This window comes from Pteropus medius, unplaced genomic scaffold, assembly GCF_902729225.1.
Source record: "Pteropus medius unplaced genomic scaffold, Ma_sr-lr_union100, whole genome shotgun sequence".
In the NCBI taxonomy this organism is placed as follows: Eukaryota; Metazoa; Chordata; class Mammalia; order Chiroptera; family Pteropodidae; genus Pteropus; species Pteropus medius.
Window position 1 is genome coordinate 25,278,989 of NW_024347791.1, and position 62,255 is coordinate 25,341,243.

At 34.8% G+C, this 62,255-nt stretch overlaps 2 pseudogenes; one reads left to right on the forward strand and one right to left on the reverse strand.

Moving 5' to 3' along the window:
- Positions 1-38,265: 38,265 nt before the first annotated feature.
- LOC120615145 (RNA-binding protein FUS-like) lies at positions 38,266-39,353 on the reverse strand (annotated as a pseudogene).
- A 14,943-nt stretch (positions 39,354-54,296) lies between these two features.
- On the forward strand, positions 54,297-54,415 carry LOC120615304 (uncharacterized; annotated as a pseudogene).
- Positions 54,416-62,255: the final 7,840 nt, after the last annotated feature.

The window sequence follows — 62,255 nt, forward strand, 5'->3', positions numbered from 1 at the left end:
AGCAAAATGGAAATTTGTGGAATTAATTGTCTAGTGGAGAAAACAGTTATATATAGGAACAAACACATAATAAGGACCTTATTTCATTCGGGTATATATAAGGCACTATGGAGGCAGAGACAAAGCAATCACATTGGGGTGGAGGGAAGAGGGGCTGATGAATACAACTTTACCAAGAAAGAAGTGACATTCAAAGTGTACTTAGAAAGATGAAAAAGAGAAGGACATCCTAGAGAAAGAAGATGGATGGCACCATAAGTAAAGCCACAGCTCAAAAGAACAGAATTGTCTACCTCATAAAACCTTCCAAAGCTATAATTTATCTATGTACAGCAAAGCAACAGGATAAAAGAAAAAAAGAAAAAAAAAAAAGGCTTGTACATACCATTTCTAATACATGTTAAATATGCAGAATTTAAAAAGAATTTTATGAGGCGATTTTGTGATATTGCTCTGTTCTTGAAAAAAAAATCTGCAAAACTCAGTCTCTGCATAATTAAGTTTTGTTCTAGAAGCAAAACAAAAAAAAATCCTTTTTTTCAAAACAAATACCTTTGTTTCGTGATTCGAAAAGAAATGTTTATTATTAATAAAATTCATGAGACACAGGAAAATATAAAGAAGAACAATAAATCCAACCTCCCAGAAACAAACACATATTGGTGTACAATGTTTTAGTATTTGTGAGTGTGTGTGTATAAATGTATATGTATGCTTGAGTGTAGCCTCAAACTTATACAAAAAAGGTACGCTTTGGAGTAATCTATATGTAGAAAAAAACAGTCTCAAGTTCACAGTCTTTCAAACTCTCACTGGAGAGTATAAGAATGGGCCTTAGGCCTAGAATACTTTCTTACCAAGAGATAAAGAGCCCTCACACCCTGTGCTGGGCTTATCACCTTGCGTGGGGATATCTTCCCCTATCACAAGCTCAATGTATGTTCCTTTGTTCTGCTTAATTGTTGTGTCATATGGCACTTTGCCAACCCCACTCTTCTGTCTGTCCTCCTCAGGAAGGGGACAGTATCCTTCCAGGAGAGGCGTGCGTGTAGGCAGATTGCCCTGAGTTGGCAGACTGCCTGGAGACTGGAGAAGATGGCAGCCTTGGTGGACCAATATCCACCACTGAAGTTGATCTTGCTCTTTCTCTTCCCTAAGTAAAGTTTTGTTCTACCCAGTGCTTGACTGCTTTGTGTGTGACTGTAATACCAACGAGCAACAGGCAAAAGTGTTTGGCCTTCTCTTCCTGATGGTTGGCATAGTGATGATCTTTGGTATCTTTCATGTAGTTGAAGTCCTCTCCTGGGATTGGTAACCCATGCATGGTGTTCTGCTCAATAGCATACATATCACATGTCAGGTAATGTCAACTAATGCCTTCTTCTCCTATAAGATTTAAAAATGTTGTCTCAAACTTTAAATCCATACACACTCTATGGATGAATCTCAAGCAGAGCCCTCCCCACAAGTTCCTAGTTGTTCTCCTGAGCACCTCTCCCTCCAGGCTTCAGCCCTTACACATTTTCTACCATGCTTGGTATCAAACTCAGATCTTTCTTTGATTTCCACAAAAAGTCCCACTTTACACAAAGCATCTGGGAGTGGAGTAGATGTACTGAAAATTTAGCAGGAAGATAAAAACCACAGTTACATTACAGCAATACCAACATTTAAATAAAACGTCAGACATCAAAGTTCCCAAATAAACCTTGGTAAACCTACTATTGGGGAATTTGCATTGGCCCTTAATTGTAAACAATCCCTTTCTCACATCTCATTGGACTTTCTACCCTCTCACTCCCTTCTCTCTTCTCTGCTTCCATGTTGTCATGCATAGCAGATGAAATAGTCCTTTTAATTCTTCCTTTCTCTCCATTCATCCCACCACTTTCTACCTTAAGTGTTCTCATAAAAACAGTTTCTTTCCAAACAGGAAAACTGGTGCAAATTATTAGCACATGTTAATTTCATATATAGGTAAGTTTAATATCATGTCATATCATAATTAGAGATCAACAGACTCATTTTTAATAACTGTATATACTCCATAATTATTTATTTAACCAGTCACTTTTTATAGCCATATAATTTGTTTTCAATCTCTCTCTACTTCAATTAAAATCTCTACACAGATATCTCAAGTATAGTCTTAGGTTATTTGAAAAGTAGATTAAAAAAAAGTGGATGAAAACTCTTACTTGATAAATTCCTGTACTAAAACAGACAACCAAATGAAATTTTTCATTCTCCAAATGAAATTATCTGATCAATCATCTCTGCACACTGATTTTAAAATGTACACCTCCTTCTTGTCTCTCCTCATCTTTAAGTCTGTTTATTGATCCCCTCCCTCACCCTGCTCCAGGGCTAGGACAATCACCCGTGAAGCTATTATCAAACATCAGGATTCTATACTGCCAATATTTCCACTGAAACATTGGAGATGCATATTTCTACAATTCTTCAATTTATTTTTATCTTTGAAAATATGAAACTCTAATAATAGCACAAACGTTTAAATACTATGAAATTTGTTCAAATGAAATGGAACCACTTCTATTCAGAATGGTAAACTGATCTTAAATTTCAACCATTATCGATCACTGTTTAATCTATGCTTCTGTTTTCCAAGGTCTAAGTTGCAAACTTATCTTTACTTTTTTTTCAAAAATACAGAACTCTCAGGGCCAACATTAGCATTTTTATTAAATGACCTGTATTAGCCAAGGTTCTCCAGAGAAACAGAATCAACTGGAGATATATATAATCGTATATATATCCTACTTCTTCAGAAGTCATTATAGATCCCATCTTCACTTCTCCATATTCATTTTTGCTATTTAAGAGTGTTCACTTTTCACATTCCTTTTTTTCCCCGACCATTTTGACCAGATAGAGTTCTTCATGTTCCTCTTTAAACCCAGAGTGCAAATTTAAAATAGTCAAAATTCATCACAGTTAATAAATACTGATTATATGTATATTTTTCATTCCAATGCAGAAACTTCAGAGAAAACTAAGGTTTGATAGCTTTAATAAGTTTATTTTTTATTCTACATTTTAGATATCAGTTGAATCTAACATCAGTATTATCCCAGCCAGCCTCCCAATTCTTTCTGATTTTGAAACATGCTTATTTCATAAAGAGGATTTGCAGGAAAAGATTGAATCTGTTTTAAATCTTTGCAATTTTCGTAGACCAAATGTCTCAAAGAAGTTTGCTAAAAACTGTTTATATAATTATGATTTTCCTAGTTACCACACTCCAAAAGTCAAAAGAAGCATCCTTTCACCAATTACTCATAATTAGTTCCAGTGTCCACAATAATCTCAAATCCAACATAGCCAAAATTGAATCAATCTCTTCCCTCCACCCTTACTTCTTTTCCAGTGTTCCCATGTCTATGAAATGCACCACCACTTACATCTGACCAAGACAGACTACAGGAAATTATTCTGGATTCGGCCTCTTCCTTACCACCTTATTTTATCATTCACCAATAAATACTGATTTCACTAATTTAAGAGTTTAAATTTATCATCCTTAATCCCACTCTTACTATCTTAGTTCAGACCTATGTTATCTTTTGCCCCTATTTTAACACCAGCCACCTGGCCTTTTTGCCTCTAATACTTATGCAATTTCCCCATCCCATCTGCAATCCACTGCAAAGGTGATTTTTCAAAAAATCAAAAACAAAAAGAAGAAACAAACAATGCAGTCAGATCATGAAATTCTATTTTAAATTATTGAATTGCCCCCCATTTCCACAAGATCAAATCCAAACTCCTCATCATAGAGAAAAATTCCCTAATAAGTTAGCCACGATGATATCTTCAGTCTCAACATCCATTATTATTCATTCCTATTCTTGATCCTATTCTTGATCCACCATTATAAGAAAATCTGGGGCCAAAGACCAGAAATGACTTCTTTATCTTTTCAGACTCTAAAATAATCGACTGACCCCATTTATAAGCAAAAAATTTTAATGTATATGTCAGTAAAAGTTTTGCCAATCAATCTTTCTTTTATTTTGTATTCAAGATAACTTTAGGTAATAGATTTTATGTTACCACTTTCTCAGTCTATTTATATAGTAATATTTCCTTCCTTAAATTATTTCAAAAGTCAAAAGTGAAGTTACTCTTTCCTCTTGCATTGTCTTAAAAGAGGTGGATTAAGAGTGTTGGTTTGCAACAGTGGGAGTTTCTCAGGTGAAATCTGAAACAGGCCCCTATACGCAGAGGACAAGGAGAGACCAAGAAAAAAGTAAGGCCACTCCAGATTGGTAAGTGGCAGTTTTAATAAGCTAGGGAACTTACTTACAAGACTTATCTTGGTGGCTGAAAGACAAGTAGATCTCCACATCTGCCAGCCAAAATCTTAAAAGTTTATATAGAGGCCTTAACTAGCTTCAGTTATGTATACAAACCAAATGGTCTCAACAACGCATTACTCTCTCAAGGCCGTGTCCTTGGAAACAATCTCCACTTTGTGAAATGATATGAAAAGCATACACTCCACAGACAAGGGAGGGGTGAGGAGCCTTCAATTGCCCTGGTCCAGCCCGTAGGTCAGCAGGTGGTCACGTTCTCTCTATGACCTCCTTCAACAAAGAGATATTCTTCACCTGATTATTGACACCAAAGGGTCTTAAACACATTTTCTCCACGTAGTATCCCAGTTCTCTTGAACAGGTATATTGCCCCAGAACTGAGGTATAAAAAAGAAATTTCTTTGAGGTTCCCTCAGGATAGTACAACTATATGGAATTATTTTATCTTGTTAATAAAAACATCTAACTTACCCTTAAGAATCATATATATATAATTATATACATATAATTATATATACAATATATAATATATATATTTATATGTATATAATTATATCTATTATTATATATTGTATATATATTTATATATATTATTGACTTTTAGAAACTTTCATAGCAAGTTGATAGACTATTTTAGGTATGTTAAATATAATTTTAAAAATAGAGGACCATATTTAAATTTTCCAGTAATTAATGTGTATTGTATTTTATAAAAGTATCAATCTAAGACAGAATGGACATATGGGCATTAAAAAAAGGCAAAGATTTGGACTTTTTGAGAAAATCTATTCTAGAATACTTTTTAACTTTGCAAATAGACCAAATATCTAGAGTTTAACTTTGTGTCTAACCCGTCATCATTAGCATTTGTTCCAATATACTGATAAACTTCTTCAGCATGATCTCTTCCACAGGTGAGTGCAATCCCAAAAGGCCCAGTGTCAACCACAGATACTCTCCAAGTGTCTTACTAGGTGCTGTGAATTATTAGAGTCCAATCATGGTATTGTAACTACATGCAAACTTCATTCCTTTACTATAGTTTCTTTTTTCTCTGATTCAAGCTGGTTTTGCCCAGATAATGTTGTTGTGACTCACTTGTTTTTTTTCCCATGCTTATCCTCCATATGCCCACTCCTTTAATCATTAGCCGTTAGGACATAAGATTAACAATAGGTTTTGGTGGGACTTTAGACTAAGGATGAAATCTTGACTTGGATATGTTTCAGCCCCAGGCCCATCAAGGCAGAACAATAACCCACCAGCCACAGGACCAGGCCATAAGACCAGGCCACAGGACCAGACGGGATGGCGCCATGGTTGATTCCAGAACTGAACACAATGATAAATTACCTCACCCTGCTCCAATCGTCCAATCAGTAGTACCCACAACTCCAACTCCCTTAGTTTCCTTGACTATTGATTTTTTCCCAATATAATCTATACTCCTGAGACACCTGGGAAGCCAGACCTTTGAGCAATAGGTCGCCTGTGTCTCCAGGACTTGTGTCTCCCTAATAAACATTACTTTCTTTGCTGCAAATCTGTACATATCTTTTCTTTGCCTTAGACATGTGCAGGCAGATGGATCCGTTTTTGTACTGATAACAGTATCCACATACAGCCCATCTAAAAAGGGGAGATTAGTGTTGTTCACACTATCCTCCACCGCTAAAGAAGAACTTACCAAACATGTGATAAGTCGTGTCAATTCCCACCAAGAGGAATGGTATTACATTCCAAATCCCATGTACTGCCGGCAGGGACAATTTGTTAAAAAGAATTCGTAATTCTAGCCCAGAAAAGCAACATTTATCCTTACAAATAATAGGATTAGGGGACCTATTCTTGGGGAGAAAAAAAAGCAAAAAACAAAAACAAAAACAAAAAATAGTTAAAGGTCTTTTAATTCTAAACGACTGCTAAGTCTTATAATTCTCACTTACCCACTCAGCTACCTATTCCATACTGCTTGAGTCTTTTGCCTCTGATTCTCCTTTATCTGGCTTTACTCCCAGGTAGTGAAACCTCCCCATTCAGATTAAAGAGAATTTTTATTCTTATTAAATCTTCCTGGAGATGTCCCCAAGATAGCAATATAGGAGGCTACTGAATTTCCCTCCTTCTAGGGATGCACCAAATATACACAGATCAATTCCTTCTAGAGAAATCAAGGAACTAGTTGAGTGGCTCCTACACATCAGAAAACTGAGAATATATCCACATCAAAATGGGTAGGAAAGGCTGAGATAAACTCTCACCATAAGCCCCACCCTTGGCACAGTGCCTTACAATCAGAAGGACCCCCAACTCCCTGCTTCTCCCTGAAGAGCTAAGGTTTTGGACCCCACATCTAGTGTCCCAATTTTTAAGGCTCGCACTCCTGAACAGGACCCAAAATCACCTAGCTCTGAAAGCCAAGGGAGTTTGCATTCACATGTCCAATAGAACTAATAGCAAACAAAGAAGCAGTTAACAGTCACTGAGCACTCCCCATGGCTATCCCACCAGGCTCAGTGCTGGGAGAACAGACAAACATTTCCTCTCTTGGTTTTTTCCCTGAAAGGGGTTTATTGCATACTTTGGCAAGCTGCTGCCTGGTCTGGCTGCTAATTAGCCCATATCTACATGTTTACTGAGATTCTCCCCAGAGCCCAAAAGAACAGGTGGGCACTTTCTCTACCTCCTTTCTCTGGCTCGCTCCAGCTATAAAACCAAGTTACCAGCTTCATCCTAGAAGGAAGGAGCTTGTCCACACATTTAGCACCTCAACTTTTATAGCTACCCCCTGAGGAATGGTCCCCTAAATCACCTAGCTCTGATAGCCAGCAGGGTTTGCATTCACAAGTCCCGCAGGACTATAACAAACAAAGAAGTAGTTGATAAAAAACACATGAGCTGTCCCCTGGCTACCTGTCCCAGGCTGAGCACTGAGAGAGCCAGCAAAACTACCCATCTCCCAGTTTTTTTCCTACTATCCCGGCTACTACCTGAGGGCCTGTGGGCACTTCTGCTTTCTCCCTTTGCTCACTGCAACAAAAAAAAAACCCAGTCTCCACCTTCTCCCTGGAAGGAATTTGTCCATACTTGTCTCCCAACTTTGGGTCAGGCCCTCAAATTACCTAGCCCTGAAAATCAATGAGGCTCAGTATTCCTGAGTCCCACAGGACCGTATTAAACGAAAAACAAAAAAGCCGTTTTCAAACTGGCATGCAAGAACTTCCTACAGGCATCTCCCCTGGGCCCAGCACTGAAGGAGCAGACAAAAAATGCCCATCTCCCAGTTTCTCTCTGCAAGGGATTTGATGGCATACATCCCAGCTGCTGCCTGAGGTTCAGACTTTTAATTAGCCTGCACGTGAAAGCTGACCAGGATTTTCCCAGGGTAGAGCTGATGTGCACACCACCTTCTGTCTCCACCTCATTGGCTCTAAGGGTAAAACTAAGTCTTAAGCTTCTCCCAGGAAGGAGCTTGTCCACACATTCACCCTGCCCTCCTACCCACCACTCTCTCCCCACACACCCCCATGCGTGCACACACGCACACACACAACTGTTATAGCTTCCATCCTAGGGGCTGGCTCCCAAATAACCTAGCTCTGGGAGATAATAGGGCTTGGCATTCACTAATCCCCGGGACTACGCAAAGCAAAGAGGCAGTTCTGTTTGGGCACACAAGCACTCCCAACAGCTATTCCCTCTGGCTCAGCTCAGAGAAAGTAAGCAAAAACATCCAACTTTCAATTTCTTCCTAATAGGGGCAAGACTATATATGTAACATTCTTACTCTCCCAGCTGCTGTCTGAAGGTCAGGCTTCCAATTAGCCTACATCAGAGAGCTAAAAGGGCAGGAAATTTGTGATCCTCTGAGAACAAAATCAATATACAAAAACCAACTTCATTTCTATACACCAACGACTATCAGAAAGAAAAATTAAGAAAACAATCTCATTTACAATAGTGTGAAAAACAATAAAGTAGAAGTAAATTTAACCAAGGAGGTGAAAAATCTGTACACTGATAACTATAGAACACTGATGAAAAAATTAAAGAAGACATAAATAAATTGAAATATATTCCATGCTCATTGATTGGAAGAATTAATATTCTTAAAATATTCATACTACCTAAGATGATCTATAGATTTAATGCAATCCCTATAAAAATTCCAATGGCATTTTTCACAGAAATAGAAAAAAAATCCTAAAATTAATATAGAACCACAGACAACCCTAAATAGTTAAAACGATCTTGAGAAGGAACAAAACTGGAGATTTCAAACTATATTACAAAACTGTATAATAAAAATCATATGGTATTGGCATAAAAACAGACATGTAGATCAACAGAAAAGAATTAAGAGCCCCCCAAAGAAGTCCATGCTTATTTGGTCAATTTTTTAAAAAGCTGCCAAGCATACACAATGGAGAAAGAATAGTATCTTCAATGAATAGGGTTGGGAAAATTGGATATCCACATGCAAAAGAAGAAACTAAACCCCTGTCTTACACCATTCACTAACCAACTCAAAATGGATTAAAGATTTGAACATAAGACCTGAAACTCTAAAACTCTTAGGAGAAAACACAGGTGGTAAGCTCCTTGATATGTCTTAGCAATATATATATTTTTTTATTTCACACCAAAAGCAAAGGCAGCAAAAGCAAAAATAAACAAGTGGGACTATATCAAACTAAAAAGCTTTTGTACGGCAAAGGAAACAATCAACAAAATGAAGGGAACTTCTGGAATAGGAGAAAAAATTGCAAACCACATATCCAATAAGAGATTAATAGCAGAACTATACAAGGAATTCACAACTCAATAGCAAAAATAAATAAATAAATAATCTGATTTAAAAATGGACAAAGTACCTTAATAGACATTTTTCTAAAGAAAACATCCAAGTGGCCAACAGGTATATAAAAAAGTGCTCAGTCACTAATCAAGAAATGCAAATTAAAACCATGAGAGAGCACCTCACACCTGTTAGAATGTCTATCATCAGAAAGACATGAGATAACAAATGCTGGCAAGAATGTGGAATAAAGGGAACCCTTGAATGATGTTGATGGGAATGTAAACTGGTACAGCTATGATGGAAACAGTATGGAGTTTCCTCAGAAAAATTAAAAATAGAACTGCTATATGATTCAGCAATCCCACTTCTGGGAATATATCCAAAGGAAACAAAATCATTATCTTGAAGCTAGATCTGTACTCCCAATGTTCATCGAAAAGTTATTCACAATATCCAAGGTATGGAAACAACCTAAGTGTCTGTCAACATATGAATGGATAAAGAAAATGTGGTATTTGTATAAAACAGACTATTATTTAGCCTTAAAGTGAAAAGAAATACAGCAATTTGCCGCAAAATGTAGGACTCTGGAGGGCATTATGCTGAGTGAAATAAGCCAGATAGCGAGAGACAAATACTACATATTATCGCTTATATGTGGAATCTAAAGGAAAAAAAAAAAAAGGCAAACTCGTAGAGCGAATGGTGGTTGCTAGTAGCTGGGTGGTGGGAGAAATTAGGAGAGGTTGATAAAATAATTAAAACTTTCAGTTATAACATGAATAGTGTCTGAGTGTCTAATTTTTAACATGGCGACTATAGTTGATAAAACTTTACGATACAATTGAAATTCACTAAAAGTAGAATTTGTGTTCTCACACACACAAAAAAGTAAGTATGTGAGGCGATGGATGTATAAATTAACTCAATTGTGGAAATCCTTTCACAATATATACATGTATCAAATCATTGCATTGTATACTTTAAATATATTATAATTTTATTTGTCAATAAATAAGTAAATAAATAAATCTTTTAGGTAACTCTTAAAGACATGAATTCCTGTCCCGCTTTAGTTACTACGATTTTATAACAAATTGTTGCCCTAGATTTTATTAACAAGAAGATATTAACAGATTTTATTTATTTTTTAAATTAATGGTGCTTTTCAAATCAAATTTAAAAAGACAAATTGACTTCCATCTCCTTGTGTTTTAAAAAGTAAATAAAGTAAGTTGCATAATGTCTAACATCCATTTTATTAGGTGACCTCATGATAGAGTGACTAAATATACTAGGGTATCTGGTATATTTATTGGCTAGAAGTCACTTGTATTCTATCCATTTTTCCACCCTGTGATCCTGTCTATCCGCAAGGATTGTAATGGAAGAGATAACACCATTAGTGGAATTCCAAGCAAAAGTCCAGAGATTTACTGATTGTGCAGCTTAGGTCCCATACCCACAACTAAACCAGAGAGATGGAATGCCATGGTTAGTTTAATATCAGCTTCTCCCTAACATCATGGTTGTACAAACCAGTACTAAGAAAAAGGAGGAGACAATTGGACACTAGGCAGGCAATCAAATAATGTCTGCTACTCAAATATTTCCTAAATATAGACCATAAGCATCTTGAGAGCAGGTACTTGTCTAATTCACTATCGTATTTCTAGACCATGGTAGAGAGAATGTAACACTGTAAGCCCTCATAACTATCTTACATTATGTAAGTACATAAGTGTGTATGGATAGATGGATGATGGAATAACAAGGCTTATTATCTGGTAAAATCCTTTCTAAAACCTAGGGTAAAAAGACTCGATAAATCATGTTTCATCATTATAATTAATTGACCTTCTCAACTACTAGTAGAAAATCATCAAAATGAAGTATTTTCCATAACTAAGTTTAAACATAAGTAAATTTAGAATTAATGTCCCAACTCAATGGCTTATCTAGATTTACATTAGCTGAGGCCATGGTCCATGATCCTACTTACACCTTACCTCATATTGTATTCATTTACTTGATTATCAGCCAAATGCCTTACTAAACAAGAGACACAACTCATACCTTAGAACATCGGTGGTAAATTTAGCAGTTTTCTTATATGAGCATTATTAGTAGAAAATATTCTGCCCATGTGAAGAAGGGAGGATCATATCTGAGGAAGATCAATGATGTATTCTGGTTGATTTTAACCATCATGAGACTACACAACATACAAACAGACAATTCCATTTTCACTAAAGAATAAGACTTCAGTTAAAAAACTAGGAAACTGGCAAAACAGATTTCTCTGGGCCACATTCTGGATCCCAAATATCCTCAAGTTACTTCAGAATATTAAGAACCGGAGAAAATGCCTGTGTGGTGAGTGCGACACTCTTTTCTCCTTAAATTCTCGTTAAAACTGAGAACTTCGTGAACATTGTTGTAACCTTTATATTAAACAAAGATAATACAACATTAGATTAGCAGATAATTGGTTTAGAAAAAAGATATCAAGCTATTAGTTTTAATATCTTATTTAAGATTTGAGCACATTGCTTGGATAATAGCAGCTGTAGAATTTAACCTAATATAAAATGGACATAGTAAAACATTTTTCTCTAGTCTTATTTTTCTACATATCATTGAAACAGAAAATTTAATATTGAAGGGGTTAGATTATAAGGTTACTTCTGAGCCCTAACATTAATAATATGTTTGGGATTTAGTTCCCACCTGAGGCACCAGTCTGGAAAATTTCTGTGTGGAGCAAATAGAATAGACACTGTAGTGTGAAAGTGGGAATGTCACATTCCGTTTAGACTATTTTGGCATCCTCACAGTGTTAGGAATGTGGCTTTATTTCACATAATCAACGCTTGTAGAAATTGTGTGACCCCAAAAGCCCTTAACTAGACACAGAGGTTACAGAGTTGGTGCACCAGACCTCAAAGATCCTCATCAGGTGGAAAAACACCTCTCAGGCCTCAATCAAAGAAGAGGCTACCTCCAGGGTTTAAATAGTAACTAAATAAATAGTTTATAAGAGTCCTGAAGTTATGCTATCTTCCTCATTGACAAACCATTCCACATTTAAGATTCACCTTCATAAATCACCTAACAAAATTCTATCTGCTCTGTAATAATCTACATTTCATTAAGTTAATTTAAACCTTTATACCTGACCCAGGTCCCTGCTAAGAAAGAGAAAACAGTGTAAGAACTCTGCCTAGGGGTAGCTGCTCTTTTGCTTTGACCCCCAGGGGCAGGGGACAAGTTAGCTAAGAATAGGAAGATCTGAGTTAGAAACCCCTTCAGTTTCCTGGTCAAAGTTTTCTTCTGGCTAGACCCTGCCACATTCTAAAATTCAGTGTTATTGCTACTGACTCTGAATCTCAAATAATTGCTAGTTTTCACTTCTTGTCTTCCTACTCAGTGGTTTGGCACCTCTCCCCCTTCATGTCTTGACTTCAGTTTGTCTCTGGCATTCACTGTATTGGTGGAAATCAAACAGCCCATTCTATGAGGCAGAGGGCAAGTGAGTTTTATGGCTCTTCAACCATTAATGCCTTAAAGTTCACCAAGAGCACAACTTGATTTTTTTCCATCCATTTTGTAGGAAGTAGATCAGGGGTTAATCTTATGACTACATGATATTGAAATATCCTCCAAGTTATTATTAGCAGATGTGATATAGTATCATATGCTTCAGAAAACTTACATCTCTTTTGAATTTTACCTATGTGATTTCTATTCCTAAGAATAAATGGGTAATTTTCTTATACATCATTTTTCATTCTATAAATGAAAATGTTAAATTAGTAGTATTACTTACAAGGTATCTATATTTAGAATATACATAAAACATTAAAATTTATAATACTCATGTATAAAAAAAATAAATAATTTCTGGGATTATTCCTCTTGATCTTTTATTAAAAAAAATCTATACCAAATCAGAGTTATAAACTGCTAAACAAAATAGTAACTCTAAATATAAGGATATATTTAAAATCATTCATTTGTTTTCAAACACTATAGAAAAGTTTACCCATGGTACTTAACCTGACCCCGAGGAATAATGAAGTCAACCATCTTTGTTAAATTAAAATAATTTATTTTTAAGTGTGTGTGTGTAAAAAGAAAGAATAACCAAATAAATGAATAAAAGATTCATAAATACTTAGAGAAAAACAGAGGAATTGATCGTATTTTAAATACTAAAACAATAGAACTAACATTTATAAATAAAAAAATGTTACAAAATACATCATCTCTATGTATCTTCTCTATACAGTATTAGTTATGACAAATCCATTGGTTTTTGACTAAAAAATAAAACAGGCCTTTCAATAAATAGCACCAACATCTTGAAGAACTTCTTGAAGAACAGTGATCTGTTCCATGCCTTCATTTTAATTTAAAATAAAACAAATGAATAGCATAATTGGAGCAAAGAATCAACATTAATCTTTAAATCAAAAAGATTTACAATGAGTTTATAATTAATTACATGCCAAAAAATATCTTAGTGAATAGGGTGGTGACCTCAGTTACTTTGTTTAATCACTAAAACAATTCAATCTCCAAATAAGAATTTGGATCAGTTCCAAATATATCCAATTAAGATTATCAATTCACTAAGAACAGAGACAATAAACCTCAAAAATAAACTCTTTAAAACTTTTCTTTTTGATTAATGTGCCTGTACCAATTTTTATTAGTACTTAGGACCTTGAGAAAAACAGTCTTAGCAATAGGACCTTGCTGTCTCCAGAATGCCTGGGGGCAAACATTTTCATAAATAATTCTGTTGATATTTCTGTTTTATTACTGAGCACATCAATTGTTTTCTATTAGACCCATTCTTTTAGCAAAGTCAAAGAATGTTATTTTTGTTATCTTGAATACATTCTGGAAATCAGCAGATTAACAGAATTTTCTTCTAAAGATTTGCAAAAAGCCTGTAAATTTTGATATATTCTTACATGAATGATTATATGCTTCTAAGTCAGAAAACTTTTGTCTCTCAATTTCCACAGCAATACCATAGAGTGTTCTAGACAATACTTATATTGTCAAAAGATGAGTATTCATTTCTCTGGATATTTACAGGACAGTTAAATAGAGATGACTCAGAAACTAAAAATAAGAACAAATCATGTCTGGCATCTTATGAACAAAATATATTTTACTAAGACAAAGAAGTATTCCACTTACCTTTGAGTGACCTTGAAACTATGAGAAGACATTTTGTTTTTTCAAATGTCTATTTTTTTCCACATAAAATGATAAGTGCTTCTTAATTTCTACAAAATGCTGAATGGATTATGAAAATTTCTAAGCATCCCTTTCAATGAACTTCAGAGGGAAACTAAAGCAAGCTTTCTTTAAACAAGACCAAGGTTAAGGAAGCCCACCTAGTTTTCTTAATTTTAATATTTGTTGATACAGGTTATAGATCTTTGATACTCCACCTGTTTTTGATAAATCATGATTAATATCTTCAACTAGTCAGAAAGTGAGTATTTCTTGGGTTCCCCTCTGTGCACAGCACTCTCGCAATGCACTGACGTTCAGCTTCTCCCGGCAATTTTGCCAAAATCTTTTTTAATTTAGCTTCAGCTTTAGCGTTTATGCCATTATAAAACTAAAGGACTATTGGCATTCTGAAGTTGTGCATAATCAATGATAGGTGTTTGATAAGTTACCAACATATCTAATCAGCATAACAATGTGAATGATATAAATAAGATGTACTATTCAGACTTCTCGCCATGCTCTGAAAATTTACATTCAAATGTAGATAAAAGCATACCATATGTAACGTGAACAAAAAAAATCTCACGTGCTTTATATGTCAAAATTCTGTCACTCACCTGAAATACAATTCATTATTATTGTCAAAATTAATTGTAGAAATAATAATCAATGGTAATAAATGCTGACAAATTGGTTTTAAAATGTTCAGAAATTTCCAATGGTTAATAGGAGAGAGTACATTAATTAGGTAAAATTTGAAAAAACACATTCTTTTGGAGATTAAGAAATACTCATAAAATATAAATAATTATCAAAGTTTATTAATAGAGATTAGAATAAAGCTGTATCTATTTGAGTTTAATTGTAAAAAGCGAGTCACTATAAGAATTATGAAAATAAGAGGTGTAATATAGGAATTAGGGCCTACATGATGGCAGTGGAAGCTGGGGGCTGAAGTCCTGGAAGGATGGAACCAAGAAATCTGGAACAATTACTAATGACACCAACTGAAGCACTGGAATATGGAGAAGCTGAAGCTTGAAGGGAAGTCTAAGAAAACACTACCATCGTGACCATGAAGCAAGACTCATAAAGTGGTCTGCAAATCTACCATTTCTTGACACCACGGTTTCTCAAAACCATGGTTTCCTCTTCACTTCCATCTTCCACATCTTACACTTTACAGGTAACTCTAACCAAAACCATACAGCAAAGAGAATTCTGAAAAGCTTTGTTCTCAGCCTTAGGAAGGGACCTGGTGCCAAGGTAAGAACAGACAACGTGCCATATCATAATCTAATCATAATAGAATTGCTTACTGTACAAGCAGTTAAAATGTGAAAGAAAATAATATTTGAGAACTGTATTTAATTATCAATTTACCTAATTCCAGGAAGCTTTAAAACTTTCAAGAAAAAGATTTTCTTGAAGAACTTTCATAGTTTGCAAGGACAAATTAAAATCAGAATGCCAATTTTGCCACATCAACATTGCACAGAGAAAAAAGTCCAAAATTCTTTATAAGAACTTCCATAATAAGTCATCTTCGAGTTACACATAATAAAGAATGTAAATATAAACAAAAGAGGAAAGTGTTAAAGAATATTAGGTTTCCCAAATTAGCTTTTATTCTCATTAATCAAACTTTAAAATAATAATTTTTTAAGAATGATTTAAGATTTGAAAATATGAGGTTGAAAATTAAACAATAATTTATGTATATGATTGCTATACATATATTAAAGAGAAAGTCTTTTTTAAGATTTGCCTGAAGTTATTTCATTTTATAAAATGTAACTAAAAACAATTTTTTACATAATATTCTGCTGGTACAAAAAGATGAAAGATATTACTAAATATGCGAGTTGAAAGCAAGCATTCATTTAGTACCTCAAATATGTGGCCAGAGTGATTATATGACACATCCAGTAGCTAAGAGATTAGTGAAATTACTATTCTGGGTCCAAAATGTCAAACTTTAAAAATTTAACTCCCTAAAATTTAAGAATATAACATTTAACAAATTTTAAATAAAATTTCGGCTCTATTATACTTCATAATAGTTTACTCTATTATGCTGATATTTGCATTTGGCCTTGGCTTTGGGAAATTATTAACCTGATCACCCCATCAATGAAAATTTGGGGAAAAAAAATACACTTTAGGGTACTCTCTAAAATCATACTGACACAGATCAACTAGTTTTCTTGGTGCTTAATGTGAATGTAAGTCTCCTACTCTCTTCATTTTTAAAACAAAAAATTTCAAGATCAACACCTTCATGACACCTTCCGCCAATCATATAGCCACAGCTTCCTACTTTCAGAATTCTCTTTTCTTATAATTTTTTGTATGTCTTTTTATCTCTCCTACTAATCTGAAGATGATTTAATGGCAAGAACATCTGTCTTTGTCTGTTTTCTATCTCTAACAGGAGTCTCGAACCAACGACCTGCATGGCAAATTCAGTCTGTAAATATATTTGCTTTGGTTGGCATAGTATGCGTGCGTGTGTGTGTGTGTGTGTGTGTGTGTGTCTCATGAAGTTGATTTTTAAGTATATTCAAGGAATTGTATAACCATCATCACTATCTAATTTCAGAATAATTTCATCATGCCAAAAAGAAACCTGTACCCATCAACCACTCCCCACCTCATCCTCACAGCCCTAGCCAACCAGTAATCTATTTTCTATCTCTAGATTTGACCATTCTGGCTATTTCTTACAACTGGATCCTACCATATGGATTCATCTGTTACTGGCTTCTTTCACTGAGCATAACATTTCAAGGTCCACCCATGTTGCATCATATATCAGTATTTCATTCTTTTATATTGCAAAATAATATTCTATTTATTGATAGACCACATTTTACTTATCTATTCATGACTTAATGGACATATGGTTGTTTCTACTTTTTGGTTATTATCAATAATGTTGCGATGAATATCCGTGTACAAATTCTGTGGGCATATTTTCACTTCTCTTGGGTATATACTTAAGAATGAAATAGCTGGGTCATATGATAACTCTATGTTTAACCTTCTGAGAAACTGCCAGACTGTTTTACAATGTCTGCACAACTTTACATTCCCACCAGCAGTGCATGAGGGTTCCAACTTCTCCAAATCCTCATGAGCTAACTCTTGTTATTATCTGATGTTTTGATTCTAGTTATCCTGGTGTATGTGAAGTGGTATCTCATTTATCTTGATTTTCATTTCCTTAATGATTAATAATGTTAAACATGTTCTCATGTGTTATTGGCCATTTATATATATTTTTTGGAAAAATGTCTGTTCAGATTCTTCACCTAATTTTCAGTTGATTTGTCATTTCTATATTGAGTTGCAATAATTTTTTATATATTCTGGATACACTTTCTTCTTTCCTTTTATTTATTTTTTTTTATTTTTCAATGAGTTGACATTCAATATTTTATATTAGTTCCACGTGTAAAGCATAGTGGTTCCTTTCACTTTCTTTATAGTATTATTTGCAACATAATCTTTTTTCATTTTAATGAGGTCTAACATTTTTTTTTCTTTGTCACTTGCATTTTTGGTGTTATATATAAGAAAATATTGCCTAACCCAAGATCGATGATATTTTTGCCTATATTTTCTCCTAAATTTTAACTTTCATTTTGGCCTATGACTCATTTCAAGTAAATTTTAGTATATGACATGAGATAGTAGTCTAACATCATTTTTTTTACATGGAAATATCTATCTGTCCTAGCAGTACTTGTTGAAAGACTATTCTTTCCCCATAGAATTGTCTTGGCATACTTGTCAAAAATCAGTTGACCAAACTGGGAGTTTATTTCTGTGCTCTCAATTCTATTTGATGATTTATACATCCATCCTTATGCCAGTACTACACAATCTTGAGTGCTGTAGCTTTGTAGTAAGTTTTAAAATCAGAAATGTGAGTTCTCCAACTTTGTTATTCTTCTTCTAGATTGTTTGGGCTATTCTGGATATCTTGCATTTCCACCAGAATTAGTTTTTCAGTTTTGCAAAGCAGTCAGCTGGCATTTGGATAGAATTATGTTAACCTTGTAAATCAATTTGGAGAGTACAACCATCTAAAGAATATTGTCTTCCAGTACATTAACTTGTAATAGCTTTCCATTATTTAAGACTTCTTCAGTTTCTTTCAGTGATTTTTTTTTTAGTTCTTATGTACAAATATTGAATTTCTTTTATTTAATGTATTTCTATATATATTTTATTCTTTTTGATGGCATTGTAAATAGAATCATTTTCTTAATTTCATTTTCAGATTGTCCAATAGAAGTGTATATAAATAGAATTGATTTTTGTATAATGATGTGGCATTCCATAACTTTTCTGAAGACTCATTCATTAGTCCTAATTTTTTATATTGCTTTAGTGGATTCTTTAGGATTTTCTATAGAAAAGATTACGTCACTTGCAAAGATAGTTTTACTTCTTTCTTTCCAATCTGGCTACCTTTTCTTCTTTTCCTTGCCTAATTATCTTAGCTAGAAACACCAGTATAATGTTGAATGGAAAGACATATTTTTTTTAAGATCAAGAAATTTCACATACAAAATAAATGTGAAATTCCATACTCTTTTGAAAAGCCAGAAGCCCTGGAAAATATTGGACTTAACAGGAGTCTAGTGGTGGCTGCCCATTTAGGTAGGCTGTGTACTTTCCACCTAACCAAGTCCCCACCATTCTGTATTGCCTAATACTTAGCCAAATTCACTAACCTGTTCACTACCTGATCCTGCAGGCATCTGAGTTTGTAAATTCTGTCTCATAAAGATTAATATGGCACCTTATTTATATTAGGCATTTAGTGTATATTTTTTAACTGATGCACAAGAAAATTGTTATGAATAAATGAACAAATAAACAAATGAGTTTTCATTTCTAAGTGTAAGAAGTCCTGTTTCCTTTAACTGCAGTCTCCTGAGCAACTAGATTTGATTGTAATTCCTCATTCCTCATTCTATGACACATCTCTTATCAGGTCCATAGATTAGTGTCAGTCCATTATGACAGTTTCATTAGTATCTTCTCTTTATTTATATGATTAGCAAACTTAACTGAAACAGTATCATTTTTTAATGTATATTTTCTTTTATTTTAAAATTGAAACAGTGGAATGAAGTTTTTCGTGGCTGTAACAATCTTAATGGGAAAGAAAACTGGGGTGCTCATCCATCAAAAAAACAAATTCCAAAAGTCTAAATTCATTACCCCATCTTCTGAGACAAGACAAAGAATAGATTAAAGGACAGGAAAAATAACTTAATCAAAATCAGGGTGCTGATGGCTGGCAGATTTCCAGTAAAGTACAATTTTCGAAGTTATCACAATTATAGAACAGTGTAACATTTATTTTTCAAAACAATCGCAAGCAGGAGTACGCCCTCCAGTCCTCGCCTTGATTCCCATTCATACAAGTGAATTTTTTGCTATCCGGAGTAAGTGATGGATCAGGCCTGGATACAAATTCACTTTACTTCAGGTCAGGGAGTTCTTTTAACTTGTCCTGATTTCTAGGATCAAGATCGAGATTATGGAGAAAGGGGGCAATCTAAATGGTGTTACAGGATGTTTATTCATTATTCTAATTAATTAACTGTTAAAATTCATTGTGAAATCTTTACATTAGTAATGCGTTACATAAAATCTGCACAGAAATATCACAAAGTAGTTCCTCAGTCCTCAAAGGGGGAAATGGTAAGTCAAGTTTTGACCCCAACTCACACAAAGCCTTGGTTCTTGGTGAGGGTGCATGAAATCACCTAGTTTGGAAACTAAAGGAGAGAGAAGCACAGTTAGGACTCACTGGCAGGAATGGGGTTGAGAGTGAGGCAAGCCAGGGGCAGACTCTGAAAGCTGTACCTGTTTTAATAGTGCATTATTATAAACAAGTGAAGGAAATTGCCAATGGGTGAAACCTATTTACAATAAAGGAAAAGAAAAAGGCATCATTGACATAGGGGGCTGAATGACTCTTTGCTCTGAGGGACGGTCCTGTTCATTGTAGATGTTTAGCAGTGTCACTGGCCTCTACCCATAAGATGCCAGTAACACTCCTTGTACAGTGTGACAACTAGAAATATCTTCAGACATTGATAAATGTCCTAAGGAGACAAAATTAGCCACACTAGGGAATCACGTCTGAGACTAATACCAAGATTATCTCAGGGTAGAAGTCAGACTATATGCATGAGCAATGTCTCTCTTAAAAGGTTTATCCTGAAATAATCCTACAGCAGACACCTCTCAATAGGGTTGGGTCACTTGTCTAATTTGGATGGCTCTTCCAGATTCCAAAGAACTCTAGGAAAATGATGTCCAGATCCTCAGCTTCAGGGAATAAACAGATCTCAGGGAAAGTTAGAAAACATTTTACCAGGAAAAGTGCACTCATTTCTTCTGATAAAAGCTGTTTCCAAGACCAGAAGTTGTGCTCACACTTTGTGTTAATGGGCAAGAAAGTGCATATTTCTTAAGTGACCTAAAATTGAGTCCTGTGTTATGAATCTTTTCATTCATCCCGCAGATATTGTTATTAACAATGTGTTGTTTTTTTAAGCATCTTGCACTCTACAATGTACTAACAACAACAACAACAAACACACACATACACACACAGAAAATTTGTCAGATATTATCACTAACTTCAAAAAGCTAATAATCAACTAATGAACTATTCTAGTCTGGTTTCCTTTTAACATCAATCTAGCTAAACTCCCACCCTTCTTTGATAGATCCTGGCCTCCCGCAGAGGAACAAATATTGTCTATTTCTATGGCAGTCATCCATTTATCCTGAAAGACAGAGTTTGTTTTGCCGACATCTCATTCCTACTTGGGTTGGACCACAGTTTCTGTCAATCTCACTGAACTATTATGATCATGCACTTATTTCAACTCTTCTCACCACTAAAGAGTGATTCCCTCACTATAACAATCTTTTGGTTTATGTTCTTGTGTAACAGTGAGCATTAAAAACAAAAGTTTTTGTTTTTTGTTTTTTAAAAATAGGAATTGTTCATAATTGTCAGAATTCAGCCTTAGATTTTAAGTTTCTGTTTCGAACGGTTAAGTGTTAGTTGCTTTCTGGATACTGTGTTGAAAGGGATTCTCTGGACGAATGAAATACGGATTAAGTTTCTGGCATGTGCATAATGCTTTGGGAACTCAGAAGAGGGAGTCTTTATCTCTGCAGGAGATGTGAGGAACAGTCTTCTAAAAAGCATGACATTTCAAAAAATTCCATTTCTCTAGGTGCAACTGAAGAACATTTCAGGCAGAAAGAAATGCATTTGCAAAAAAGTTCCAGCAAGTTCAAGCAGTAATTCAAGGCCGGTGGGTTGGATTTAGGGGCGAGGTGAGAATATTGTGGGGAATGGAACCAGAAACTTAAAAATTAAAAAAGAGAAAATCCAGACTTTTTATATTTTTCACTCTGGAGCAGTGTGGAGGATGAGCTAAAGAAACTTTTTTTTTTTTGTAATGGCCATGTAACTTGCCTTCTTAAAGATAATCCACTTGGGAGGATATTGTAATGGACTTAGAAACTGAAGATCGGGATTTAGGTAGCATCTAAATTGATATAATTTCTCATTTACTTATAAAAGAGAAACTATACAAAACCTGCTCTAATGGTAAGAGCTAAGCATGAGGCTGGTGCTTACTATGAACATGATAAAGATGATAAGAGAAAACATTTATTTGAACTCTTACTATATGCCAGTCACTGATTCTAAGTGCTTTACTCTCAGCTTTACTATGTCATCTTATCCTCATTGGCAAATTGCAAAAAAGGCTGGAAATTCCACCCATCCTTATATGTATGATCCTCTGCAATGTGCATTTCCACTCCTTCTACCAAGAAGTCTCTCTCTTCACCTCTTAAATCTGGGCTTGACCGTCTGATTTGCTTTAGTCAAGAGTCATTAGCAAACATGATAAAAGCAGAGGCTTGAAAATGGACTCATTCTCTTTTGCTTCCCTGAGAGCACCATGTGAAAAAGCCCAGGCTAGCCTGTTGGATGGTGAGAAACACATTGTCCATCTGACAGACAATATCTGCCCATCTGGCAGACATGAAGTAAGGACTCCCTAGACCAACTAGCTTTCCAACTACTGACATGTAAATAAAACCATCTAAAACCATTCATCTTCATTCAAGCCTCTCTAGATCAGAAGAAACTCTAAGCCAATTCAGGGACTTATAGACATAATAAATGTTTATTGTGTGGATCCACCAAGTTCTGGGTAGTTTGTTATACAGCATAAGCATACTGACAAATCTCACTACAATTCTAGCAGAAGTGTACTAATTGTATTGCCATTTTAGGAAAAAATTTAGACATATAGAGACTAAGTAACTTGCCCATGGTTATAGAGTTAACAAATGATGAAAATCAGGATTTAAACCCAGGCCATAGATTAATGCATATTTTTTTGGCAGTTGGTCTGTTTAGCTGGAAGAATCTATATAGTGTTTTCTCCATTAAACAAACTAAGATTTTTCTATTACTTTAAAAGAAAATGGGGATGGGAAAGACATATGAGAATAAGAACTCCTAGGAAAACATAATTCACCAGGTTTGTCACCAAGGACTACATAAGTTAAAGAGAAGAATGACAACTGTATTGCAGTGATTGTCAAAAACAGCAACTCACAGCCTATCAGTCAACTACTAAACTCAGTAGTCTGCAGGGACTTCTAGGTGGTCCACCTGCCAGTCCACGGCTCGATTAACATGTATGATATTACAATCTGGCATAGATGTATTTAATATATACCTCCATGAAATGTTATCAAAATGCCTCGCAGTTCTTCATGTTCGCTCTTTCTTTTTTTTCTTATTTGGTGGTAGCAAGTGAGTAATAAGCCCCATGCCAAAATCCCTAGACTCAAAATGTTTGAGACCCGTGGCAACCAAGTGTACACCAAAAGTTCCCTCCACTCACCCAAACAAACAAACAAACAAATATCTGCTGAAGGAGAAAGCAAGAATTTCCATGATAATTAAAAAGATAGCAATAGGAATGTTGTAAAGCTTAGGAACAACATAGAATGCAGAGTTATACTGTAAGGGTAAAAAGGAGAAAATTTTGATTTATTGAGCTGTAATTCCATTGAGGGTTTCTGGTGACTCCAGCTTCACACTTGCGGTTATAGTATTCCCAGAACCCCTCGATGGAGTGATTTCCTGAAATGCACAGCTGCCTCTTATTTATTTTATTAACTTTACATAAAAACCATGGGAGCATAGCTTTTACAGTATTTGACTATGATTAGCCTTGTCTTTTTACATTTGGGATAGAAGATAAAAAACATAAAATGCAATGAGAACACCATCGAAAAACTAAAACTTTCAAAGGAATGATAAGTAGAAAGACTTTTTGCTTGGGGTTATAATTTAACAATAAAATTTCCTCAGACTAGTATATGGTAATTGATTATATTTCAAAACAGATCAAAATTTAGATTTATATCATGAAGGACAGTTGTACAATATGCAAATATCTATACTAAAAGAAAGAATTGCCGAACTTCTTGATTATAATCTTATTAATAAGGAGTAAGGAAGTATAATCTATTAAAGAATCTATTAATTGATCTACTCTTAATTTTTTTCAAATATCTAGATTACATCTAAAAAACCTCTTTAAAGTAATCATCATTTTTCAAAAATTTCATCTCAAGAACTATTATCTTTAAAATATAAGCTATTAGATTCTGATCCTAGACTCTAGAGCTTTAAAAAACACCAGAAAGGAAAAATCAGTTCATTGAGAAGAAAATTTAAGTTAAAAATATATAAGTATTCACTAAACTAATAACTTTTTATAATTTTGGGATAAATTTGTATCTTTTAATGAATTCCTAAAGAAATTCTTTGAAATGAGTGTTTTAACCATCTAGTATAATTATAAAGTATTAAGTGCAAATAAATCACGATATAGTGTTAATGCCGAAGAATTTTCTTACTTAAGTGAACAAGGATATCATCAGAAATTTCTCAAAAAGTCCAACATATGGAGCTTGTAGCTCTTCAATTATGCCAACATTTATTAAGTAGAAATTACAAATCTTCTTTAAGGAAATGAGCCCAGATGCTTGCAATTGATATTTCTCAGCCCCACACAAGATACTACAACTTAATTCTAATGTCTTCACTTTCAAGGACTAAAAACTCACAAATTATGTCATTAGAAACAGCATTGGCTAACCAGAGGTTTGCTGTAATGTATTTTCATTAGCTAAAACTAATTGGAGCCAAATGAGTAGAACGATGTTGTAAGGACACGTAGAAAAATCTCAAGTCTTTAAGAACTGAAATAAATTAGTGTAATCAGCAGTGTATGCTGAATACATTGCATTCAATTAATATAAATAGGATGGCAGTCAGTTGGGAAGTGCTACAGATCATGATGGTTTTGGTGGACACCAGATGTCTTATTACGCTGTGTAAATACAAACAACATGCCAGACTGAACTAGATCAAATAACAGGGAATCTAGGAACAAATAGCTCAATGGAGGTCGTTGCAAATTTCTCTGGTGCAATTTTACAGAACATGGTCTAGTCTTGATTGTCAATTCGTGTATGTAGGGTGGAAGGAAGTAGGTGGGATACACAGAAGGCTCTTTTCAAAGACAAAAAATGTAGCTCAAGCTACTGTATTTAAACCATGGCACCCTTATATTAAACATAAGAATTATTTTAAGCTCATATTTATTTTTACAATAAATTTTAATATATATAAGACAAAGCTTGAGCTTTGTAAGCATAATAGCTTCAGGAAGATTCTTTTTTTATTATGGACATTTTTTGATGAGTTTCTCTTTCAAAATGAAATAACATTAAACTCACAATTTGAAGCTATTTAAGCACAGCATATCTAAATTTGTCAAACATATTGGAATTATGACTTTTTCTTCCATTTTAAATATTCTGATTTAAAAGAAATGGCAACCTTGCTGTCATATTAAGCATGTATGTCTTAGGTATGTATGTTTTTCACCAGTCACTGAAGTAAAATAATAGAATTTCAAACTAGTTCATGTTGTGGTCACAAAAGTCATTGTACAGTGAGACTCTTGTATTCACCACCAACTCTATGACTTCTTACATTGCCTTGATTGAATGTCAGTCTCTCTGGGTTTCAGTTTACTCCCCTTAAGATGAGGGACTAGTTTGGTTAGCCTCTAAGGTTTTTCCAGCTCTCAGAATCTGTGTAAACTGAGAGCCAGTCAAATTGTATGAAAACGCTAATAATTCAGGCAGAAATGGCCTTTTTTATTGTAATCCTTATAGCTAAGAATATGTCTGAGGCTTCTGATCATGAATCATTACAGGAAGTTGTATAGGAGTCATTGAGTAAGCCAAAGTGCATACAATTATAGAAAAAAATTACAGAATACAGGCAAGAATAAAGAAAAAAATATAAACCAGATATAATCTTAACTGCAAGGTAGTAACATTCTTAAGATTTTAGTGAGTAGATAAGGGGGGAGGGGTGAAAGAATGGTGAGGGAGATGGTAGGGAAAGAAGAAACAGATGATAAGGGCAATAAAGCTGATAAATGATGAAGCTGGTATAGATGTAAACATAGATATGGCCCATGTAGACACAAATGATGTAGATGAACTTGATCCACCACTTAAAAATAAACATTTTCTTAGGTTATTAAATATTTTTCAGAAGCAATATGGTTAAGGACTACCATACATATATATGCTATATATAGATATATAAATATAAACATGAGTGTATATATGTATATATTATTAATTTTTGTAATTTTATAAAAAATATCCTGTAGCTAAATTTTCATATACATCCATCATTTTAGGTTAAATTCCTAGACATAAAAAATAGTATGGAAACGCTGTGCAAAATTTTAACATATAACAACAATTAATAAATCAAGCATTAATTAACACTTTATTAAGGACCTGAGACACAATTAGGATAAAGTTTTGTTGTCCCTCCTATAAAGCGAAGTGGGATGTGAGGAAGCCTCTTGCCCTCTCTTGACCTTAATGCTTTTAAGATTAGAGGTCTCTCTCTTGAAGAGCTTTAGAATTGGCCATGTGGAGGCATGAGAAGTCAAGATTGCCTGTGAAGTATCTGGATACAGGGCAGCAGCAGCTGTCCTCATTTAATTCAATATCTCATTCTGTTCTGGATGGAAGTGAGGCAGGCATGCAGAGGTAGGGCACCTACTGGCTGGAAGAGAATGGGGCCACAGACCAATCTTCATTATTACTTTAGAAGTTCTTCATTTTCTTCCACAGGAGAAAGCAGCAGAGATAACAGAAGCAAGGATTCTGGAAGAATGTCAGTAGGCCTTTTGACAAACTCACAAAAGGAAGCTACATTCTTGATTTAAAATTTTCAGACTCCTTGTCCCCATTGTAAAATGAACAGCTTCTCCAAGTTTCATGTTAAGTTTCATGTTTCATCTTTGGATGCTTCTATGACTTTCAAAGAAGAATGTTCACTGACTTTTTTTTTTTTTTGATTTTTAAAAATCAAATATCAAGACATTATCTGATCAGAAGGTTATTAGTTATGATAATTTTTCACTGCAGGGTTGAGAGCAGAAATGTAGAGGATACAATTTTCTGGGGGTGGCTTGTTGAGGGGTTCTGGTTTCTGGGGTCGCAACTGTTATCGTTGGGCCAATTGGAGTTCAGTGCCGCCCCAGTGGCGGAAGGCGGGAGAGGGATAACAGCGGCCCAGAAGTGTAGTTAACATTTTCCCTCGGTTCTTTCTGAAATGATAATGAAGAATCACAGGTCAGTGAGATTTAGAAAATATTTATTAAAAGTAACCACAATAATCAACACAAAGGGGCCACAAAAAGTTCACAAAAAGAGCAAAAAGGGCCCAGAAGCGGGAATGTCTGTCTTATATTTGGGCAGTGATAGGTGGTTCCAAAGGCATTCCTAGGTGATTGGCTGCTATATAACTCATGTGCTTACCCAGAATACAGTCTGTTATAATTAGATTCGTGAACTTTCAGGCATAACATAGTATTATGATGAAGCTTAAATTGTAGGCAAATTAGAGTAGTACCTCCTGTGCAAGCGTCTGTAACTGGATTAGCTCAGCCAAGACTATGACTCTCCTGTCTTTTGTCTCTGGGGATACAGGAGGGATTCTGTAACTATCAATAGGGTGTTCTTTGGGCAGGTTCTAGGCTGGGCCCTATTCCTTCATTTCCCATGTTGCTCATGTCTGGCTAGCTATCTAACGCAACTCCATGTTGAAGGGTTCCTTCTAGATTTCCAGGGTCTTATTTTCATTTCCTTAGAAAAACAAGTATCCTTGAGCATTACAGGAAAAGAGCATTGAAAGTAAGCAATAACCAAAAGTCTTGTTTTATTTTCCTACTCTTCTTCTGCCCCTTAAGCCCTATCTAAGTCCCGAATCCTAGTTTTTTGAGATGAATTTCAAAAGGTAATTTTTCACATGAACCTTCCCCGTGAAAAAGAGAGTGATGAACTTTAGTAGTAGCTAGACTGCTTAGGTAGCTCCATGAGGAAACACATGCATCATCATTCACTAGGAGATGTGTGCAAACTGGGAGTATGTATATTTATTCAGCTACCACGTCTGTCTCAGAAGGGATTCAGGGATTCCGAGTTTCCCAAAGGCCAGAATAGAAGTAGCACTTTAAAGGAGTGCAGAGTGAGTTGCTTTGTGAGAAAGAAGGAAAAAAAAAAAAGATCCAGTTTATGGACAATAATCTTGGAATTAAGAGACAATAGAGCAATAGTCAGATACATTACCTTACCTAGGGGAGGGAGGTTGAGGAGGTGGACTGGGTGGAGTGGGATGGGTAAATTATTTTAAGATCTTTGCTCTTCCACAAAAGAGTTATAATCACTGGCTCCAACTGGTCAGGGCTTAAGATACCTAGGGTGCTGGACATGTTTCTGGAGAAAGTCTCAGAAAGGTCACAGTAAGCAAAGGAAATTCCAGTAACCACACACTGAAAATAAAGAGCAAAGTGGCCATGCAAAGACAGGGTGATGAGCAGAGCACACTTGCTAAAGCCATGCGGCCAATATCTTTTCTGCAGCCCACTCCACTCTGGAAAGATTTCCTTTAAATCAAGAATGAAATTTATAAGCACTTATTATAGGATCTAGGCAGTGTGAGAACATAGACTATAGAGTGCTGTCTTTCTTTCTTTTTCTTGTATGTGTATATTATTAATTCTAAATAGAGATTTACATCAAAGCATTATAACCAGCTGCATGCAAGTAGAGAAGCTGGAAATCTGCAGAAGTGTCTAATTTCCAGGGGGGGGAAAAAAAAAATTCTAGGTTTCTGAGGAAGGACTGACACTTAAAAGGTATTTTAGCCTCAATGAAAAAATAACACAGGGCCTTCACATCAATGGCTTTTTTGTTTGTTTGTTTGCTTTTGCCATAAAAAGCTGATAGAAATTCAACATAATCAGAAAGAAAAACTAAAATTAAAAAAAAAAAAGCCGCTTATACAATTTTGATGAGTGACTTGAATATGTGTAGCAGTGAAAGGAAACTAAGAATCTTATGGGTTATAACAGTGAATTTATTATGCAAGGTGGCAATATAACCTAATGACTCAAAAGAGTCACAGTCAATGTCAACACCTAGGATTGCCAAGGGACAGTGTGACTGCTCTAAAATAGAAAGAAAAGAAAGAAAAGAAAAAAAAAAAAACTTTAGAATAATGATGACTTGAAACAAGGGAATATTATACATCTTTGTGTACAGCTATGCCCTGCAAGTAATTGAAATCTCATCCAAAGGTAGCTTAAATATGAAGGTATTTTTTTACCCCACCACATAAGAAGGTTACAGATAGGACCATACCAGGATTGGTTAATTTAATAGCGTGATAATATCATGAAAAATCCAGGTTCTTTCCATTTGTCTCTTCCCATTGGCCAAAAATGACTGCCGATGTTCAGGGGATTACATATATTAATATTTAGAGACAGGAAAATGCAGCATACATTCTTTCATTGCTTTTATAAGCGAAGACACCATGCCCCAGAAACTCCCTGCAGCAGTCTGGATCTAATCAGGAGTCAGGTTCCACACCATGTCCTCAAATTCACAGCTCAGGTTGCAAATTGCAGGAAGCCTCTTCCTCCCAAAATGTCTCTCCAGCGCCCTCTACTGAGAAAGCTTAACATTATACTCACTTTAAAGGGGAAATAAAAGGAATTCCCTTATTTATCTTATATATCCAAAGATACGTTCAGGGCTGAGAGGCAATAAATTAAGAGCTGACACAGCCCTGATGACTTTCCTTCATATCTCTTTGGCCAGAAGTACGTGACATACGCACGCCTAAACCAATAACCGAATAGAATTAATCACCATATTTGGCTTAGACTAATCAAAATTTACCCCCTTAGGCCTGAAAAGGATCTCACTCTCCAGAGTACCTGGCCACAAGGCGAATCAGAGCTCTGCCCTCAGGAAGAAGCCCGAGAATGAACTTGGGCAAGCAACCAATTGCGTGTGCTACCCGTGCCTTCGGTTTCAACGGTTTGGGATAACCTCGTGGTCAGAAAATGAATGGCAGAAACCTAGAAGCCATTTTCTCCTGAATATTAAGAAAATGGTCTCTGAAACAAAATAATATAGCAAAAGCATCTGAAAGCAGATAATACCAGAGAGCAGGATCTTATAATATTTAAGTAGCTGAGTTAGAATTCTATGTAACATTTTCATGAGGTGAAAATTATCATCGTCTACAAACTAAAGGCTTCTTATCAGAAGGGACAATTTTAACTTTGCTTGATATGAAAAGAGAATAAGAGAAAACTTCAAGCACCCATCAATGAAAATTACTCTATCCTCATTCATGAAAGTCTCCAGAAACTATTGCATTACCTAACCATCATCCTAGCTGTCTGACAAAACCTGGCTTTTCCTTTTATTACTTGTCGATCTCCCCTGCTCTGTTGCACATGGCCTACAGGCCTGTTTTGGGTGGTCTCATCTTCCTCTTCATTGTCCTGTTTCCTCCTCTATGTAGAGGAGGTAACAGAGTTTTCATCACTCCGAAATATGCCTTTTTGACAATACTGATTATTTTAGGCTGGTTAATTTTAAGAAACAATAGGTGTAGGAGAAGTTCAGAAAACCAAGGGAAGTTCCCCTTTGTAAAAGGACATTTACATTTGTAAGGGTGTTTCCCTCACTGTACCAGGCCTGCCTTCACTATCAAAAAAAAAAAAAAAAAAAAGCACTAATTTAAATCTGTACTATCAAAAAAAAAAAGCGCAAAAAAAAAGCACTGATTTCAATCTGCATAACAATCCTGTTTACTCTGCTTTTCCAGGTCACCTCTCTTAACTAATTCTCCACCCTGAACATCTACTTTTGTCTTCAGCTAAAGGTAGTGATTAAGGTGATGGCTTCCATCATTTGCAAGTTGCACAGTTTCCCTGGGTCTCTCCCAAAAATATAGAAGGTATACATGTTATTAAACTTTAATTTGTTTTTCTCTTGCTAATCTGTCAATTTGATTATTAGACCAGCCAAAAGAACTTTGAAGGGTAGAGAAAATTTTTCCTCCTCAACAATATGATAAATTCTCATTAACCTCATGTTAGGTAGCTAGTCAGACATGAGTGACAAGGGGGAACAAAGGAATAGGTGCCCAGCCTAGAGACCGCCCAAAGAACACCGCAATGGTAGTAGAATTCTGGGTAAGCACATGTGCACTAGGCAAAGTTATATAGCAGCCAGGCATCAATCAAAATGACCTCACTTGTCAATTACCTAGTGTGATAGCCTGCTGAAATGTGAAAGGGTTAAAGGATAATTAAAACCTGAAACTGGACAAAGGAGATCTATACCTTAGGCCTAGTTTCTGGAACCCCTAACTACATTCTGTTAATCATGAAACTTGTAACAATGAGCTCATACGCTAACTGCCAATTTTAGCCTGTGTAACCCTGCTTGCTTGCGTGGCATGAAAAATAATCAATTGTATATATGCTGAAAATTACTGTTTGGCCATCGCCCATGGGAACACTGGCTATTGCCCATGGGAACATAGGCAATCACCCATAGGAACATATTCTAACAACAAGCTTTCTGCTTCTGTACTCCCCGCTTGCATACCTGACCAGTGGGTTGACAGGTTGTGAATAGGAGAGAAATAGACCTTAGTGTTTAAGATAGAATGAAGAATGGGATTTAGGGCTTAAAAACCTTGTATCTTGGCTTTTCAGGGCTGCTCCTTTGTACAGGACAGCCGCCGGCTAATAAACAGCCTTTGAGAGCATACTTGGTTTGGTCTATTCAATACAGGCCACAACACTAGGAATGTTTTTAGAACTGTCATTGCTTTTTTTTTTTTATAATGCAAAAACAGATTTATTTGTATGCACAACAATGAGGATTAAGATAGTAGATAAGGAAAGCAGTCTTCTGTCAAATGGAGAAGATAAAGATTCTTAAGTAGCCGACTTCCAGACCTGGTACAATGGGAAGACTTGCTATGTTGCCTTCAGGTGTTAAGTCTCTTTATCTGACCTGGCAGCAGGCTTTTTAAATACATCTTCTTCCTGGGCCTGCTTTTCTAATTTCTTATGATATCGAAGCTGTTGTTCCAGATAGCCTATGTTCCTCTTCTGTTTATCCAGGTACTTTCCCATGAAGCATAAGAGATCAGTGATGTGAAATCCAGTGTCACCCCAGTGGCATCGGGGAGGAGGAGGAGGTGGACAGTGGATAGTGCTCAGTGGTGTTGTGTGTTGTTCCTCTGTTCTTTCCCACCAACACAGTAAAAAATTACAGGTCGGCAAGATTTAGAAAAGTAAAATTTATTGAAAATACATTTTAGAAGGAGATGGGCCATGCTAAGGAAGGCTGCAGCCTGTGGGATTTAGGAGGTGAAGAGATAAGATAGTATGCCCCAAAGTGAGGGACAGGTTTCCAGCCAGGAGGGCTATAACAGTGCAGAAATGGGAAAGTCTGTTTATATTTTGATTAAAGATGATCTATATGTGAGATCACCTTGACTGACAGTTGTCTGTTATATAATTATCTACTGTGCATGTGCTAACCCAGAATTCAGTCTGTTATAATTAAATTCATGAACTTCCAGGCATAGTCATGAGATTATAATGACGATATAATGAGGCTGAAGTTATGGGCAGTACTTTCTGCGCATGTATTTGTAGCTGGTTAAGCCAGCAGCTTTTATGGACTTTGTGCTCTAGGATTTGGGGTAATTTATAACCCTAAAGGGAAAGTGTTTCTGGGAGGTACTTAAGGAATGTCTTCAAGGGAAGTTTCTATGGTTACAGAGCTGGGCCTTGGCTCCTGTCGCTCAAGCCTGACTAACTACCTAAAAGAACCACCCATCACCACCCAAATATAAGGCAGACATTCCCGCTTCTGGGTCCTTTTTGCACTTTTTGGCTCTCCCCTTTTTGCCCCTTTTTGCCCATCTGGGTTCTACCTCTTTTTGGTGGCCTTTTGAGGCCTTTTTGCCTGTTTGTAGCCAGCACTGGGACCATGTGCCTCCTTGGGAGCATACCTTGTCTTTCTAAAATATATTTTTAATTAAACTATTAAATCTCATTGACCTGTGATTTTTCAGTGCATCATATGAAGAAGAACCAAGGGAAAATGCTAACTATATGTCTGCGCCATTGTTATCCCTCTTCCTCCCCTCTATTGTTGGAGTGACATCAAACTCTGATTGTCCCCAATGGTGACAGATATACATATTTACAGCCATTCAAAGGGGGGTCACATCAAAGTCAGGGGCCACGGAGGACTGCTCCCACCCACTCCTGGCCACTCACCTAAGGGTAAGAACTTGAGACTGAGGATGGTGCTGTCTTTACAGCCCACCACGTGCTTCTGACCCCTGCAGAAGGAGGTATTGACATAAGTACATCCGAACCTGTAGAGAATTTTTATGAGTTTATCTGAGCCAAAACTGACAACAATTACTTGGAAGTGAGATCTCAAATGCTCCACAGAAGGACAGTTTTTGGCTTTCTTTTATGCATTTGAAATTAAGGAGGGAACCTAACAAAGATAGCATGAAGAGCATGAAGGTGGGAGAAAGCAAGGCAGAAATTGGATTACAGGGTGGTTAACGAGATTATGTGCTCTTTTGAGGATGGTTATTTCAAAGATGTATTAATCTAGATGCACAAAAACAAGACAGGGCTTGTTTAAAGCAAAGAAGCCATTTACTAAAGTTTTATGCCTGGGTCGTGACTACTCACCACTACTTCCCTAGATAGTAATTTGTAATCAGGTCACCTTGTGAGCTTACTTTCCCCAGAGCCCCTTTTCTGTCCATGATGTTAAGAGTGTTGTTCACCAAAGATGTTTTACAAATTATATTGCTTAATCCGAAACATTAATTGAAAATATTATTTGATGAATAGTGTTCTTACTTACAAAAAGAAATATATGGAAGAACATGTCACTGCAAAAAAGCCCAAGGTCAGCTGCTCACTGCTCAAAAGCCAATACTCCAGAATCAAGTGTTGGGTGGAGAGGAAAGGTTGCTTTTATTCAGGAAGCCGGCACTAATGTCCAAAGACCATCTCCAAAGTTCTGGACCAAACCAAAGAGTTTTAAAGGGGAGGACGAGGTGGGGTGTTTCAGGGAACTGAGAGAGAAGTCTATTTCTTCAGCCATAAATAACGCTTTTTCACATCAGACTCCTGGGCTCCAGCAGCTGGACTCAACTACCTTGGAGGCATCCTTCCTTCTGCAAAACAAACACATAACTTCTCCTCAAGACCCTGAAGTTATCATCTCCTGCTTGACAATGAGACATCATATTAGCAACTTAGAACTACATTCGTAAGCACAAAAGATGTTGAGCAAGAAGAGTAATTAACATGTGAACAAAGACCTAATTAAGAATTAAATGAATTCTAGGTGCCAAAGATATTAAGAGAATTAAAATTATAAGAGGCTCGACTACAGAAATCGCATTCTATATACAATTTCATTTTTTAAAAGATTTTCATTTCATATACTATCACTTTCAATGAGATATGGTCACACTTACATAAAAAAATTTCAAGTTGCTTTTTCTGCTAAAGAATGATCTTCTGCCAGCTCACTCAGTAGTCACCTCTAACACATAATGCTTCTCCTGATGGGAATAATCCCTTTAGAGCCAGTTACAAGTATTCATCATTGAGAGTCATATTTCTGGGTAACACATAACAAAGCTTTGGTAGCAGTCCAGTGTCATTTCCTTGAAGGCTGATATGGGATATTATTACTAGAAATATATGAAAGCTGCCAAGACCTTTCTGAAGAACAATATAGCACCTATATTTCAGTGATTATGCCTCCTACTTTTGGGGGGGGATATTTTTTCATAAACTTGGCTGTGACTATTGAGTTGCTTATACGCAACTGCAAAACTTAAGTTTTATTTCAATGCATTACAATAATCAGACCTCATGTAATTCATAGCTAAAGAAGCTCTAAGTAAAATTGTTCTCAAAGATTCCACATTGAAGCAGATAGAAAATATTAAATGCATCGTGAAACTGATTCAGGTTCAGCAATCCCTTAGGTGTAGGAAGAGGTACGAGTCAGACCTAGGCTGAGAGATGAAAAGAGAAGCTTCTTTGGTTCATCCCTTCAAGCAACCACCTCCTTCTCTGCCTGAAAAGTGCTCTCGGTTCCAAAATTTTTCTACACTTTCCTCCCAGCTTCATAGTCAAGCACTCCAACATAACCTTTCTCAACTAGATACTGAAAGGAAAGAATCCCAATGTGTGTGTGTGTGTGTGTGTGTGTGTGTGTGTGTGTTGGGGAATGTGGAGCAGGACTGTCTCCTTTAAGGCAACCAGTAGCCTTTGTTATATAGCTGAGTAGTTAAAAACACAAGCTCTGCAGCTTCCTGGATTCAAATTTTTATTTGATCAGGTATTAGTTGTCCAACCTTGACAATATTATTGAACTTTGTGCTTTAGTTTGCTTTTCTGTATAATGCAGATAAAAATCATACCCACCTGAAATGATTGTTCTTAAGTTAAATGATATAATACACATGAAGTCCTGAGACCAATGCCTGGACAAAGTTAAGAGTATATCAAGTCAGTGCAGAAAGTTTTTCAAACTTTGGGGATAACAAGAAGATGCTTGAAATATATACAGCGTTTAAATAATTTGAGTGTAAATAATTTATAAATATAAAGTTTTTCATTAATTTTGACTTATAGGGAAAATATTCAATTAAATGATTAAAATGCTGAAATATATATCATATTAAAACATTTTTAATTTCCACATGATTATGTGTTCAGTTTTAAGCATATGCTTCTGTAAAATTTTTTAAAAATTAAATTCTTATGAAATGAACTATTCGATTAAATATTTATTAAACAACTACTATGTATAAGGTTGTTCTAGTTACCTATTATTGTGGAAAAGAACTCCCCAATACTTAGTGACATAAATCAGTAGCTATTTTGCTCATTACACTGTGGATCAGGAATTTAGGCAAAATGCAGTGGTAATGGTTTGTCTCTGCTCTGTAATAATTGGGGTCTCAGCTAGGCCGAGTGGTTGAGATCTTCATTTCTGGCTGTCAGCTTGGTTTCTTGATATTTCTCATAGCACCTACTGAAGCTGCATTGTTCAACAGAGTTTCTTCACTCAAAGCCTGTTACCTGAATTGAGATGGCTCGAACAGATGGGACCGTCCAAGTATCTCTGTCTTCATATAGCCTCTCCATGTGGCTAACCTGGACTCCCTTAGAGATTGGCCTTCTCAGTTCTCCGACTTCTCATATGAGAGTTCATGGCTCCAAGAGTAAGTATCCAGAAAAACTCAAGTAGAAGCTGCAGAGTAAGTATCCTCAGAAGGCCAGAGCATCACTTATGCCACATTCTATTGGTAAGTCACTAAAGCAAGCCCCAAAGCAAAGGAAGGAAAATTAGAAACCACTTTTCAATGGGACATATAGCAAAGGACAATTTGTGTCCTTTAATCCATCTCTTAAGTCAATAAGTCATTGGCTTTATATCCCTTCCTAGCTACTGCCCTTGACCATGAACATTCTCAAAATAATTATTTACCCAGGCTGTGTTCACTCACTCCTTTACTGCCTCTAATCTGGCATAGTTCTCATTACTCCACTAAAACTCTTCTTGCAAAAGTCATTAATGATCTCCATGATAGCAAATATAGTGGAAATTTTTCAGTATCCTTTTCCTTGATTTCTAAGGGATTATGACACAATCGAACACTTTCTTTAAACACTCTCTTCCCTTGGCTTTTGACAACCCACTCACTGCTTTTCCTCCTATCTCTCTGGCTGTTTCTTCGGGGTCTTCTTCACTACCTCCCTTTTTCTTACCCATATCCCTTTTCCTCACCACCTCTATATTTCCCACACATACCATATCAATTGTTATCTTTAACTACTAACCAAATTAATTTATTCATCTTTATTTCTACTGCTACACATTTAGTTAAAACTAAAACTGTTGTACCTGATTTCCTGAAGTAACATCCTAATTGGTCTTTCTCCATGCCCTCTTTCCCCTTTTCATCTGCTCTTCAAGTTACAACCTGAACAATGATTTAAAGACTAAAAATTCTTGGATTATTTTCCACTGAATATAAAATTAAACTTAAAATTTTTCAGCATCCCACCTTACCCTATTTTATGCCATTCTCCCCTTTGCTGACTTCCTTTCAGTTCCTCAACCTACCATACTCTTTCCAACTTAACATCTTTCTCCATACTCATCTCTCCAGATGGAAAGTGCCATCCTTCTCTTCCTCCTTCCCTCCTTTCTAACTCACCCTACCTAAAGTCTCAACTTCAATACCACAGCCTCAGACACAACCTCACTAGCCTCTCTACCGAAATTAAGTCTTCTCATAATTCTTTCTCACAGAAAATTGTCATTTTTATTCATGAAATATATTACTAATTATAATTAAATATTTGTTTCTTTATTTCTTTTATGTGATCTTCAGCAGATAAGATGTAAATTTGATGAGGGCAGGGATACAATTTTTTTTCTTTTACTATTTTTTGTATAATGGTACTAAGTATTCCCTCTGGAGTCAGACTATCCGATGTATATGGATCTAGAACTAAATGATGTATATGGATCTAGGACTAGCTGTGACTTCACGTGACTTATTTAATCCCTTATGCTTTGGTTCCCTTATCATAAAAATGTGGACAATAATAGTACTGATCTAATAGACTTAATGAACTAATGCATGTTAAGTGTTTAGCAAATAGTCTGACATGTAGCAGCTGGTCGATAAATATTTTCCATTGGCATTTCTATTATTATAATTGCCTCCTGTACAAGTGCCTGAACATAGTTGGTGCTCAGTAATTATTTAATGATTGTATGAATAAATGACAAAAATTAAGGATTGCTTTAGAGAAAGATAATATATTTCTATATAATGTTCTGTATTCTACATATATTTTATATATTTTTAAAAATATATTTTGAAATATAAGATAGTATATGAAAGAACTAAGAAAAAATTATTTTTTTTATATAAGGCTAAATATTTCTCTTGCTTAACACCTGCTCCATATAAAAACAAAATGTGCTAATTATCTCTTTACAGTTCATACAAAGGTTAATTCCAATTAGTCCAGGTTGAGTATTTACACATTTTGAATTGACATTCTGATTGAGTTTTTCTGTACTTACAGTTTATTCTAAACTAGAAGTAAATTATACATATTGCTAAATCATTAAACTTCATTCATATAAGCATTTTTTAATATGAGATCATTCAATTAAATTTCTCATAAGAATATATTCATGGTAGTATATACTATATAAAAAAAATTAACCCATGAAATTAAAAGTTACCTCTGGAGTCCCAGAAAATTCTTTGCCATCAAACCAGTCAATAGCTACTTTAGCAAAAGATGAGGCATCAAATGAAACCATTGCCTTTCCCTTGGGCTTGCCTGTTTCTCTGCCTGTGTACAGATTAATCATGCACTGTCCTGTTTCCTAATTTGTCTTAATAATACCAATCTGCTTGAAGTAATCAGCCACAGACTCAATTGAAACATTCTGGCCTAGAACTTGCACAAAGATGGTGGTGTTGTCTGAATTATCTCAGAGTCATGACGTGATCCTTGGTCCCGAGGGCCACCGAATTTGTTGAAGCCACAATGGTCACTTCCACCCATGCTGCCTCTACCTCCATGGCCACCTCCAGGACCTCTGGGTTCACAGCCACCACTGTTGCGGTTGTAACCACCACCAAGCCTCGACCGAGGCCTCCTCGGTCCTGCAGGCCTCTTTCTTAGCCACTGCCGCCACCTCCACTCTGGTCCTGATTGCCATAACCGCCGCCACCGCCTCCACCGCCTCCACCGCTGCCACCACTCATGGGGGACTGATCTTCATCCGAGTTACCGCCACCACCCCCTCTGTCATCCCTTCTGCTACTGTGATACTGGTTCTGCTGTCCGTAGCCCTGAGGAGGATTATAGAAGCTTTGCTGCTGTCCATAGTCTGTTGTTGTCCACCATAGTCAGAATGCTGACCATATTCCCACCTTGAGACTGCTCTGAGGACCACTACCGTAACTTCCCAAGGTGCTGCTAGGAGCTGGCTGCTGGCCACAGCCAGGGTAGGAGGACTGCTGCCATAAGATGATTGAGAACTCCGGCTGCCATAGCCACTCGCTGAGCCATATCCCTGGGTTGCTGGCCAAGTGCCATAGCCTGTGTTCTGGGTCTGTCCATAAGAGCCACAGATGGCTGAGTGCGGTAGCCTGAAGTATCTGCTGCCTTGCTCTAACCACTGTAACTCTGCTGTCTGTAGGGCTGATTGCTCTGCTGGGAATAGCCTTATCCCGGTTGAGTGGGGTAAGCCACATAGCTTTGGGCTGCTTGTTGGGTGGAATCGTTTGAGGCCATATCTGCACCCACCGGCACATGCCGACTAGCAAGAAGATTCCAACACCATAGAGCACTGACGCCTCAAGGACTGGGCTTCAGCATTCTAAGAAAAAAATCATAGATGATAATCAGACTAGATTTACAGGGACCAATATAATAACAATATTAAATTCTAAAAAGCAAACAGCACTAATGCTTATACAATATTCCTTAAAAATAATAAATCGAATCTCATTAAAATTAGGTTTACATTACAATCATGTATGACACATATTATAATAAGGAGTTTCCAATAGTCCATAATTTTCCAACTCTCATAACTTTTTAATAACTTGTCTTTTTCACTTACCATCACATTTCCTATGAGAAAATGGAAATGGGAATTCACTCAATTTCAGCCTAATATATATAAAAAAAATTGAATTAATGATTCATCCATTGCTAAGCAGAAAAAAATAGATTTCTATTTACGGTTAAATCCAGAAACTGATGTACTCATTTTTTTTTTTCAACTTCATAATTTCCCTCAGAACAAAACATTCATTAATATTCCCAAAGGACATATTTATGGTAATGAATCATGTGTATGTATTTGAATATGTCTTACATGAAATTTTGTTAAATTCTAATGGTTTAATTTATATAATTAACAATAGTCAGCCCAATTCTTTTGCAAAAAAATTTAAAAATTTCTTTCTATGAGAGTTTTTAAATAGCATTCATAAGAACCCAATGTGTGTGGGGGTGCCGGGCAAATATTGTTGCTAAGGAAATTTTAGAAAAGACCCACTAATTAGGAAACATTCTCTTAAGAAAGCAATATTTTCCAATTCACTGTTTTTCTTTTAAATCTTAGATAATCATAGCAATCCAAGATTTCACTTTTATATTTCTCCTTGAAAACATCTAAGAATGGTAAATTATTTTATCTCATTACAGTTTTTAGTCAACATGTATGCAATTTGTTAGCATTATGAGCATAGTTCCATAAAATGTTCTTGATTTCATTGACTTCAAATTCACCAAATATCTCTGTATTCATTTGGTTAAATATCATCTTAAGTGAATTTTACTTTAATTCTTTGAAAATTATTAATTCCTGAATTATTAACTCTCATTTCATAAAGGCATTTTGGTCTTGGAAAAAGGGTTTATTTTGTTTTTCTTCTGCAATTTGTTATTTATTCAAATCAACCTAAAATGAGACAAGAGCATACCTACAGACCCAATAGGAAGAACAATTCTATTCTGTCTGTCTTTCCTACAAGACTACACTGCTATCCACAACCTTACTGTCCCATTACTGACATTACACAGGTGTGGCAGGCAAAATTGCAAAAATGCTCCCCACACACACACAAATATGTCTTCCCTTAATCCCAGAACCTGTGAATACAATGAGATAGATATAAGTTCTGTAATTATGTTATGCTCTGTGGCACAGTTAACTTATGGGTTCACATGAGCCCATAAAAGCAGAGAGTTTTCTCTAGATGATGGCAGAAGAGGAAGTCAAAGACATCTGAAGCATGAGAATGACTTGCTTCTGTGAGCTAGAAAGAGCCACTTATATTATAAGAAAGAATGCAGATGGCCCTCGGGAGATAAGGGTAGCTGCCCACTAATGATTAGCAAGGAAATGGGGACCCTCTCTACCACATCTACAACAAACTGATTTCTGCCAATAGCAGAAATTATGGGGAAGATGCCAAGCTTTAGATGACAACAAAGCCAGCTGATACTTTACATTCAGCCTTGTGATACCCTGAGCAGAGAATCCAGCCATGTCATCCTGGACTTTCAACTTACAGAATTATGAGTAAAAAATGCATTTTGTTTTAAGCTGCTAAGCTTGTGGTAATTTGTTATACAGAGTAGAAAACTAATACAGCAGGGAACAATCCTAGTATCCATCAAGCAACTCACTGAACTTGCATTATGATTTAGATCTCAAATAAAGTACTTAATTTGTCTTTTGTTGATATTCACACCATTAAGCCAGCATGCACATTAATATGATTATAGATTGCATTGGTTTTTTTAAGTTCCTTTTCAGAAACAATAAAATTACCATTGCTTTAAAAAAAACTTTGAAGAAAATTTTTAGCATTATATTTTAACAACTAAACAATTTACTAATATGCCAGAAGGTTGAAGAAACACCGACTGAAGCTACTTTCTTAAAAGAGAGATTCTTTTTCCACCCCAGATAGACCCATATTTGGCATGATTTTTTTATAGTTTGATAATACTGCTTGTCAGCAGCAGTATACATTCTTGTTCTAAAATACACTCCTATCATCCAAAATATTATTCATGATCACCCACATATGCTAGCCACACATCTGTTTTTAGCTTTTCTATCCTTACTCCTGGATTCCACTCTAGCTTTTCAATGCATTGATTTCTTAAAATTTCATCAACCACAAATTAACCACTCTTGCATCCCCTCTTCCCATTTCCAACTGATTATGCACACCTGAAGGCTTTTCAACTTCACAGTACTTTGCTTGTCTGGCATTTCTTTTAAAACTATTTTCAATAATCCTAACATCTTAAAACAATTTAATAAATAGATATGGATATGAATGACCTATTAGTAGTATAATGGAAAGAAATTAACAATTGATTTAATATGAAACATGAATAGATGAAGAAATTTAAAATAACACCAAAGTTTCAAGTAGATAACTTGAAGGAGGATGAAGCCAGTAACAACAAAAAAGGAAATACGGAGATAAACTCAAGAAAAATGATGAGCTGACTTTAGATATACTGAGATGTTTATTTAAATACTAAAAGGAAAGTTTTGTACCACAAGATTTAAAATGTAACCTCATTTTACAACTTTATACTAAATTCTAATCTCCTCTTCTGAATTTTGGACTCTTTAACCCTTATTATTAAACAAATATATATTTTTCTTTATACCTTGAAACTTGTTTTTATTTGTACATAATAAACTATTCTTAATGTGACTGTAAGCCCATACTCTCATTGAAGAAATAATGTTTAATGTTTCTCTTTGTAATTCAGGGAGTAACAATCTTCTTTAGGAAACATTCTCCCAAACTTTATAGCTACTTTGCTATTACAACCAAGCAAGGAAATTTCACTTCCAAGTATAACCACAAACCCAGCTACTTTCCTCTGTAAACTATTGTTCCAACATATTTCAGCCTGAAATTTTCCAGCTGTGCTCAAGGGCTTCTTGCAACCACATGGAAACTATTTCTTGGGGCTTATTTTTAATTATAGCCTTTACTCTCCTTTGGTTCTTCAGAAATTTCTGCTCCCAAGGTTACATGATGCTCCAGAGACATAACATTTGTAACACCACCACTGTATGATATTCTATAATAATGACTGTCATAGGACAGATGGAAGCATTACCACAGAATTTGGATTTGTTTTTGTAGTTTATTCAGAAAGATGTTAATACTTCCATTAATGTGTGTGCTTTTTGAACTCATCAGATGTTATTCATCCAGTTAGATGCCTATAAATATACCACACAACTAGGATCCCACAAAATGTCATGCTAAGCAAGATCCATACCCTTAATGACAGAAGTGGTAACATACATTACACATCCTTCCAGCAGGAAAATGTAGTAAAGAACATTGTATAACATGTCTATCTTGAGAAGCAACCTCCTAATGACTGATGCATCTTACTGGAAAAAACATTCAAGCAAACTGAAGTGAAGTCATGTTTATTTTCATAAATGACCAAAAGTAAACCAGAAAGCCCAATAATGTAGATAGAAATGTTTTCAGTTCAGTCCGAAATAATCATGGTTGATATATTCATAATTCTACCTCAAATTAGTAGAATCTTAAAATTCTGATTAATTCTAAAGTAAATCTAGAATTTGTGTGTTCCAAGAAGGGGTTAAAAGATCCAAGATGTAATCTATTCACCAGAACTCAGGGCTCACTGTGTTTCCTAGGGACTGTTCCAAAATTGACCACAAAGATTAAAATGGTTATTATGCTCCAGATCCTCTGATAAAGGGCTCTTCGGTGACTTGCCTCAATTGTTTCAAGTCTTTTTGTTCAAAGGAGTCCATACACTGTTGTCGGTATAATTTTTTTTTTCAATGAAGTCTGTATGAAGAAAGAAATAGAATAAAAGTAATGTTTATTATTAAAATTAATTAATTAATTGATTGATTAATTTAAGTGTGTTATTTATGCCAGGTAGCTAATCACGTTTTATAATTTCCTTTCTACAGATTATGCATCTGAAATTCAGCAACAAAATGACTTCCGAGTAAGGATTGAGCAAGATCTGAACCCAGATATTTTGTTTTCATTTTAATTCCAGTTTCCATACTTCTTTGACTATACCATGTTGTCATCCTAATTTATCAAATTGTTAATAAAATTTTGTTTGAAAAATTATTGCCAAAGTTATACAGCACGAATAACTGTGCTATGAAACAGTGATTCTCAAAGTATGGTTCCAGGATTAATAGTAGCTGCATCACCTGGGAAACTGTCAAAAATGTACTATCTTAGGTCAGACTTAATGAATCAAAGTCTCAGCAAGTGAGCCTTGATAATCTGTGCTTTAGCAAGGCCTCCAGTTGGTTCTGATGCACACTCCAGTTTGAACTCTAGGATAGTAATTCTCAACAATCGATGTGCATCTTTATCACCTGTACAACTTTTTAAACTCCGACACATTCCCTACATTTGCATCTATGTAATTCTCATTTGCACAAAAGTTTAAGTGACATTTCAATAAAATGTTCATGAGATTGATTAAATGCAATCATTTAACAAATGGCTTCATTATTTTCACATGTTTGGTCAGTTTAAGGATGTATTATATCAATGGTTGTCAACTAGGAGCAGTTTTTAACCATTTTTTTTCACAATATTATTACTATTGTGAGATTGAGTTTTATTTGATAAGGATTTCATGTCAGGTTCTAATTGAACATAATTTTTAAATTTTGGGGCTGCAATTGGAAGCACAGTATGACCTAATATATTTAGATTGACAAGATAGATATATCTTGCTTTCTATCAAGAATATTGATAGATATGTCTAGAAAGCAAGTCTACTAATGTTATTACCACATATTTATGAAAACATTAAGTAGTCACAAATCTTTAATTTTACAAATATAAATTAAAAGAACTTCTGCTTCAGCCCATGCTCTGTATGAGATTGTACCTCCTACATCAAGAAGAAAACTGGAAAAATATATGCTACAACTCTTTTCAGACAATGGACAGTAAGCAGAAGAGAACTGTGAACCTTGAGAGGAGAGGAACCAATGTGAATCCTATATTTTACCAGCTTTCTGCCAGCAGGCATTTTCCAAGTGCAGCCCAGGCAGGAGAACGCAAATAGAGTGTTCTGATTGATGTGAGAAAACATAGAATGGTGTTCAGGAATACCAAAAAAGCTAAAATTTATGATGCAGAGGATGAAACATGAAAAAGAGCTCCAGAAATCTACATAGGTGTTTTCTAAAATCTTTGAATAAAAAAACAATATGAGCATATGTAAGGTGAAATTCTACAGAAGTAGGCCAAAAAAGAAAAAGAAAGAAAAGAACAATTACTGGGTATCCATAAGATAAAGATATTTTTACAGCTTATACAGGGCTCAGTATCATTCATTCAAGTTCCCATGGGTCACAGTAGAGAAACCGCACTGAATATGCTGAGTGTTATGGACTGAATTGTGCCCACTCCCCCCATATTTATATGTTGAAGCCCTAATCCCCCGTGGCAATAATTAAGGAAATTATTTAGGTTAAATGAGGATATATAAGGGTGGGACCTAATCTGATAGGACTGGTGTTCTTATATATAAGAAGAGAAAAAGACACCAGCAGTATACAGAAAGACATCAACTCATGCAGAGAGAAAAGACCATGTGATGGCACAGTGAAACGGTGTCCATCTGTAAGCCAGGAGTGACCTCACCAGAAACCAACTCTACTAGCACCTTGATCTTGTACTTCTAGGCTCTAAAACTGTGACAAAATAAATCTATTGTATAAGCTGCCCAGTCTGCGGTGTCCTATTATGGCAGCCCAAGCAGATTAATACACTGGGAATCTATAGATTTGCCCAGAAAACACTACCCTTTTTGGGGATGAACTAGTTCTAAAGAATGTCTACATTTACCCACTCCAAAATGGCTTAAAAGAAAGCCTTGAATGGACCACACTTATTTGTAAGTAATGTAACTGCCTACCAGAACAAAGTGTAGAAATTATTAAAGGAGTCAAATAAAATTCAGACTCAACAATGAGAAGTTTACAATAGTTAGCCAAGAAGCAGAAAAATACAAATCTTAACCTGGGGATTTGAAAAAAAAGCAATCAGTATAAATTGACCAAGGAATGACAGAAATAATGGGATTAATGGGCAAGGATTTTAAAATTTCAAAAGAAAACATGCTCAAATTTTAAAGTAAAACTTAAATATAATGAGTAAAGAACTGAAAGATATAAAAAATAATCATATGAGACTTCCCAAAATGAAAAATACATTATCTGTCATGAAAACTTCTCTGGCTAAGGTTGCCAGCAAATTAAATACTTTAGGGGTAGGAGAAGAAGTAAACTGGAAGATATAGAAATAGAAACTGTTCAAAATAAAGTACAGAGATAATAAAAGGGGGAAAAAATGAACAGAGCCACATTGTCCTGTGGGACAATATCAAGCATCCTAGCCTATGGGTTATTGCAGTTTCAGCGGGGAAAAAAATGTGAGAGGAAGAGTAGAATAAAAGCATATATACATTTTTGAAGAAATGACAGCAAAACTTTTTCAACTTTTATAAAAACTGTAAACTCACGGATTCAAAAAGCTTAACAAATTTCAAGCATGAGAAAATAAATAAAACTACACTGAGACTATCATAATTAAATTGCTGAGAACAAGTGATAAAATCTTAAAAGCAGCAAGAGGGGATGGGGGGAGGAAAACACACTATGTATAGAGGGCAAAGATAAGAAAGATTTCAGACTTCTAATTGTCAGAAATAAAAAAATGGAGCAACATCTTTAAAATGCAGAAAAAATATAAAAAGTCAACTTAGAATTTTGTACCCAGGGTAAATATCTTTTAAACCCAAAAGTGAAATGAAGAACTTTACAGAAAAAAAAACTGAGAAAATTGATAGCAGACCTGAATTAGGGGGGGAAAAAAAAAAAACAATTATAAAGGAATTTTTGTTGGCAGAAAATAAAAATGATACCAGAAAAAACTCAAATCTACATGAGGGCAAGAAGAGCATTAAAAATGGTATGGGGGTAAATATAAAATATCTTCATCACCAATATAATTTTTTTAAGTTTCATTTTTAAAAAACCTTAAGCAAATCAATCCATCCAAACCTGTGTACTTTTCAAACAGGTTTCCCACGCATCTTTTTCCTTAAATATCCTACTTTCTATTGTGGTGGGTTGCAAGTGGAATCCATTTGAGAAAACTATGTATCTTAATTTTGTCTCTAAAATTAATATCCACTCTTTATCATTTTGAGTTCTTTTCCCTTTAAGTTGCAGCTTTGCAGCTTGTGAGTGTAGATGATATTTAACTTATTAAAAAAATGAGTAGCCCATTCTGATGTACCTTCAGTCACTTCCGCATGTAACAACCACTCTCTAAGACACACTGTGGAAATGTAGGTGCTAAAATTCTCAGAGTGCAAAAAAATAGTAAATTGTTTGCATAGTGACAAAGAAAATTCATTTACTAGGGAAGAACATAGGCTTCTTACTGCCTCTCAGAAGATACTCAGCTAAGTTTAAAGGATCTTCATTCCTTCAAATTATGTTTTGAATATAATCTTTGGAATTTTTTTCTTTTGTTCTTTTTACTCCTGAATAATAAATTAATAAACATTGCTAAAATATAGTTTAGTAGTCTAATGATCCAGAATTTTTTTCAAATAAAGGTAAATTTATTTCAAATATCAAATTTCACAAACCCATTGTTGACTGGAGAATTATGCTGCAATGTAAAAAAGTAGAATATCAGCAGAATCAAACATATTTTCAGAGGGATTTTCTTTACCCCAAAAAACTGTAGACCTTAAATTTCAAGCATCCCCTGTCTAAGATATTTTCTGGGAAAACAAATATAAAACTGAAGAAACAACAAATCTAGTAAAAAATAATTAAAGTTCCTAATGTTTAGAGTTGCAATTTACAAAGTCTAGTAGGAAGCAGAATCTAATCTTGTTTTCTTTCTTACGAATCCTCCAATGGCTTCCCTCGGAACTTGGAATAAAATCTACAATCCTTGTCACTGACCTGAATGTTCTGGCCCTTGCTGACTTGGCAGGTCATCTCCTGCCACTCTCACCTTATCCTCCTCAACAGTTCAAGCCCTGTTAACCTAGGAACATTGTTTCAGTTCCTTGACCTCGCCAAACTCCTTCCACCCTCAAGACCTCCCCAGATGTTGTTCTCTCCACCTGGGAATACAGTCCACCTGGCTAACTTGTCACCTCGCTCCTTTTTCTCTTCCCATATGAATCAGCTTATAACATTTAATTTATATTCTTTAATTTTCCTTCATTACATTTATCTCACATAGTAATTATATGTTGGTGTATCTCTTTAATGTCGCTCTATTCCAGTAGGTAGGTATGAAGTCTATTTTGTCTCTCTCCGCATACCCAGGAAGTGTGCCTGGCACAGAGTAGACACTTCACATTTGTGAAATGAATGAACAACCACATTTGCATAGGAATTCATGAATGCTTTTTACATGGAATGCCATTTCATTCTTAAATGAAATCCACAAACTGTGGTGGTATTTGCTATTATTTTACATGCTCGGCTGGGTCTTTTAATAACACTGCACATTGAAATTGGTTCATTTAGCATTACATGGATTCCTAGTTGTAGTATGGAGAATCGGTTAAAAGCATCATATTCCATGTGAATATTTAGGGATACTGGATGCATAGAAATTCTAATGTTTTCTCCAGAAAGAAGTATGCCACAAACTTTTATGAACTTATACTAAAAAAATGGAAGCACTAGGTTATGATAAGATGTTATAAAATGGAAAGGGAAATCGGTGCAGGCAATGGAAATCCACACTGCAACGTGAGAATTCAGCATTCTTCAGCTTGGCACCGTGAATCTGTGTCGCAACATCTCCACACTGTGGCCAGATCCAGAATCGTTTACTGCTCTGTGGGAAAGCATGCTTTTCAGGTCTTGAGTGTGATGCACCCAAGCATTTGCCCAATACTAAATGGAAGTAATTTGAACAGTTTCCTGAAAATTAATCTTAGTCCAGATTGTTATTAGTATCCCTTCATCATCATGGCTTAATGTCACACAGGCATGGTTTCCTATGGTTGCTTTCCTAATGGTACAATCCTCTCCCTTTCATTCTTCACATACCCAAAAGGATTTTTTATAAAACTCAAGTACATCATTTAGAAGGAAAAAAATATAGAGGAAACTACTATATCTTTCTTCCTCTATTTTATCAGTAAGTTCCTGTCAATCATTACCCCGTCCCTACAAAATTTAGCTAATATACAATAACCTAAGATGCTGAGTTAAGCTTAAATTTTAGTTTCCTCAAAACTTTGTGCCATTAGATTGGATATATAAAATCTATTGTTTTCATATATACTTACTTCAAAGTGCCTTTTTGAACAACCCTCTTTTTCCAGTATTGAGTGAGGAGTAAAGAGATTTCCTAAATGAAGAACAAAAGAGAAAAAAATCTAAATTTCCCAATCCTCCTTGGTCATACCTTTTTGACAACAAATTTGGGGTGGAGGGAGGAGGCTGACATGAACTCTCAAAGCATCTGGCACTTGATAATGGGTTTGACGGCTTTGTTTGAAAAATATTAATATACAAAATCCCTTGATTGGATTGTTTTTAATTTTACTATATAATAGAGAAAAGACATTTTGTTAGCTAAAACCATTTATTCATTCTCCCTTTATCCAACACTGACAACTTTCTTATTAGAATCTGTAGATGGCACAGCAAGGATTTTCCACAATTATGTTCCTCCTAGAAGAAAGAGATATCACCACCTTTTGTTTCCTCATCAGCTCTTAACATAGTTTGATGTCCACAGTGAAAAATCTAATATTTAGAAAGACTGAAATAGGTCATTTTTAAATCATTTTATTATGTGTTAGTCATTGTAACTGTATAATTCCGAATCATGTACAATGTGTTACATGTCATGTAACTTTTACCGATACCCTAATTTTTCTGGGATTTACATTTCTCATTTGTTAAATGATGCAGGTTAGTTTTCTCCTAGGCCTCTTCCAGATTTAAGATTCTATGATGATTCTGCATGTAAAAATAATAATTAAACAAATGTAAATTTTTGAACCAAATGCAAAATATTTAGGATTTACTGGTTGTTATGTTCTTCTGTTGTTTTGTTTTCTGTTTTTATTTTTAGAGAAATACTTTAAGGAGATAGCAACTGTGAGTCTGTGAAGAGATGAATGAGACCATACATATGTTCCAGATAAAGAGCTTGAGTAGATGGAATACCAAAATGATATCGTTATATTTTGTTATATCTGGGAGACTGGATATGTCATGTGCTTGGCAGATTGATTGTTCTAGTTAAAAAAGAAAAAAACAAACTAATTCCATTCAGTGGGTGTAACTAAAACAGGTAAACATAATAAGCATTATCACTAAAATCATTGGAGCAAAGTCATTTTTTAGAACTTTAAGGTTTTGAAAGATGCCTCTGTCAAAAGAAAAAAGAAATGAAACTAGACTGTTTCACTACAATTCAATTGTCCTGTAACTATTTCTGGAAACTATTTGGTAAACACCCTGAAGGTGAGAAAGTTCCTAGAACAGTGATAAATAGGAAGGAACATAAGAAACAATCAGTCAAAGAATTGGAACAAAAGGTCACAATTAATTAAAATAGCATTAGAAATTTTATGTTTAAAAACTAACATGAGAATTTCATTTAGCCATGCTTTCGAAACCACTCTCTCAATAGGCACCGGTGACCTATGCATCATTAAACCTAGTTCTAGTTTCCTCACCTCACTTCAGCATTATGCTGTGATCCCTTAGTCTCTTTCTTAGCACTGGTTACACAACTCTTCCTGATTCTCTTCCAGCATCCTAAAAATAGTCATTCCAAAAGATTCTATTCCCACCACTATTTTCTTTACTTGTTTCCTTTAGATTGAATCATAACTATAATCATCCCTCAGTATCCAGTGTAGAGTGCTTCCAGGACCACTCTCCACTCCCTGAAAATACCAAAATCCTCAGATGCTCAAGTCCCTCATATAAAATGGAAGTGTTTGCATATAACCTATGCACATTCTCCCATTTATGTTAAATCATTTCTAGATTACTTATTATACCTAATACAATGTAAATAGTTATACTGTATTGTTTAAGAAATAATGACAATAAAAAAACCTGTACACATTCACTACCAATGTAACCATAGCACGCCTAAGTACATAGTACACATCAGCAACAACATAATATTTTTATGAATATTTTTGATCTGTGATTGGTTGAATTTGTGGATGTGAACCTCACAAATGTGGAGGGCCAACTGTACATGTTTTCTAATGACACTATTGAGTAGATACATAGTTCTCAGCTGCCTTCTCAATATCTCCATAGGAAATATATAAAATTCAATGTGTGTAAAACTGAACTTTCTTTTTTAAACCAGTGCCTTCTCCTGATATTTCTTTTATATTAATGCCATGACTATTCTTCCATCTAGCCTCAAAAGCTTACATGTTGTCCTCACACCCCATGCTCAATCAGACTCTGAATTTTTTCATTCATATCTCAATAGTATTTCTCACACCTATCTTTTCTTTGCCACTTCCAGTGCCACCCTCCTAAGCTACAGTGGTTTCTTAAGTATCTTCACATTTCAAATTCATCATTTTTGTATTCCAAGTCTTTATTAATTCTGTACCATTTTAGTATTTCTAAAGCACACACAAGATTTTATAATCCCTTGCTTATAAGCCCTAAATAGGGGTGGTTCCATAGAGTAGTGGTTAACACATCTTCTTTACACACAGAAGGTTCTAGGTTCGTGCCCCAGTGGAGCCACAGTCCATACCCTGGGTGTGCCAGGCCCCAAGTGAGGGCGGGGGAGGAGACGCCCCGCCTTCAGAGATCCAGTTTTTAAAGGGAGATGGCAACTTCCATAGGTTAGGGGCGGAAGTTGAGGGGCGGGGGGGACGCTTTAAATAAATAAATAAATAAACAAACAAGCAAACAAATAAATAAATAAAGAAGCCCTAAATATCTTTCCATTCTATATGAACCCTAATAATCAAAGCTTTTCAAGAAGCATCCTAAATTACATTTTCTCCTGCTTTCAATCTGTCTCCATGTTCAAGTGGAACTGGGCCATCCTCAGTTCTCTGTTTGCTCCTAGTTTCAGAACAGAAGCATATGGTGTTTCCTTCCACTGTGGTGCCCTCTTCATTTTCATTTCTACCTTTCATCCCTTGGCTAATTTGACAAACTTAATTGTTACCTAATTCTCTCCAGTCAAAGTCGACCTCCCCACCCTCCTCTAACTTTTACAGTTCTTAAAAAATCTCACCTATTTGGTAATGTTTCAAATATATAAAAAGGTATTGAGAGGACTATAACTAGCAAATAAAAAATTAAAAACGTAGTGAGGATCTCAGTGTGCCTTTCCTCAGAAGACTTTTTCTCCCACAAAGGTAACCATGACTACAATTTTGTTATTTTTCATTTATGTGCATTCTTTATAATTTTAATATATATGTATGTAATTCTAAATAATTTATAATAGTTTTTCATTTTTCAAAATGTATTTAAATGATGTCATGCTGTTTATCTTATCCTATGACTTAAGGGGTGTTTGTTCAACATTTAGCCTTGCTGAGACATATAAACCACAGTATTCCATCATCATAATATAATTGTTTCATCCACTCTCTGTATTGATAGACATTTAAATTGCTCCCACTGTTTTTTTAGTATTACAAGCAATGTTGCTAAAATAATTTCCTTTTATGTATATTCCAGAGTTTTTTTCTGAGTTTATATACCAAGAAGTAAAATTACTGAGTTGTAGGATTTCTTCCAATAATCATTCCCAGCGTTTTTTAATTTTTTTACTCTGAGAGATATAACTTGTTTCTTATTATGGTTTTAATTTGTCCTCTCTGGATTATATATAAACTTCAACGAATTTATTAGTTACATGTTTTTCTTCTATAAATTACCTATTCATCTATTTTACCAGTTTTTCAATTGAATTTTTTTCTTATATATACATTTTAAGAGAATTTTAAAATTCTGGATGCTAACCTTTATCACTCTTTTACTGTGAAATATCTTTGCTCAACTTTGGTTTATCTTTGCAGTTTTTTTATATTTTCATTGGATGAACAGAATTTTTTAAATAATTTTTTAAATAATAGCTAATATTATTTCATTATACTTCACACAAATTAAATAATTGTATGCATATGGTAGTCAATTTAACCACCTTTCTCTCTCTCAGTTGTGCTGTTAATGACTTATATAAGAAATACTCCTTTATCTTGTGGTCATATGTGTTCTTTATTTTCTTCTAAGAGACTGAAATTTTTGTTTTTCTTATTTAGTTCATTAAACCACTTGGAAATAATTTCTATAGGAATTGGTGTAATAATTTGTTTCTTTATGGATCATCGGTGGTACTAATAACTAATTTTTTTTTTTAAATCAAGTCTTTTTCTCTTAACTGGCAATTTAATCCATTCACATTTATATGGCTACTGATATATTTAGACTTATTGCTAACATCTTATTTTGTGCTTTTTAATTGCTCTGCTTTTTTCATGAATTTTAATCTCAGTTTCTGTTTAACTTCATGTTTTCCCTTTATTTGCTTTCTAGAGATTTTAAGTTCAATGTATTTTAGTGGTCACCATTAAAATTATAACATGCATAATTACATACAATTAGTTAATCAAGATCTCTACCCTCCTCCTAAAGGATTTAATGTGGGTTTTTTTGGCCATATGTCCAGAAAAGAAACTCTGAAGAGTACTTATTACTTCCTTTATACCTTGTATCTTAAACTTTCTGATTGTCTGATTATTTAATTTTATAGTATCCTATAGATTGTAAATTCCTTTAACATACATCTTCCTCATTTTTTCTCCCCCATAGTGCCTTAAAGACTACTTGCATAAGGAACATGTTCAGAATATATTTTTTCTGTTGAAGATTCAGTACTGGTTGTGCTAATTTCTCCTGGAGGATACCAAACCTGTAATGTGTCAAAATTTGGGTGATATAAAGTTAAAATAAATTAAATAGATTAGGTTATTGTCATTAAGAGATTATTATAGTTACCTAGAATAAAAAAAGTAGGACAGAAGGATGTCATAGATTTCAAGGGAATAAAAGCTTCAGGAAAATTTGCTAAGTCAGCAAAAAGCTCTAAAAATTGTTTAAATCTCTAAATATTTTTTGAAATTTGCAGCTAAAATAATCACTAGTGACCTAGTTGACAAGAATTTTCAGTGGAATAGTTTGAACAGGAAAAGAAAAAAAGGCCAAATTACAGTAGAATAAGTAAATGGGAGATAAGGAAAAACAGGAAACAATTCATACAGAGTACAGTTTCCAGAAGCTTATTAGGTATGACAGGAAAGAAATAAGGAGATAGAATTAAGAATATTTAATAGCTTTATTTTCAGATGTTGAGTACATTTTTAGCTAAGTAACCAGCATTCTTTGTGGAACTCTTATCTCTGAGCATGGAAGATAATTCGAAGTTACCTATACACACATCCTATATCTTGCTTACTAGTTGATACTGTTAGGTAGTTAATCAGGCATGAGTGACAGAAGTGAAGGGCCAGCTCTATAACCATAGAAAACTCTCTAAAGACCTTTCTTAAATACCTCCCAGAAATACCGCCCCTTTTATAGTTAAAAATTACCCCTTCTACGGCCATACCACCCTGCACAAGCCTGATCCCATCTGATCTCAGAAGCAAAGCAGGGTCGGGCCTGGTTAGTACTTGGATGGGAGGCCACCTAGGAAGACCAGGTTCTGTAAGCATAAAAAATAAAAAATAAGAGATTGTAAGCTGACAAGGTCCTTGCAATCTGTGAGATCAACCAAGGGTTTCCTTGCCTTAAAAAAAAAAAAAAATTATCTCACATCCTAAGGCACAAAGGTCATAAAAGCTGCTGGCTTAAACCAGCCACAACTACGTGCATAGAAAGTACTACCCCAATCTGCCCATAACCTCAGCCTCATTACACCATCATTATAATATCATGCCTATGCCTGGAAGTTCATGAATCTAATTATAACAGACCAAGTTCTAGGTAGGCACATGCACAGTAGGGAAAGTGTTGTATAGTAGTCAACTGTCAGTAAAGATGACCTTACATGAAGATCACCTAGTACCGCCTTTGTACCCTTCCATCACAGCCCAAATGTAAAGAGACCTTCCCACTTCTGTGCTGTTACAGCTCTCTTTGCTGAAAACCTCTCTTTGCATACTGTCTTTTATCTTTTCACTTCCCAAATACCACAGCCTTCCTTAGCGTGGCCCGTCTCCTTCTAAAATGTACTTTCTATAAATCTAACTTTTTCTAAATCTCACTGACCTGTAATTCTTTACTACATTGGCAGGGAAGAACTGAGGACCCCCTCCATGCCTCTGGAGTGACACCAGATTTCACATCACCCCAGGGGTAACAGTACCATGGAAGCAAGATTCCTGTTTGTTCATATTCCATATACTAACACAGTATCTTGTACATAGACAGTGCTCAATGAAAGTCTCTTCATCATGTCTTTACCTTGAATAATTCCTAGGCCCAGTGTTTTATATGCTTTGCCAGTTATGAATAAAGTCAGTTTCTTCAGGTTTTTGATCTGAAAATGTAAAGGGAAAACTTCTTTCAACTCTGGAAAATGCACATATCATTTATGAATTTTATTTCCACCTTTTTCTTCCAGGCTGAATAAATGACTTTCTAGGAGTAAAAGTGGGTAGCAAATATAACAGGCACTGAAACGAGTACTAAGACTATAGAGGTATCAACCTTGTCAACACAGAAAGATTTATCATCCCACTGCAATTACTTATCCATCTCAGTGAAATTCAGATACCAGAATAATTGAGGATTTTCTATACCAATAAAAGTGTTTTAAATTCTCATCTGCATGGTAAAAGTCACAGGACATGAGACCCTAGACATCAATATCACCAGAGAACTAAAAAATATGTTTCTTGAGTGGAGAGCTATAGATGTGGCAGCAATCTGTGTTACAACAAACCCTCCAGATAATCTAAATGCACAAAGTTTGAGAACCACTGATCTAGTAGATAAAATGGGTTTAAATTATAAAGTGGCAGATTTCCACTCAACGTAAGATTGTTTTTTATGAAATATATATTTATATTTTCTTTTGGTTACTTCTAGCAATATTTTTTAAATCATTTTATTAGGAAAATTTTCAAACAAATTAAAAAATAGAGCATATGATCCCCATTAACCACTCACAATTTTTTTCAATAATTATTTAATCTATTTTTCCTTTTTAATTTGGTTAGATGTAACATTAGTATAATTGTTTAATTATAAAATTCCTCCTCCATTAAAGAATAGTTGAAGTATTTAAGGGTGAGGTCACATATCTGGGATTTTCTTTAAAAAAGAAAGATTTTTTTTATAATTATAGCTGCCTCCAAATTAAATGAGCTATCTAGGGAGATAGTGAATTCTCTTTTATTGAATATGTTCTAAAAAATTTGAATGACTATCTGTAAGAAATGCTGTAGAAGGAATTTCTGCATTATTTTTTAAGGAAGAATAGATAATTTCTAAGATCTCTCCAAACTCTAAACCATACAATTATATGATGAAATGTATTACATATATTAAATGGGATTTTAATTAGAGATATTTAAATTATCAAGATAAATTTCTCACTAAAATTACAAGTAGAAAAATATAAACAAATATCTATTTATATGTAAATGTTAGAAATACTTAATGTCATTATCTAAGAAGCTTATTTATATATTGTAATTATGACATTAGAAATACAATTTCAAATTATTAAAACTAATCTAACATATAATCACTGTAATTACCACTAAGAATTTACTACAAAATAATCATCTTTCAATATCAGAAGCAATACATATATACATCTATATTATAAACTGTTGAAGGATATATCCCACATTCCTAGAACACAATAAAATTCATAGAATATGAAGTAAATATTACTGAACATTTGAACATATTTACAAACGCTGACTTTATGATTCAAAGACATAGCTCTCTTTGAAGAACATAACAAGGAGATTGCATTCCCCATAAAGCACAGATGACATCTAGACCTGAGATGATGGTTGGATTTTACCTCTTTCTAATGCCAATTGATTAGAAATGGTGCCTAGAAAAATATATTCAAAAATGTGTGACTTCCTTTGAGCTCAGTGGGAAAGGAGGAGAAGACTAAAAATTATTGGTGTTCGCTATGGTTTGGTGATGAGTCAGGAGGAGGAATTTGGAATCAGATATTTGCTGACCTTGATGTAAACCATTAAACATTTACATTCTACAAAGCTTTTTTCCCCCTCCTCCCATCACCTTCACTAGCTATAAAATTTCTATTCATTAATATTTAAATTGTTAACCATTCTTCCAGAATACATCCTCTTCCGGGAAAGTGATGGTTAATTTTGGGCAAAATCACTTTTTTTCCAGATTTATGTAAAATAGAGTAGCATTCCAGAATATCCTTTCAGCAGATAGCCATCATCCATCACCGATATAAAATTAATAAAAAAGAAATGCAAGATCAATTCAGAAAACATTAATTTGGAAGAGAAACCAAAAAGATATGGATAATAACAGTTCCTCTCCCCACCCCAAAAATGCTGATTCAGCATTCCTCATCCTGTCTGGGTCCCATGGTGCTCCTTGACTCATCCTGAGTAGTGGTTAAAATTCTCCCTGGTGCAGCCATCAGCACAACTATTAACTACCACTGTTGGCATCTCCCACACCTTTCACCCCCTGCCCCGGACCTTACACAGCCAACCCCTCCTGGCATAGGCATAGATGATTCCTCTCATCACAATCATAGCTGTTCCTTGTGGTGGACCCCTCAGTGAAAAGAGAATATGGGACGTCAGGTTCAGAAAGACAAAGCACTTCATAGAAAAATTTACCATTGTGCTTCTTTTATTTTTTTTCGCACTTAAGCACTTTTCCATTGTGCTTCTTTAAATAATAGACTTCTCTACTGCTCTTATTTTATTTACTAAAATTTTAATTTTAATTATACACAATTCCCAGGAACTTACATATTGATAAAAGAGAAATCCGACAATAAGGCAATTTTTATATAATTGTGAAAGCAAGGCCAAGACTTTCTAAGTTAAGGTTAAACTTATCCCTCAAGGCCAGTGAAGCTTTTTATACTGAGATAAATATAAATATCTGTTTTATCAATGTCCCACTGGGTCTCTGTTATGAATTGTTCTCTTCTAACCTTCATCAGAGGCTAACAAGAATTTTGCTTTCTCTGCAGCATCCTCAAATAGAAGCTATTTTTTTCTCTCACACCCCTCTTATCCATTGGTATGAGTGTGACCATTCTTCCTCTTTTCTGAAAATGCTCAGTTCTGAATCTCATGTCATCAGACTATACCAAGCAATGCTCTCTTTGCTGCAATCATCTACAGATCCTAGGTCACTCCTCCTCTTTAGGGATTTTAAATCCTGGTTCACTGTTACTTTCTCTAATGTTATTCCTATGATTTCATAGATGATCACTTCAATAACCAATAATCACTACACAGTCCTTGTCTTCCTCTACTCCGGTGATCCTACCCTCCCTTACCAACTGCTATGGATTGAATCGTGTCCCCCCCAAATTCATGTTGAAGCCCTACCCCTAATATGATGGTATGTGGAGATGGAGCCTTTGGGAAGGAATTCATTTTGGATGAGGTCATGAGAGTGGAGCCTTTAAAATGGGATTGGTGAATATGCCCTTGTAAGAAGATACCAGAAAGTCTTCTCTTTACCCACATGCACCACATCTCTCTCAAACTACCTCATTTCTCTGTTCCCTTTTAGATCATACCTCTTGTAAAGAGTGTTTATTACTTCAACATCTTTTCTTCCATTCTCTTTTGAATTTATGCAAGCTTTTACCCTCTGTCACTACATTTAATTGGCCCTAGTCAAGGCCACCCAATGACTTATTTAAAACAGTTGCTCACTCCTTCCTTGAAACTCTATCTTCATGGGGCTTCTAGGGCACCACCCTTCTTTGGTTTTCTTTGTACCCAACTGGCCACTGTTTCTCTATTTCTCTTACTGGTTCCTTAATTCCCTGACCTCTTAACATTAGAGGGACCAAGAACTCAGTTCTCAGACTTTGTCAGTACCTAAATTCATACTATGATGGTCTCAGCCATTCTCGTGGCATTAAATAACATCTCTATGCTAATGAATTCCAAATTTATATCTTTGGTTGGAGTCTGTTCTCCAAATACATGCTTTAGGTCTTCTTGACAGTTTTTAGACACTGCTTAAGAAACTCTAGAGGTATTATTTCATCATCAACTGCAAACTTGATATCTCCACTTAGATATCTAATAAAGCCACATGGTCTCAGTCACAACTACTCAACTCTGCCTTGTAGAGCAAACACAACCCAGCAATAAATGAATGAATGTAAATGTGCTCCAATAAAATTTGAATTTCACATAATTTTCAAGTTACCAAATATTATTAATTTTTTCAACCTTTAAAAATATTAAAACCATTCTTAGCTGGAGGTGTTATACAAAAATAGACATTGGGCAGGCTTTGACTGTTGGGCCATAGTTTGCCAGCCTTCATTCTATATAGATCTAAGTCCTGCTCTTTGTTTATAGTTCAAACTACTCTGCAAATGCTTCCAGGTTGTTAGTACCAACTGTGCTGTCTTCTCCTCATTAAATTTTCTTCTGCTTATATACAAATACTTACCATATCCTATACCACTATGTAACCCCAGTACCCAGCACAATGTCATACCAATAACTGAGACTCAACATTTTCTGTTTGCTGTTAATAAAGATAATATAGATGTTAGTTACATCACATTAAACCTTGCTACATAAAAACAAATATTAAAAACCTGTTATTTAAAAAGCAGTCATGTGTATGTAACTTATTTAATTTTAAAGATACTTTCTCATCCACACACTATTTTAACATTTTTACATTGGATTTTTTTTTTTTTTACTCTGTAATATCTATTGAGTATGATGTGAATTTTTAGCACCAAAAATATTTGAATCAATGATGTAGCTTACAATCGATGGAACCTTACAATCACACAAATACAGAACACTTCAATTCTAATTAAAAAAGAAAAAAAAATTCTCCTGGAAATTATTCTTTAATTTTGATTTCTAGTTTTCTAAATCTAAGAATATTATTTTGATATAAAATATTTTATAGAGTTTTCATACTTTGTCCTAGATTTACTTTCAGAATATATTACCACATATCTAAAGCATGAGTTGAAGTGGTTTTCCTCCCAAACATATTGTCTGAGTCAATGAACTGAAGGCCAAGTTAAATAATATAAAGTCTTGCTCTTCAAACTTTTTTGCTTGCATATCATCTAAAAGAATGTTTGCAAACTTTATTCTCTCACAAATTTTGAGTCAACATCTGAAATATTTTATTACATTATTCAATATTTAAAAAGGAGCAATTTCCATTTTTAAAATAAGTGTTAACTCTTTAAAATGTATCCAAAAACTTCAATGAATTCCATTCCCACCAATATCTATTTAAATATTTACAAATAAGCTTCTCTTTGTAGTTAGAAGTTTTACTTGTACTTTTGTACTTTTGTACTTTTATTACAGTTGCTGCACAGAATTTTATTCTAATGTGCTATATTTTGTGCTTAAAAGACTTATTGATCATGCTACAACACTACTATGAGAGAAAAATATCATAATTTTAAACTTTCCCTACAATGTTTTAAGTACTAAAATTTTCTTCTAGATTGAATATTATAATTTTTTAGTATTATATCATTGATCAAAACAACATAACTAATTCACAGCTTGTACTGGAAATTCATAATAATGAGATGGGTTTAGTGCTTGTATAAGTCAGTGCTTGTCATCGTGCTATTCATTTTATTGATGTAAGCATAAGAAATCAAATTTAATAAGTAAAGAGAAATGAAATTATATTATCACCCAATATTTTGAACATATTACTAAGATTTGTACATTTTAATGTATGTAAATTTTACATCAAAAGGAAAAAATCAGGTAGTGATTTTTTGCCAAGATTTATTTTTAGTGAGTGATCTATCAGCTAAAAATTTAATTTGTTTTTTCTTTAATTTTATTGAAACCAAATAATTTAAAATAATTGTTGAAATTAAATAATTTTAAAGAAAACCACCTGACTCAAAAAACCTTCATTAAATAATCATTGTAGTGATTTCATTTCACTACACCAACACCAATAATTCAAATTTTCTGTGTTTAGCACGCAGGTTTCACTATCACAGGGCAATGCACCATAGTGAGGCTTGGGAAAAATGAGAAGTAGATCTTTTGTGGAAGAATGGTAACTGTAAAAGGAAGGATGAAAAAAGAAATGATGTAGTGCCTAGACCACAGGCATAGTCAAGGTAGTTTAGGGAGAGGGCAAGAGATTGAGGATAAGAAAACTGATTGCCTAAAAAGTCTTTATGCCTGCTTAAATTTTCAGAAAGTCCTCAGGTACCTCACAACTCCACATTTTCCAGTTCAAAGTTCACTACTACAGAGCCAGAGCACTACTACAAATTAGAAAACTCAGAGAAAAGTCTTGGCCACCAGATGTCACTAAAATTCCACATTCTACTTCAAGATGGTATTGCAAGCTTCTTCAAAACAATCAGCAGCATTAGTGTTCTAAGTAAGAGGAGGATAAAGTCTCTTTGATTCCTTCTTAATTTTAAAAGGAAAAAAAATGTGATGGGGAAAGAAAGGATGATGAAGAAAGGCAAGGTAGTTTTACAATATTACCTCACGCTATATGGGCCTTCACGAATTTGTTTCTAGCAAAATGTGGTCCAATGAACATGTTTAAATGAAATTAAACTTTAATAAAGTAGGTGCTCTAAAGTGGAATAACTTGTAAAAATAAATCTTTTATAAAAGTTCTCAGAAATTAATACATTTTATGGATAAAAATAAACCTATCCATTAAAGGAAATGTACCTTAGAGAATGAAATGTACTTGTTTATTTATCTACATAGCTCCTAATATCTTTTATAATTCATGTTCACTAAGTCTTGAAAAAATTAGCACTTGCTTAGTTATTCAAGAGTGGTGTATATTTATAGCACTTACTATATTTTATGTATCTTGAGAACTCATTTATTGGTGCACTACATTTATTACAGGTAAAAGTTAATTCATCACTATGCAAAGACTAGCAATTGGGACCAGAGTATTTTAAAGTTACTTGTGAACAACTTTGAGACTTTCCCTAATGAGCAAGTCCAATAGATTCAAAAGTGCCAGCCTTATGAAAACCAGCCTATAAAATGAAGAAAGATTACAGCAAGCCACCTGAATAAATGTGTAGAAATGACATATTTATGCACTTATTGATTGTGATAATAAATAAAAACATTATTTTGGCTAAGAAATAATAAAGAATATAAAAATCATTTGATGAGAATCTCACTTCCCTCTAATATATTGTGCAAAAATTTATCCTCTACAAATCTCTAAAAGAAAGACTGTCTACTGATAAATGGCATGTCATTAGTAATTGTAATTCATAGAATGTGAACAAAAGAAAATAGTTTTTTAAAAAGTTTTTTTACTCCAGTACTGAAAATGTT